The sequence below is a fragment of the Rattus norvegicus genome, chromosome 12 (genome assembly GCF_021556685.1).
Source record: "Rattus norvegicus strain SHRSP/BbbUtx chromosome 12, alternate assembly SHRSP_T2T, whole genome shotgun sequence".
NCBI classification, from domain to species: domain Eukaryota; kingdom Metazoa; phylum Chordata; class Mammalia; order Rodentia; family Muridae; genus Rattus; species Rattus norvegicus.
In genome coordinates this window covers 16,669,972-16,735,602 of record NC_141545.1, presented here as the reverse complement: position 1 = coordinate 16,735,602, position 65,631 = coordinate 16,669,972, and the positions used below count along the sequence as shown (strand labels likewise).

Below are 65,631 nucleotides of genomic sequence, written 5' to 3'. Positions count from 1 at the left end.
ACATCTGAGCGCCGTGCTGGATAGCTTTCTGTTAACTTGACACAAACCAAAGTCATTGGAGAGGAGAGAGCGTCAATTGAGAAAATGCCTGGGGGAGGGGGAGGTTGGGGATTTAGCTCAGTGGTAGAGCGCTTGCCTAGCAAGCGCAAGGCCCTGGGTTCGGTCCCCAGCTCCGGAAAAAAACAAAAAACAAAACAAAAACAAACAAACAAAAAAAAAAAAAACAGAAAATGCCTCGGAAAGATCTAGCTGTAACCAAGCCTGTGGTGATTGATGGAGAAGAGGGCGTGGCTCAGCCCGTTGTGGGTGGAGCCATCCCTGGGCTGGTGTCCTGTGTAGGCTGCACAAGCAATCATGAGGAAATAGCCAATGAGCTGCACCCCTCCATGGCCTCCGTGTCAGCTCCTGACTACAGGTTCCTTCCAAGTTTGAGTTCCTTCCCTGACTGCCTTTGATGATGAACTCTGATATGAAAATGTAACCCAAAACAACCTTTCCCCAAGTTGCTTTCGATTATGGTGTGTCATCAGAACAATCGGAATCCTAACTAAGACGGGCACTTACAATATACCAGGCCCTATCTAGTAGAGACACAGAAGCAAACGAAATAGTCTTTATCCTTCATAATTATCAGCTGAGACTGTTTCTCCTGACGGTTTATCAGTATAACCTTCAGCACAGCGACTGGTATTTATGTAATAGTTCAAGGATTCTGGTTGGTTTCAATTGGGAAGGAGCCAGCCATCCGTCTGCCTCACTGCTCACCCCTGCCACAGCCCCCAGCAAACACACACTTCTCTCTTTACTCTCTGGCTTTGGCGGTTTTCAAACCAAGACTCAGGATACCGCTTATGGGTTTAAAAATAAAGATGAAACGTCAAAACATCAGTTTGTAGCTTTGAGTGATGTACTTAATGCAAATTTATTTTGTTATTGGAGTTTAGACATTGAGAGAGTTCTTTTTTAGGAAGAAGGCTGCACGGGGGAAAACCGAGACACAATAAAAAGGCTGGAGTCAAAGCTTTGACCTTAAATATCATACACGGACTCAGACTCTTTCGGTTTTCATACGCCATGAGGATTTTTTTTATGTTTTGGCATTAAATTGACCTTATCTGTCAAACTCAGAAACTCAAGGCTACGGTACAGTATTACACCTTTGTTTTCAGAACCTTTAACCACTTTATGCAGTGTTCAGGAAGCTAGACTTAAAGCCACCCAAGATACAGTATCAGTTTCCATAAAAAGGCAGGATTCGTTCTAGTTGGGGAGCTAAACAAAGATTGATTTTTGTCACAAAGGGAAGAGGGCCTTATTCGGAGAACAGATGTGTTTAGGGATGTTTAAATCGAAGGGAAATACCTTCCAACCCTCTTCAGCTCATAAGCCGGACTGCATCACAGAGCAAAAGAAGAAAAGAGCCTGGGTGGCCTGAGCAGCGGCTTCTGCAACAAAAGCCCTGGTGTGCATAAAGGGCTTCTCTCACTTCATGTGGTCCAGGGCTGAGCTGGAATGGCCATGGGACTTCTGAACCACAGGAGAGCCTGTTTCCCTGCTGCAGGCTGGTAACGGTCCAGTTCCTCTCACACGGGCAACGGAACTATGACATCCCGTCTTTCACTCAGCAGATGCTCAAGTTTCCTTCCCAGTGCTGTGATAAAACACCCAGACCAAAAGTAACTTAGGGGAGGAAAGGGTTTATTCCAGCTTAAAATTCCAGGTTACAGTCCTTCGCTGAAATCACGCAGGAACTTGAAGGTGGGACCGCTTGCTATCCTGTGCAACATTGCCACTCACGAGGAGACCACTTTGCAGGCAAGGAAGAGACCCAGTTATACTCAGCTAGCTTTTTTTTTTTTTTTTTTTTTTTTTTCTGCCTTGAAACTCTGTAGACTAGGCTGGCCTTGAACTCAGAGATCCACCCACCTCTGCCTCTTGAATGCTGGGATTGAAGGTGAGCATCATCATAGTATTTTTTTTTTAAAAAAACACAGTTCAAGGCCACACACCTACAGCCCGCTATGGGCTGAGCCCTCCTACATCAGTGAGTAGAGAAAACACTTCCTCCCCAGATGTGTTTGCCAACTAATCTCATCTAGGAAAGTCCTCAACTGAGGTTCTCTCAGATGACAGGCTGGGCCAAGTTGACAGTGAAAGCTGACCAGAACAACTAGGAAGAGATGGCCTTAGTTGTGAACACCAGAATTCTGGCGGGGGGGGGTGGGAATAGATGATTCAGGGGGGAGGACAGAGCTGTTCGAGTTTTTGCTCACATTGGCTGCTAAGGAAGGAAGAATGGGTCCCTTCTCTTTAGGGGTGTGGTCCCTGCTATGTTTACCGTGCTCCATTGGGAAAGTCCCACACCTGTGCATATAGGGAGATAGTAAATGGACTCTGTTATTTTAAAGCGAGTGTATGACGTTGACAGGGAGTCAAGGGGACGGATCTGGGAGGATTTGGAAGGGGGAAGGAGGAGGAGTATATGATCAAAATACATTATATGTGTGTATGAAATTCTCAAGAATAGATTTTTAAAATAAGATAAAATTACCCATTCTAACAAAAAAAAAATTAGTGCAAAGTCTAAGGCCACACCAATCCTAATCTGTTGGTTTAAATTTTTTAGTTTTTTGCTGGAGAATCTGCTTTGGCTGAGACCCTCCCATTTCAAATATGCTCTGGGCTCCCGAACCTCTGACAATACTGGGAGAGGTGTCTGTTCTTTTACAGCCTCACCTTAACCTCCCCCGAGGGCTACAGTTAAAGACCTGCAGGTTTAAAAATGCTAACCCCTGCAGCCCTATTAGCAGGAGGCTTCCCTCTCGGGGCACAAGTGGAGACATTTCAGAAAAGAGATCTGTAGCCATTTAAGACACAAATTCCCACCTTCCTTTGCTCAGCTAAAAACCCAGTATTGTTACTACTCAGTCTGTTCCTCCTCATATTCGTTCCATCCCAGCACTGACCTCATCTTTGTTGCGGATGATAGGTGAGTGATACCTACTAGAGAGGAGATAAATTTATCTTGAGGTATCCTTGGAAACAGCAAATAGATTTGAAACAGAAGCCTGTAAGTCAAGAGATTACTAACTACATATCCTGTTCTTCCGCCAGTGGGTTTAATCATCCCCTCTTTTGCCTTCTCTTCCAAATACCCCTTATGTTAGAGCCTTTCCTTGTTGTTACAAAATAACTTAGGAAATAGCTGAGGGTAAAGGAGTTACTTCTTTTGAGTCAGGGTTTCTGTGGAGTCAGTTCACGGGTGCTTGACTCCATCTGCTCGGACAGAGCACCAAGGCAACCGGAGCATGAGGAGGAATGGGCTGTTCACTTCATGGTGGTCAGGAATCAGAGAGCACAGAAGGGACCAAAACAAGATAAACTTTCATAGGTGCACTTCCCCTCTCCACTCCCTCCCCACTCCTGTACATTCCAGCATGGTTCTACCTCCTCAAGCTTTTTCAGAACACCCCCAAAACGGTGCCACCAAGTTAGGGATGGAGAGCTTGACACATGAGTGGGAGCAGAGGGTACATCTATATTCAACCTGAAACACCTGGCATTTCCCGACACCCCCTTCCTTGTCCTTTTCAAGGGCTAATTCCTAACTTCTTTATTAGAGTAGAATATCCATGTAAACAATTTCTCTACAGTTACAGAATGGATTACATGTTAAACAAACCCTTCGTTTCTTTCTTACAACACTATCATAGTTGTGAACCATAACATCTAACAGATATTGGTGAAAAGAAAGAATAACATCTGTCAGACCCAACGGTTACTGGTGAGGAGCTCAGAGTCCAGTAGAAAAGATACTGAGCCAGAGGCCTGAATAGTAAGACAGTGCCCAGTAGATGACAATCCTTTATTACGACCAAATAAAGTCAATGTAAGCTTTAAAAGTCATTTTATTATTCACAATGTGTGTGTGTGTGTGTTTCTGTGAATATGTATACCATGTACATGTGGTTGGTGGAGACCAGAAGGAGGTGCTGGATCTTCTGGATCTAGAATTACAGGTGGTTGTGAGGCCCCCAACATGGGTGCTGGGATCTGAACTTGATGCTCTGGAAGAAAAACACAGTCTTGACAGCTAAGCTATCTTCTCCAGCCCCAAGGTGAACTTCTTAGAGGAAGAAACTTGTAAAATGGGGCCATGAAAGACAAATGGGTTTTCTGGTGCTAGAAATGGGAGAAGGCATGAGGGCTGGGTATAAAAAGCATCAGGTCGTTTAATTTCGACAAAAGGGCAGGTCAAGGGATGTAACAGAAAATAGAGCTGAACAGGAAGGTTGGGAGCGAATGAAGGAGACTGATAGGTTTACGGATTTATAGGGAACTCTTGGTGATATCTGAGAATAGGAGATACTTGGTTCAGGAACGGTGAACACCAGTGGGGAGATGCTGAGTTAGACAATGTGGTTTGAAGAACAACACTAGTGGAGTTGAAGCAGTGCCAGTGGAGTTGACACACAGAAGAATTAGGGCCCAGAAAGGGACTGGGATTTCAAAGTATTGGGAGAAATGGAGGAGATTCAGAATCCTGTGGAAAACGTTAATGATGCCAGAGATAGGGCATGTGGGAGGTTGAAGCGAGGGATGGCTAGAGGCATGATGACTTTAGTTAGGGACGTATCAAGTTAGAGGTTCAGGTGTTGAATTCTTGAGATGGTCAGCATACAATTAATTAGATCCTGGGGCCTCATGAAGATCCAAACCAGTAAAGACAATTAAAAGTGTAAACTTGTAAACATATAGTGAGAGAACTGAGAGAGCTGTGAACCACTCATCTATGGGCATGTGCATTGTGGTGGTTTGAATAAAAATGGCCCCCATAGGCCCACAGGGAGTGACACTGTTAGTAGGTGTGGGCTTGGAGTAAGCGTGGCCTTATTGGAGGAAGTGCGTCACTGGAGAATGGGCTTTGAGGTCTCAGAAGCTCAAACTCAGCCTGGTGGTTCACAGCCTCTTCCTGATGTCTGTGGATCCAGATGTAAAACTCTCGGCTACCTCTCCAGCACCCTGTCTGCCTGCGTGCCGCCATGTTTCCCGCCATGACAATGATGGACTGAACCTCCCAACTGTAAGCCAGCCCTAATTAAATGCTTTCCTTTGCAAGAGTTGCTGTAGTCGTGATGTCCTCACAGCAATAAAACCCTAAGAAATAAAACCAAGGAACGTTTGTTGAAGAAGGAAGGAAGGAAAGGAGTGGGTAGGAAGGGAGGGAGGCAGGCTCAAAAAGAAAAAAAAAATCAGAAGAACACAGTAACATAGAAACCTATAATGGAAAGTCTGTAAAAACATCCATCAAGTGTGTGTGATATCTATCCATAGATAGATAATATCAATAGATGGATGGATAGATGGATGGATAGATGGATGGTTGGATGCATGGACGGATGAATGGATGGATAGATAATCCACAACATACATTTGTAAGTCAGAAGACAATTTTTAGGAGTTTTTTTCTCCCTCTACCATGTAGGTACCAGAGATCAAACTCAGGTGGTCCGGCTTGGCACCAAGCGCCTTTACCTGTTCAGCCATCCCCCAGCTCTAGTGGGAAGTTCTAATACAAAGTACTCTTTTTTTTTTTTTTTTGGTTCTTTTTTTCGGAGCTGGGGACCGAACCCAGGGCCTTGCGCTTCCTAGGCAAGCGCTCTACCACTGAGCTAAATCGCCAACCCCAATACAAAGTACTCTTAATCGACAATACTAAGTGCTTTGGGGAGCAAAGGAGTCACTGCAACTGATAACCATTTATTCATTTTTAACAAAGTCGTTCTTGGAGAAAAGACAAGCATTTTCGGGGTTAGTGAATAAGTTAAGAAACAGCAAAGAGAAAAGACATTCTCACTGAAGATCAAAGGCTCTGCTGTTAAGTAGCCATATCACCTTTTAATCTTTTAAAGACTGTTTTCCAGTCTTTGGATTTCTACAGAATGGCTTCCAGCTTGGACTTTCAAAGGCTCATACAAGCGGGAGAGATGGTTCAGTGGTTAAGAGCACTGACTGCACTTGCCAAGGACCCAGGTTTGGTTCCCAGCACTCACACGGCAGCTTAGAACTGTCTGTAACTACAGTTCAAGGGGGTCCAATACCCCCTTTCTGTCCTGGGCTCCGGCACGTGCATGGTGCACACATGCGTGTTCACGCACACTCACACGTGCGTAAAATGAAAAATAAAATGCAAATGTTCGCACAAGCTATCTGTGCCCAAATGATATGGCTACAGTGAGCTACAATCTTTGTCATAATTGGGTCAATTTTTCATCTCCTCTGTGTGTGCGTGTGCATGTGTGCAGCATGTGTGAGAGTCAGGGGAACCTTGACTGTCAGTCTTTACCTTCTGCCTTGTTCAAGGCAGGGCTTTTTTGTCACTTCCACTGTGCATGGCAGAGTAGCTTCTAGAGATTCTCCTGTCTTTGCCTTCCCTTTTCTGGTAGGCACACTACAACATTGAGTTCTGGGGATTTGAACTCAGATCCTCACATTTGCATATTCAGAAGTCTCCCCCTCCCCCCCTCCCAGCCATCTCCCCAGTTCCAATTTTAGACAGGCGTACAAAGGAAGTATTATCCCTAGTGTTTCCAAATATAGAGGAATTGAGAGACTATGCTCTTCGATTTCCTCAAAGCAAACCAACTTCAAGGGGTCCTTTTGTGTGCTTGGGGTGAAGCTTGGGTTTTATATTAGGCAAAGTGCTCTACCGACCGAGTTACGTCACCCCAGCAAACTCAGTGTCCAGAGTCCGTTCCCTTTAGAAAGCACGCTCGCCTGTTATTCCTGGTTTCTAGTGATCTATTCTATTGCTAGGGATCAGAAGGTTCCACCGAGCCTTCATTTGTTTGTTGAGACCATGGGGTTACATTAACAAGCCGTTTTCCCCAAACCATGGCTGTCTACCCACTTGTAACAGGCCCTTGCACAGAGACATTTTCTGAAAGTCAGTGTTTCCTGTCACTTGCTCCAAAATTAAACACAAAGATACATCATTCAGGAAGGAGCCAGATGCACCAAAGGGGGGAAATTTTTTCTTTATCAGAGGGGGCAGGCTCCTCTTACATCCCATAGCAATTTAAATTCGTTTGCTGAAAAACGGTAACACAACCGGTCTTTTAGATGGGTCCCTTTGCATAAACACCAAGTTAGCATAAATGCAAAATGGTTCACATGATTAAATCTTTATAACACCATAATTTATCTTACACACGTACACACACATGGGGGGCGGGGACAGAGAGAGAGAGAGAGAGAGAGAGAGAGAGAGAGAGAGAGAGAGAGATCTTTTATTTGCTGAGTTCTCAACTCTCATCATCTCTCTGAGGAAGCTGGCTTGTACTGCCCCAGACTCTTACTGTGTGTAGCCCTAAAGGAGAGTGTACAGAGTAAAGGGAAATTTTAATTTTGTTTTTAATAGGACTTATATAATTCAGGTCTAGCTTTGGTGGGGAGAAGGGGAAGAAAAGTGCATTAGCATTTACTGTGTGCCTGCTCTACGCTAAACATGTCTGGGAACACTGTCTCGCGCAAGCCCAGAAACAATGCTTGCCCATAAATTTACTTTTAATTTTAGAAATGAGGAAACTAAGGCTTGGGGAGGTTAAGCTACACTCTCAAGTTATAAAACTGGGACTGAGACAAGAGCTGCCTGACTCCAAACTAAGGCCCTTTCCATTTTATTGGGCAGTTTGGTCTAGTGAAAAATACACTCATAAAAGGGTATTAGCATTTTATGTATTAAAGGGGATTAATTGGGATCCCTTAGCGCCTCCAGCACTGAATCCCATGTGCGCGCGCGCGCGCGCACACACACACACACACACACACACACACACACACACACACACACACCCCATTCTCAATTCCCCTCTGGCTGAAATTCAGCACCGAGGACAGTTCCTGAGTCATGTTTGCAGGAAGCTGTCCTTGAATTCTGTGCTGTTGAGCTCACACCCCCATTCTTGACTTCCCAAGTGGCTGAGAGAGGAGGAAATGCAGAAGAGAGAAGGGGGGGGCTGTATAAGATGGGTTCCTCTGACACCATGGTGGAAATTAGCACATTTCCCAGAAGACCAAGATAAAAATGCATGTGAGAAGAACCAGGGAGCCAAACAGATGGGGCAATAAAATGGAGGTAGAATGAGCTCATCAGGATTCCCAGCACACGGCACATGGGTTAAGTCCGTGCTGGGCTCTTGGCTGACCTGGGAGGAGCAGACATAGTGAATGAGTGGGTGGTTACTATGCTGTGGCATTGGTTACACTAAGAGATTAGGTGGCAGTGATTCACTGCTGCAGATCTGCACGACTTTCTCAAGCAGCAGGAAAAAAATCTGTGGGCCCTGGGCTCTGTCACTGGCACAGCCGTCCTCATGGGTAGCGTGAGTCATGCGTGCAGGATCTTTCAGGTAGATGGTGTCCGTGCTGGGAGGAGGAGATCAAGGCAGAGATCCCATGCTGTCAGGAACAGGTTACAGCCATAGCCACGGCATCTCCTTGTATGAAAGTCTGATGTTTACACAACCAGCCTGCCCTTCTGTACTCTGCCTTTGCTACAGGCAGTTCATAGCCCGCACAGAAGAAAACCAATGTTTTGTAATGTCTACCACACGGAAGAGTGAGTCCTTCCTCCCAGAACTACCAGGCTCTTGAATGAAGCCACAAGGGCCATTAAAGAGTTGAGGCTAATTGCCTTATCTTTCCTCCAAGGTCCAAAGAGGAGAAAATGGCTTGCCCCAAACCACTTAGCTAGTAACAGTTGGCATTGGGACTGGAACGCCTCATTCTTAAACCAGCAGATTTTTTTTTTCCATTGTACCGGGAAGGCAAAATAAAACTGCAAATAGCATAAGTCCTCTGGTTTTACTGTCTCCAGAGAAAATAACACCCTCAGTGCCTGGGTCCTTCCACCTGGGGTTGGGCAACTTCATTTCTCATAGTGGAAACTCTTGTAGGAAGTCTGACAGCAATTACTTTGGGGATATATGCTATTTTTATGTCTTCTTGTATGTCCCCTTCTTTGGTCAGGAGGAAATTAGAATTCTAGAAATGCACTTGATTTAATTATTAAATGGACAAGCCTCGGCTCCAAGTAGTTGCAAATATGAATTATTAGTCCGTGTCATGAAAGGACTGGAGAACTACCTAGGAACAGTAATAATCTATTGTCACAGCCAATTAAGATTTGCCCTGCCCTAGGAGGAAGAGAGCATCAAATCTGTGAGAGGAAACTTCAAGCAGCATTGCCTATATTTGGATGGTTCTGAACATGCCTGGATTTGGTACCTTACAGTATCATCTAAAAAAAATGTCCTGTTTTTAGAAAGTGCCTTTGAGATGTTGTTGCCTTTGCGATCGCAGTTCGTGTATGTGTGGGTTTATTCGAGCTTTTGAGTTTCCATGCAGCCAAAGAAAGAAGGTCTAGGAAGAAATCGTACACTCAAGGTTAAATTCAACAAGGGGAAACCTCGCAGTGAGTGTAGACCAACAAAGCCATTAGCCCAGTATTCACACACAGACCATCGCCGCCGCCACCACCCCCCCCCCAACCCTCCTGCCCCTGCCCCTAGTCTACACCTTACCTTTTCTGGGGATGAATACTCTTACCCGAGCCATCCCCACTTCCTTGTCCCCTGCTCTGGATCCTGTGGAGACCGAATTTCCTATCTGTAGTCTTTAATCCTTGAAGAGATTTTTCATGAATAGAACTTTCCTTATAATTTAGCAACACTGTCCTTGAAAACCCCACAACTATTTACATAACGGAAGCTATTGTTTGAAGTGCAAAACAGGTCAGAATTTGGTTTCTAGAGATTAATCACCGCAGTCTATTTTGTATTATCATAATAATTTCATTTATTTCGATACAACTTGTTTTCAAAATCAACCCCAGCCTCTGTGCACAAGTGACAAATCCATTTGTTTCTGGTCGAATGGATAATGTGATTAATGACCTTGCAATAGGATTTCTTTAAAAAGAGGCAACTTTTTTATTTTTTTCGTTTTTAATTCACAGTAAACCAGCTCAGTCTGTAAAGTGTGTAACGGTTCTGAACTTGTAAGCCATGAGTAAGATTTTTGAAATAACACCCCCGCCCCAATCTTTTGGGGGCATTTCTGGGTATTAATATTAGGTTCTTTCCAACTGGGTGTAAAGTGGACTTGTTGAGCTCCCCCATTAAAAAGAACAGGGCACCATTCCACCCCATGGCCCCATCATGTTTATTCCAGTTGGATGGTCTCATCAAACCGAGATCATGCTAAATAAATAAGGCCATGCCTACGCACAAGAACCTTCGAGTGAACAAGTGACTACAACCTCCTGGTTTCCTGTGTTGGCATCCCCTCTTTTCTTGCAGCATCCAGGACCCATTTCTGTCCCTGCTGGCCTGAGTATTTGTTGTTGTTGTTTTGTTTTGTTTTGTTTTTCCCCTTGAGTTCTCTGGGGTTGGATCTGGGATTTGGAGACGCCTACGGATTGTCCTCCTCTGCAAGTGACCGTCGTGCTTCCTGCATCAGAACGAGGAAACCCACGCGGGCCGCGGGGGTGGCTCGCGTGGAAGACCCGGGTTCGAGTACCGCTGGGAGAATTTCTCCTTGGGAAGTGGAGTCATCTCCATCAGGGTTTCTCAGCCGGAAGCCGCGCCAACAGCTCTCATCGTGGGCGTCCAGGTATCCCCGGGGCTTCTCCGACCGTGAGGGGCCAGTCAACGCTTTCTACGACCGTTTCCGAAGCCAAATTTTCCTTTCCTAAGGAGCCTTGGGGACCCTGCACTCACGCTGCAGGAATCCGGCCCACGGTAGAGCCCAGCTTCCCCGGCCAGCTTAGAGACGCGCCCCCGCCCCGCCCTCCTCATGACGCGAATGCCGGAGGACCAATCAGAGAGCGCGGCGCGGGCCCCACGCGCCTGTGGCCCCACCCTCCAAGCTTAAGAAAGGGCGCGCGGGCAGAACCCCAGCCAGAACGCCGCGCAGAGTGGAGAGCTGTATTCTGCGACGGCAGGCAGCGCTGGTGCTGGCGTTTCCCTGCTTGCACGCGGTTCCCTCGAGCGCCGCGCTCCGACCGACGTAGCCGGCCGCGAAGGCGCCCAGACGGCAAGCCAGCGACCCATGCTGAAGTGAGCGCCCAGGTCAGCGAGATGCTGGCGCTGCTGACCGCCGGCGTGGCGCTCGCCGTGGCCGCGGGACAAGCCCAGGATAACCCGATACCTGGCAGTCGCTTCGTGTGCACCGCGCTGCCCCCCGAAGCGGCGCGCGCCGGCTGCCCGCTGCCCGCGATGCCCATGCAGGGAGGCGCGCTGAGCCCTGAGGAGGAGCTGCGAGCCGCTGTGCTGCAGCTGCGCGAGACCGTCGTGCAGCAGAAGGAGACGCTGGGCGCTCAGCGAGAAGCCATCCGAGAACTCACCAGCAAGCTGGCCCGCTGTGAGGGACTAGCCGGCGGTAAGGCGCGCGGCACGGGGGCCACGGGCAAGGACACCATGGGCGACCTGCCGCGGGACCCGGGCCACGTCGTGGAGCAGCTTAGCCGCTCGCTGCAGACCCTCAAGGACCGCTTGGAGAGCCTCGAGGTAGCTGCGCGCGGTGGCATCTAGCGGGTGGAGGTTCCCCAGGGATCGCGGGACGGAGGGTGAGGGAAAAAAGGGTACGTGGGCTGGTTGGGCGCCCCCATCCACGGGGAGAGCTGAGTTCGGGGTTGGCTCCTGCTCTGGACCTTACTGGGATGGCATCCCTTCTCCTTGTCCTCTTCTATCCCCTGGTTCGATGAGAAATGTGAAATCCTCCCCCACCTCTATCCGGTCACGCGTGGGGACTTACCCACTAGACTCACCGTGAACTTAACCGAGGTTTTTTACTAAAGAACCCAGACCGCCAGGTCTGGAGTGCAATACCCGGTGACCCGGCAGCCTGTTTCCTCTTTGCAAACCTTCGCTCTCCGAAGCGGGACACGCTCCCGCTGCCTGTTCCCAGTGCTGAGGCAGTGCCCAGCCTGAGGTCAGCCGCCCCTAGGCATCTGGTGTTTTCTTTGACAAATTGGATCGGGGAGTGGGAGGACTGGGTTTGATCTGCAGAAGAGTGAAGGGGGAAAGCCAGCGACCCCAGAGTGTGAACAAGCCCCTTATTAACCTCGAAGACGCCTCTATTCATCGAGTCAGAATTTTTAAGATGCCTTTAGCTATGACTTTAGAGGAACGGACTTTATCCCGCTGTCTTCTGCCGTGGGTAGTTTGGAACTTTGGGGCAGGGGAGAAATCGTCAATTAATTTTCATCTTCCTTCCCACCTTGTTTAAGAAGTGTGGACATTTCTGTTAACAGCATTTATCAAAAATGCCTATTAGCAAAATTGAGGTTTAAATTACAGGTGTTAATTATCGCTAAATTATCGGAGTGTTTCTTTTGGCATGATTGCTATATACAGTATTTCCAGCATCTGTGGATCCTATGAGTCATGATTACTGAGAGCTGACACTTCTTGAGTTCTAAGTGTGACTCAGGCATATTATTTAATTTTAACCCTTGTAATAGAGAACGGCACGAGGCAGGTCCAGTTTTCTACAGTTTATACTCTGGAACACCGGGACACAGAGATTCAGGAGCTTGCCAAGGGTTCATGGCTGAGGGTGGCTGGCTGCTTCCGAGCCAGCGAGCCAGCGAGCCAGCGTGACGGCAGAGGAGTGAAAGAAATAGGAAGTGAGGGTTTGGATACAGTGTTAAAAAACGGAGCTGTCTTTTAGTAACGTCTTGTCCCAGGAATATCTCAGAGCCCGTTTGCCCTTGTGCCATTTTGGAACTTGGGGGACCGTGTTCCTTTCTAGATGAAAGCTTACTTGCTTTGAGTCCCAATCATTAACTGTTTGAAAAGAAAACTCTTGCCTGTGTTCGGGGCTCTGTATGACACAGAATTATAGATGTTGGCTGAATTTTTAGGCTTTTTGGTAAGAGGAGAAAAGCAGCTTTTGAAGAGGAGAAAGTGAGATTCACAAGTTTCAAATATTGAAGGGAAGTGATTTTTTGTCTGACTTTGAAAGCCTTTCCCTACCAAAAAAAAGGGGGGGGGCATCAGTGAAATGTTCTCTTTTGAGCCATGGGCACAAACCGATGCCCCTTGGAAGCGCCTCGCTGTGTGGCTGTGCGCTTGGGTCACTGGAGCTGCGTGTTACAGTTTCTATTCAACTGGCCTGAATCTCTCTCCCTCCCACCCTTCCCAAGCTCCAACTCCACACCAACGCGTCTAATGCCGGGCTGCCGAGCGACTTCCGAGAGGTGCTCCAGCGGAGGCTGGGGGAGCTGGAGAGGCAGTTGCTACGCAAGGTGGCCGAGCTGGAAGACGAGAAGTCCCTGCTCCACAATGAGACCTCGGCTCACCGGCAGAAGACAGAGAACACACTGAATGCACTGCTGCAGAGGGTGACTGAGCTGGAGAGAGGTGGGTGCCCGGTGCCTGATGCTCTCAGTCTGACAGTGGCCTCCTTTTTACCATCAGGCAGATCTAGGATTTCCATTTATGGGCAGCCGTGAAACAGTGGTAATGGCACAACATGGAGGTCATCCTTAGATGTTTGGGTGCGTGACACAGACTGACTGCTCACAGGGATTAGCTCCTAGCCCTACCAGCGTTAACCCCTGGGGAAACAAAGGCCCTCAGGACTTGCTTGGGTAAGCAGCCTGACCTCTGACCTCCTGCTGGATGGGCAGTTTAGCCTCTTAACCACAGCAGCCTTTTTAACTCTGGGCAGCCTGTGGAATTCTGGGTTGGTGGTGGAGGGTATAGAACGATAATCTCAGATTCACGAAGATGACAGAGGCAATTTCAACGTCGTGATTGACAGGAGACCACCCAATAGAAAGCTGTCCCTCAACCCTTGTGGGCAGGCTCAGATGAAGGAGGGCATGAGCTAATTGGCGTCCCACAATGCCTTCCTGTTTTCTGTTTTTTTTTTCTTCACTTGCTTTTCTTACAAAGGGATTAAGAAGGCCGCTTATCTATTTGACTTATGTTCTGGGTTTTTTCTTTTTTTTTCCTCCTTGAAACAGCATCTCGTTAAATAGCCTAACCTGGCCTTCGGCCTCCCATCCGCCTGCCTCAGCCTCCAAATGCTGGGATTACCAGCTCGTGCTGCCCTCTCTGACTTGACATTGATTGTTGAGTTTTCAAAATAGTTTCTTCTCTGTCTTTCTTCTACTGCTAGGTGACATCAGGAGACTCACTGGGTCTCAGAGTCTTCTTCAAAGGCAGAGCAACTGCCTCTGAGTCTTGCTTGCCAAGAGGGAGAGCTGCTCCCCTGTCCCCTCCCCCCACACACAGTCACAGTGGATCCTTGAGAGGCTCAAGGCCATGGAGTGAAAACAGTAACTGAAAAGGGGTAACTAGGATCAGAGGGGACTTGGTGGCTATGCACCTTCCTTGGCACAGTGGTCAGCTTGCCAGTAAGGAGACAGGTCAGTCAGTATAAATCCAGAGAACAGACATAGTACCAGGTAGTATGCTAAACGCACCACGCATTTCACAGATGAGAAAGTGCTCACCACCCAGACAGACAAATTTCCTGTACGGATGCTCCCACTGAGGCACTTGTCACAGGGACATAAGCCTGAGCCTCCCCATTATCTGGTCTTGAACCCTAGGCCAGTGGAAAAGCCTGTTGCTGTACTTAGTAGCTTTTCCACCTCTTCTACACCGGAAGGGATAGTCAAAGCTCAGGCCAGCCATGATGGTTCTGACACACACACTCTTGCCCCTTGGTTCGAAATGAAAGCCCACAGCTGAACAGGCCACTGGATGCTGGGCTAACAAGAGCCAAGCCTCTGTACAACAGTGGTTTAGGGAGCACCTGAGCTCCCTCATACTGTACACACGCATGCGTGCACGCACACCAGCCCACACACACATAGGAGTGCGTGTGTACGTATGTGGGTGTTTTGCTTACATGCATATGTGTGCCACATTTGCACCTGGTGCCCATGGAGCCTAGAGAGGGATGTTCGACCCCTTGGGGCTGGAGTTAGAGATGATCGTGAGCTCCCTGTGGGTGCAGAGAGATGAGCCCGGGGTTCCCTGCAGGATCAACAGTATTGTTAATTGCTGAGCCTTTGCTGGGCCGTCTCCAGCCCCAGACTTCCCGTTGACTCCCCCACCACAGGAATGCTAGACTTTTCCCTTGTCTTCCACCTACTCAATTCTGGAGTGAGTCTTCAAGGAAAGTGACCATCTGGTAAGCCATTTGCTTCTGGGCACTTCCAAGTTTAAGCTCATTCTGCTTTATGTCCACGGCAGAAGGGTGTGTATATACTCAGCCCCCAAAGTGCACCATGAGGTGAGCTCCACCGGGTTCCTTAGAAGCATCCAGCCGAGCCCCATAAAGGCTCCAGCATGTGGCCAGTTAGGAAGACTCGGGAATGTCTATCTTTTGGTCCATCCTTCTACATCAGGTAAAAGCCAGATGCTTGGCTATGGTTCTGTATCTTCCTCTCTTAGCCCCGGACAGGAGTCATGTCAGGTTCACATGAGGCAATGATGATGCTTTCGGTCTCTGCAGACTGGAGAAGTCCGGTAGCGATCCCAGGGAAGAAACGGCTTTTTTTTTCTTTTTTTTTTCTTTTTTTTTTTTCTTTTTTTCGGAGCTGGGGACCTGGGGACCGAACCCAGGGCCTTGCGCTTCCTAGGCAAGCGCTCTACCACTGAGCTAAATCCCCAACCTGGAAGAAACGGCTTTTAACCCTACAGGGCACGAAGCTCTTTATAGCCCAGAGCCCGTGTCCTCAGTGTACCCATTTCTCTTGTGTGGGAGACCTTTCGTCTGTAACGGCTTCAGAGTCTGGGCCCTCAGACCAGGGGCAGCTGGCTGGGTGCTGAATCCACCGACATTAGCCTGAGAAACCAGAACTTCCTCCTTCAAAGCTCCAGACTACCCGCCCCCTCCTTAGGCTTGTCCACCACCTGCAGTTTCTGATTTATTGGTCAAGCCTTTTAATTCCTTAATTGGTTCTAACTAAGTTTCTCTGAACCTCCAAGCTGTTTTATTCAAATAAAGGGTACCCGTCATCAGGCTAGAGCCCCTTCCTTGCCTCTCAGCTCTCCCAGCTCTAATTAAACCTATCGTTGTCACCGACCTAATGATATTACCGACCCTGAGTCTTATTAAATTGGCAGGCCTGCCCACCTGTGAGCATAGAAGCCATTTCTCCTTATTAGATAATGATGCCTCCATTAAGAGCACAGCCATTTGCCACTCGAAGACTGAGCGGCAGTGGCTGCGTGTAGTGGAGTGACAGACTTCTGGCCCTGTTGGTTCAGGAGCTGGGTGACCTTAGATAAGTCGTTTCTCTGAAGCCTCAACACAACGACCAGTTCAACCTACAAAACTGGAGTGGGCGTTGTCTGGGTCTGTGTTTTTCTTCAGCATAATGAGGGGCAAGCCCTTGCTTTCTCGGTGGCTTGCTTCAGGCGCTTCAGACAGTCAGATCTCCAAGTCTGGGCAGGTGCTCCATAGCCCACAGCCTGTTTTGAGAGATGCCTACCCTGGGGGGTCAGGAAGGATCAAGGAGACTAGTGACCACAGAAATACTAGCTAGAAAATCCAGAGGGATCAGAAAGGTGACCTGGATGCTGCTGCTGGGCTGTGCAGGAGACATCTTCAGATGAGGCCTGAGGCCTGGAACTTTTCAATCTTGAAATATCGTAATGGAGTAAGGTTGTCTGATGTGTGGCCCTTTAAGGGCTTACTAAGTAGTTGAGTGGCGGGATCTGATCCTTATGCAAAAGGGAAGCAAGCTGTCGTTTAGGCCTTTCAGAGAACCATGTTGCTTCCTGCAAACTTTGGGCAACAGAGCTGTTACATTAATCTGAGCTTAGGTCAAGATGATACTAAAAGTTCCAGGCCCTGTAAGAGCTCGTTTTCAAAGACTTCAGATGTGCCGTGTATAGGAGTATAGGAGGACAACCTGAGATGGGGGAACGGGGAGGGGGGGGCTTACCACGAACAGTAAGGTCTGGAAGGTCTAAAGGTCTAACCAGGTGTTAGCCTGAGGAGAGCAGCCCTGCGTGCATCTGTCTCCCCAACCCCCACTCCACGTTCCAGAAAACAGTCCAGCAATGCAGTCTTCTCTTGAGAAGGAAAGGCTATGTCAGGAGCAAAGGGTTTCCCAGCAGGGACTGAGACAAACTGTCCCTTCTGAGGAAAGCTGTAGGGTGCACCCCAAGCCTGACTCCTTTGCCTGAGCAGTGGTAAGCATTTACTATGGCAAGCAATGCAGGCTTACCCGTCCACAAGTGTTTACTGAGTGCGCCGGTCCCTGGAGTCATTCCTCCCCCAATCCCTGGTCCCTTGGGTTTCAAAGCCTGCCCTTAAGAAAGAAGACAGAGGGACAGAGTGCTCAAGGAAAGATGGGAAGAAATAAGACATGGTTGAGGAAGAACAAGAAAATTAAATCCAGTGTCTCTAAACCCTTCCTCCCCTTTGTAGTCATTGAGACTGTGAGGCTCAGTGGTGATCAGAAAGGACCGGAATATATATTGGGTGTTTTGTTTTTTTGTCTGAGTTACTTGTGGATTCAAAGAAGCCTCTTGCTGGCTGTGGGAGCGTGTGTGTGTGTGTGTGTGTGTGTGTGTGTGTGTGTGTGTGTGTGTGTGTGTCCAGTACTTGCTTGGTGTCTTAGTCAGGGTTTGTATTCCTGCACAAAACCCTAAGACACTAGGCTTTGTGAGTTCAAAGCCAGGCTGGGCTACAGGTTACATAGCAAGGCCTTTACTCAGAAATAGATAAGAATGAAGAGGTCTCTTAAATATTTTATGTGTGTGTATATGTACATAGGCATGTGTATGTATGCCGTGTGTAGAGACCAGAAGAGAGCATTAGATCCCCTGGAACTGGAGGTACAGATGGTTGTGTGTTGACGTGTGACTACTGGAAGTTGAACCTGAGCGCTTTGGAGGAACAGCAAGTGTGCTTAGCTGCTGGGCCATCTCTCCAGCTCTGAGGCCTATTTCCCTATCCTAAATGGTGCAGGTAGGCTGGATATGGGCGTGCACACCTTCAGTCCCAGCACTTAAGAGGCAGAGGCAGAGGATTGAGGATCTGAGTAGGAATTACAGGATAAAAATACACAGTGAGACCGTCTCAAAAAAAGTAAAGAAAAAAAAAGGTAGAGACAAGTTCTCTACGGCATCTAGTGTATTCCTCACAATATATTCCTCTTCCTTCACACCTCTGGGAGCATCCTGGAGGCCATGTTCTTGCTGGTACCTCTCCCTGGATTCACCAGAAGGTCTCAAGTCACAGGCTTCTTGTGATTCTTTACCTTACCCTTGTCTTCTTCTTGCCGCTGTGTTAGAAGAAATCCCCACCCCCTTCCCCTTTTCCCCTTCCACTCTCTGTGGGCTGATTTCCCCCACTAGAATGTAGGCTTCTAGGAGTCAAGGACTGTCCCTAGGACTGCTGGGCTTGGGCACTTTGACCAGGAGCTGGAGTGCTTTAGTTCTGCCTGAGTGATGGGTCCTGGTGAGGGGTACGTGGCCCAGGCTACCCTGCTGTAACCTCTCTTCCTTCCAACCAGGCAACAGTGCATTCAAGTCACCAGATGCATTCAAAGTGTCCCTCCCTCTCCGTACAAACTACCTATACGGCAAGATCAAGAAGACGTTGCCCGAGCTGTATGCCTTCACCATCTGCCTGTGGCTGCGGTCCAGCGCCTCACCAGGCATCGGCACGCCATTCTCCTACGCTGTGCCTGGGCAAGCCAATGAGATTGTGCTGATAGAGTGGGGTAACAATCCCATAGAGCTGCTTATCAACGACAAGGTGAGGCCAGCTAGAACCCCACCCTGGTGTCCACGGGAGTAGACCCTGTGGGACATCAGAGCCTGACTGGCCTTGGCAGCCTATGAGGAGCCTAGCTCTGGGTCTGGCCAACAATAGGCAGTTGAGCATCCACACGTCACAGGAGTGGAAGGAGTAGGAAGGCAGGACCCCACATACACAGGCAGCCTTTGTGGCTCTCCCTAAATGCTGTGGTCGAGGGTACCTGGATGTAGATATACATTTTAAAGGGATCGGGTTTATTGTGATAAAATGTACACTTAACTGAGCTTTTAAATGGATGTTCAGTTTTAACTGGCCTTGACGAATGCAGACAGCTATATAATCACATCACAATTAACGTATAAAACAGTCCCACTGCCACACTGCACCATGTACCCTGTCATCAACTCCTGCCCAGCCTTTTTCAGCCCCGGCAACTGTTCCTTCTGCCCCACAGCCTTGCCTTTCTCAGAGCAGATGCTCCGTTTCCACAGGCAGTAAGGACTGTGGTCTCCGTGAAGTACTAGTTTTGAGCCTCTGACCACCCAGCCACCTAGCTGGGTGTGGTGGCACACCTTTTAAGAGTTTGGAAAGTTAATACAGGATGGCTGAATTTAAAGCCAGCTTGTGCCACACAGCAAACCCTGTCTTTAACCAAAGCAAATGAATCTTTTCTCAAGTCAGATCCAACACGATAAAAGAGTGCCCTTAGTCCAGCATTTGAGTGGCTGCCCCTGCTGTAGATGGTCCAGGTCCAGCCTACATTTGGGATGGGTGAAGAAGAGACCCTCGCCTGTCTGTGATCTTTGTCAAAGTGCCGCTGGGTGGAGTTTGTCTACTTTGGGAGCACTGCAGAAGTTGGAAGTTCTGTGGGACAGAGCGAGCCTTCCAGGCTTCTAGCAGGAACAACTTTCCTGAGCCAAGGATTTATTGTTCTAAATAACACTGTAATCCCTGAGAGCCTTGTTTCCTCTCCCTTTAGACCTCTTGTAAACATCCAAGTCCTGGGAGGGAGACTGCAGGTTGCTAGGAGACCAACAGTAACAACAGCACAGACCTGAGCTCACAGGCGTCTGGGGCTTGCCTGTCGTTGAGGGTGGGGTCTGTATGTGGACACTCATGTACTGTGCTCACACACACATGCATGTAGAGGCCCCCTGCCCTCCCCTTGACAGAGGCAAGGCTTCTACACACACACAGGTCTCTCAGTGCTGCCTATCGGGTTCCACACAGAGCCCAGGCTAGCATGGGAATCGGGAGCCAGGCCCAGAACCAAGAATGTCCGTTGTCCTGAGGCTTTGCCAACCAAGTGGGGCTTGATGTGTCACTGCTAAGACAGGGAAAGGAATCCCAGCGGGAATCCTGGACTGTGGAAAGGAGTAACCGGTGACATTCCTTCCCTGGAGAATCCCATGGGACCCAGACCTGCCAAGTCTCACCTGCGTGTTGATCCCCACAGGTCGCACAGCTGCCCCTGTTTGTCAGCGATGGCAAGTGGCACCATATATGCATCACCTGGACCACTCGAGATGGCATGTGGGAAGCATTCCAGGACGGGGAGAAGCTGGGCACCGGGGAGAACCTGGCACCCTGGCATCCCATCAAGCCAGGGGGTGTGCTCATCCTGGGGCAGGAGCAGGTGGGTACTCTCACGGATGCTGCAAAGGAGGCTACCCACCCCGACGCCCCGGCATCCCCTTCCTTGCTCTTGCCCAAGGTATCTGTCTCCCAGACCCTGCCACTCTGTCCCTGACAGCCAGCCCGCCCCATGAGTGAGCTCCCTGACTGAGAGAGGACAAAGAGCTGTGGAATGTCCTTGTAGTCACAGGGTCACCTAGTAGCTTGGCTTCAGCTGCCTTGTGGGGAAAACACTATAGGAAAGCATCTCCAGTGTCCCTGTGTCCCTGTGAGTCCCTGCATTTGGCCTCCCCTGGTACACAGTGGTACAAGTGACATCTTCCTGGACCTATTTCCTCAGGATCCCAGGATCGAGCAAAGGCCACTTAGGAGACATCCAGTGTACCTGGCAGGGCAGGGGGGGACGAGGGAGGAAACGAGATCTGGGACACTCGCTATCCTGTGAGGGTGACAAAGGAGCTGCGGGTCCCAGGCAGGGCAGAGCTAACTAGCGTAGTGATCACCAAGCTCGTAGAGGGCTTGCACTGCTCGGGTCCACTGCTTCTCCCCTGCAAGGAGCTGAGAGTCAGGCTTTAGGTGACTGTTGTTCCCCTCTGCCTCAGTTTCCCCTGTGTAAAGTGGGGGGGGGAGGCTATAGTAAAGCCACCTCCAAGACCTCAAATGCCATGGGGCTTCAGGACCTGTAGAATATATTGTTCCCTCCATCTTGCTTCCCTGGAAAGTCCGGAGGCCCCTTCTGTTTGTCAGCCTATCCCAGAGTGCCTGTTTCTACTTTCCAGGACACTGTGGGAGGCAGATTTGATGCCACACAGGCCTTTGTTGGAGAGCTTAGCCAGTTCAACATATGGGACCGTGTCCTCCGGGCACAAGAGATCATCAACATCGCCAACTGCTCCACGAACATGCCTGGAAACATCATCCCATGGGTGGACAACAATGTCGATGTGTTTGGAGGGGCTTCCAAGTGGCCTGTGGAGACGTGCGAAGAGCGTCTCCTGGACTTGTAGCTACCTTCTCCCTGTCCCAGAGGCCAAGAGCGGGCTGTTCTGGGGAGTTCAAGGCATCTATTCCCGAGTTCAACTAAAATCTCTGGCCTGAGTAGGAAAGAACCAGAGCCCCTAAGGCAGGCTGTGTGGCCTCCTTTGTCTTAGGCTCCTATGTTCTTACTGCTTTGTTCTTTGGTGGGAAGTGACCGAAGCCCTGGGAAGAGTCCTGAGCCACTTCCTGCTGGGGTTTCTAGTAAAGTCTGTGAGCCTCTCCACCCCTCCTGTAAATGCTAGTGCAACCCAGCCCTGCCTGTCATTTTGGATCCTTAGTGTCTCGTGTGTGCTTCCCGTCTGTCCCCTTTGATGGCTGTGTGGTCATCCTACCGGGGTGGCCTGGGTCCCTTGTGTGTGTAGCACATCCCTGCTTTTGATTGAACACAGTGCACAGAAGCTACCCGCCCCTGAAACAGGGTCTCTCCCTCAGTGTCATGTGCACTCTGGTCTCTCCCTCTGAGGGGACTGCAGCTGCTGGAGGGCCAGCTGCCCAGACAGTCCCCAGCATCCCCAAAGCAGACCCTCCGCCATGGAGAAAGTCCCCCACAGCTTCCCCACCCTCTGTCCACCTCTCAGACCCCACGCTTCTAAGGACCATTGCTGGGTTGGCTTTGAAAAGCTGCTGCTCTCATCTGGTGCCAAAAGTTCATTTGCAGCTTCTACACCGTTCTGTGTGGTTTGGGGATTGACTTTATTCCCCCACAAAAGAGGAACAGCCATTAGAAGCCAGCCTCCCCTCCTTTTGATGCTCAGCCCACTGTGAAGAGTGAGCTTGCTTGTAAGCCACATTGGTTTCTGTGAGCATCTGACTCTCCCCCGTCCAGTATTTTCCCCGGAACTGGAGATTCGAGTGCCATTCGGCTGCTACCTGCTTAGTGACTCCAGGCTGCATCATGTATCATAATTTATTTTAAAGACAAAGTGATTCAGTGGGGAAATTTATAAAGCTATAAATATTATATATTTTATTTTTCATACATGTTTAAAGTGCGGATCCATGGATGTTCCATTTGTAGGACCAGCTTGACGTGCCCATCCTGACATTGTATGCCACAAGAGCTCTTGTGATGATGGAATTTTGATTAAAGTGCACTGGAAGATGCTTTGAGCTTTGTTCTCTCTCTCACGCCCCCCCACTCTCTTGTTCTCCTCTCCCCCCACCTCTCTCGAATACACACACACACACACACACACACACACACACACACACACACACACACACAGAGCCCAGACCCAGCAGGTCTGGGAGGGGTGGGGCTTTGTGCTTCCTGGTTAATGCCTGGCCGCTTTGGTTTATGGAGACCTAACCCGGTTGGGGATTTAGCTCAGTGGTAGAGCGCTTACCTAGGAAGCGCAAGGTCCTGGGTTCGGTCCCCAGCCCCAGAAAAAAAAAAAAAAAAGAGCAGGAGACCTAACCCCAGCGGATAGAGTCACAGCTGTATCTGAAGGACATGGAGTGTTGATATTTGGGGTAGGACATTGTCCAAGTGTGTCCCCCTCCTTCAGCATCGAGCTGTGGGAGTCCAGCAGACTGTCTGTCCCCAGACCGTCCAAGGACCCCTGAGCTCTCTCTGCTCGTTCTCTGTATAGATGCTCTTGCTGCATCCCATTGAGTTCTTTAACACAGCGCTCTGGAAGCCAATCTCAATTCACAGGGGAGTTCAAAGTACAGTGAAAAGTGGCATTTGAGTGTGTGTGTGTGTATGTGTCTGTGTGTGTGCAGGTACATGTGTGTGCATGTGGAGGCTGTCATTCTTTAAGGATTATCCACCTTAAAAATCTTTGTGTGTGTGTGTGTGTGTGTGTGTGTGTGTGTGTGTGTGTGCAGGTACATGTGTGTGCATGTGGAGGCTGTCATTCTTTAAGGATTATCCACCTTAAAAACTTTGCATGTGTGTAAATGTGTGTGTGTGTGTGTGCAGGTACATGTGTGTGCATGTGGAGGCTGTCAATCTTTAAGGATTATCTACCTTAAAAATCTTTGCATGTGTGTATATGTGTGTGTGTGTGTGTGTGTGTACAGGTACATGTGTGTGCATGTGGAGGCTGTCATTCTTTAAGGATTATCCACCTTAAAATCTTTGCATGTGTGTATATATATATGTGTGTGTGTGTGTGTGTGTGTGCAGGTACATGTGTGTGCAGGTACATGTGTGTGCATGTGGAGGCTGTCATTCTTTAAGGATTATCCACCTTAAAAATCTTTGTGTGTGTGTATATATGTGTGTGTGTATGTGTGTGTGTGTGTGTGTGCAGGTACATGTGTGTGCAGGTACATGTGTGTGCATGTGGAGGCTGTCTTTCTTTAAGGATTATCCACCTTAAAAATCTTTGTGTGTGTGTGTGTGTGTGCATGCAAGCACGTGTGCACACATGCATGTGTGTGAACCATTGAGTTTATGTGTAGTCGTCAGTGGAAAGCCTTAGGTGTGGGTCCTTTCCTTCCACCTCGTTTGAAACAGGGTCTCTTGTTTGTCTCTGTGTTCAGGCTAGCTGGCATCTCATTTCACCATAGGACAGCTTGGGTCACAGATACTTCTGTGTACTCTGCTCCTCAAGCTTGCACAGCAAGAGCTTTATCGACTTGGCAATCTCTTCAGCCCCCTCCCCCACTTGTTAATTAGTGTCAAGACTCTCACTGACCCGGAACTCCCAAAGTAGGCTCGGCTGCCTGTCTCCTCTTCAGCACTGGGCATAGAACCCAGGTCCTTTTGCAAGCGCTTTATCAAGTGAGTGTTCTTCAGCCCAAGTTTTGGACTCCTATAGTGAAAGGCAGACCAGAGTCACAGCCAGCCTTTGGACCTGGAGGCCTTGTGCCTTCTCCTGCTCTCTCCTATTCACCCCTGCCTTCTGCAGGGCCAGATGCCACTGTGTCCTCCCAGAGGCCCTTCTGTGTGCCCACCTGGCTCTGACTGGCACGGTGACCGTCTCCTTACTGCCACCACTTTCCATTTGTGTATCCACTCTCTTGCCAACTGCAGAGCAATGTTTTCAATTATGAGGAGGTGCCATCTAACAGTGGGGCCACCTGACATCATATGCCAGAGATACTTAATTCTGAGGCTCAGTGGGACTCAGCCTCCCAAACCAAGACTGGTGGGTCATAGAGGTCTCTGAAGTCTATTTTCAACGTGAATTATTACTTGGCAGACTGAACATCATTAGTGTTGGGTAGAACATGAAATTAGGCCAGATGCCCTGCTTGGGGGCCTTTGGAGTTCTACGTGATTAGGCTGGTGGAGAGCAGTTTATTTTTAATCCCTTTCATGTTGAGACTACCAGCCAGGCAGCTCTCCATGGAAAGGTACCTAGTGGGGAATGGGGAGATGGTTCAGTCCCAGTCCGTAAAGTGCTGTGCAAGCAAGTGTCGAGCAGATCCCCAACACCCATGTTTTCTAAAGCTGAGAACAAGGTCTCGGCACCTATAACACCAGTTCTAGTTGGGGCTGGGGGGAATGGGAGTCAGGGGAATCCCTGGAGCTTATTGGCTGGCTAGCATAGCCAATCGGTGAGCTCCAGGTTCAGCGAGCCGCACTGTCTCAAAGTACAAGGTGGAAAGTGAGAATGGAAGAAACCAAATTCACCCCAGGTCTGCACGCACTCTTGGGTGCACAACCACCCCAATCCCCACACACATTTAAGATGCCTTGGGAGTTTTTCGTTGCCAGGTACTCAGCTGACTCACCTCTGTCTCTTGGTGCTGCCTCTCGGGAAGCCCTGCTCAGCCAGACTGCTTCCTTCCTGTGACTGAGGCAGCTTGGAGACTCAGAGTATGGGATCACAAAGTACTTCCTGTTTACCTGCCCCTACCCCACCCCCACTGCTCCGTCCTTATCTTACTGGTCCTACCCCTCATACATTTGACTGCATAGAGAAGACCATCCATGCAGACCAACGAGATGGCTCAACTGGCAAAGTACAGACCTAGCAAGCAACACGGGGACCTGAGTTCAAGTCCCAGAACCCACATTTTAAATGCTGGGCATGGGGACAGTCATGGTGTCCCACACCTTTAATCCCAGTATTTGGGAGGCAGAGGCAGGAAGGTCTCTCTGAGTTTGAAGCCAACCAGAAAAGACAGCGGGACCCCATCTGAGAAAAAAATTAAGAAGTTAAAAAACATGAAGAGACACACGTGTAATCTCAGCTACCTGGCCACCCAGTCTAGCCTAAGAGAGCTCTGAGCGAATGTGAGGCCTTTGTTTCAAAAAGGAAGACTGGGCGGTTCAGGGAACCTTGCTGAAGAAGAGGGTGGAGGAATGTAAGAGCTGTGGGATCAGGAGAGGTTCGTGGAATGCTGTCTTCTGGACCAGACATGGGTTTGGCCGTAATGAACTTACAGCAGCTGTCCTTCCTGTTTTAGGATTACTATGGCTCTTAGAAGATACCATGGCCAAGGCAACTTACAGGACTAAAGCATTTCACTGTGTGCTTGCTTACAGTTTCAGAGGATCGACCCATGAACCCATGATCATCACGGGAGGAAGCATGGTGGCAAGCATGTAGGCATGACGTTGGAGCAGTAGCTGAGAGCTTACATCTGATCCGAGAGAGAGAGAGAGAGAGAGAGAGAGAGAGAGAGAGAGAGAGAGAGAGAGAGATCTCAAAGCCCACTCCCATCAACACACATCCTAATCCTTCCTAAATACAACTGGGGACCAAGTATTCAAAGGTGAGCTTATGGGGTCCGTTCTCATTCAAACCACCAGTTACCTACACAAGACCTGCACAGGATCAATCCAGGAAGGTAAGTCAACACTCCAACAGGCAGCAACAGTTGGATCCAGAATCGACATGAAGGGGCCTGGGGAATGTGTTGAGGGTAACCAGTGGGTGGGGTTGGGGGTGGGGTGGGTATGACCAAGACACACTGTCTACTTATATGAAGTGAGAGAGTAAATAAAAGATGTTCTATTAAAAACAAAAACAAACAAACAAACAAATAAAAAAAAAAACAAGTTGGGCTGCTCTTGAGGAATACCACCCAGAGTTGACCTCTGACCGACACACACACTTTCACACTCACGCATATAATCAGCTGTAGAATCCAGTGAGTCCCTCGGGTCTTGAGCTTCCCATCTGAAGATGGACTCAGTCAGTTTGCCAACTGAAAATACTTACTTTTGCTTGCCGCTGAAGAGCGTCTGTCTCCACAGGGAGCTTGCTCCTCCCTTAATTGGGGTGGAGTAGGACCCCTTGAATTGTCTTGTTGGTTAAGGGTCACTATGGAAACCAGATGATCAATGACTCATTATTCAGAAAGTGATAAAACAGCAGCTAAAACCGAGGTAGACTGGCACCAGGTGAGAAGAGGCTGCTGCTGGTTCTTTCAGATCCAGGAAGCCAGTGCCAGCTCTCGCTGTATGGGAGGTCTTGACGAGAACAGATGGCAACCGCCTTTCTGAGCCCAGGTATTATTCATTTTATCAGTGTGTGTGTGTCTGTGTCTGTGTGTGTGTTTGTGGTTGTGTGTGTGTGTGTGTGTGGTTGTGTGTGTGTGTGGTTGTGTGGTTGTGTGTGTATGTGGTTGTGTGTGTGGTTGTGTGTGTGGTTGTGTGGTTGTATGGTTGTGTGTGTGGTTGTGTGGTTGTGTGTGTGTGGTTGTGTGGTTGTGTGTGTATGTGGTTGTGTGGTTGTGTGTGTATGTGGTTGTGTGTGTGGTTGTGTGTGGTTGTGTGTGTGGTTGTGTGGTTGTGTGTGTGTGGTTGTGTGTGTGGTTGTGTGTGTGGTTATGTGTGTGGTTGTGTGTGTGGTTGTGTGGTTGTGTGTGTGTATGTGGTTGTGTGTGTGGTTGTGTGTGTGGTTGTGTGTGTGGTTGTGTGGTTGTGCGTGTGGTTGTGTGTGGTTGTGTGGTTGTGTGTGTGGTTGTGTGGTTGTGTGTGTGGTTGTGTGTGTGGTTGTGTGGTTGTGTGTGTGGTTGTGTGTGTGGTTGTGTGTGTGGTTGTATGTGTGGTTGTGTGGTTGTGTGTGTGGTTGTGTGTGTGGTTGTATGTGTGGTTGTGTGGTTGTGTGTGTATGTGGTGTGTGTGTGGTTGTGTGTGGTTGTATGGTTGTGTGTGGTTGTGTGGTTGTGTGTGTGTATGTGGTTGTGTGTGTATGTGGTTGTGTGTGTAGTTGTGTGTGTGGTTGTGTGGTATGTGGTTGTGTGGTTGTGTGTGTGTATGTGTGTGTGTGTGGTTGTATGTGGTTGTGTGGTTGTGTGGTGTGTGGTTGTGTGGTGTGTGGTTGTGTGTGTGTGTGTGTGTGTGTGTGTACGCGTGCACACTCGTGGGCATGTATGCTCCATGGCACTCATGTGGAAAGCAGAGGAAAACTTATGGGAGTTGGTTGGTTCCCTCCTCCTAACTGTGTGGGTCCCTGGGATGTAACTCAAGCTGTCAGTCTCGGCTGACACCTTCCCTTGCTGAGCACTCTCATGGGCCGTGTTTGATGGTATTACTGGGAGCTGGTAGACTATAGGAAGTAGAGCCAAGTTCCAGCAGATAGAGTCATCATTCTCTCTCTCTCTCTCTCTCTCTCTCTCTCTCTCTCTCTCTCTCTCTCAATAGATGCTTTGCTCCCACACACTATCTTTGATGTGATATCCTTCCCATGCCCGATGCTCACTGGGGCTGGACTGGCAGGAGGGAAGCCTAGCCAGATGGGTATGGATGGGTGCAGGCAGGATCTTGGTCCACAGCGAGTGCAAGGGCAAAGAACTCACATCGAGAAACAGCTTCAGAGAATGGTTCAATTTAGTGGGAAGAACAAAGATTATTTAAACCTTTGGGGTATAAGTAGGGGCTATTGGAGTGAGTGTACACCACTGACTGCAGCCAGGGTGCTGGGGATGTCTCATGAGGAGGCCTTATATGGGGAAAGGAAGCCTAACCTGGCTACCTGCCTACCTGCCCCATGACCTTCCTCCCTTCCTCCTCTAGTGAGGCAAAGATGGGGGGGCCACAGGACTAAGTGTGCTTGGAAATGCAGGCCTGCAGCGTGGGGTTTGGGAGAGCAATCTCAGGATAAGATTTCTGGGCTTTGGACACACTTCGACCCCACTCTTGTTCCAGGCCTGCTCTTCCTGGTCCCATGGTTCTCAGGCCCGACCTCTGCCCCTTTTGTTTTATAAAGGAGAAGGATCATAGTCATCAGCCTCTAGGTTGGGAATGGTTTGGTACTGAATCAGAACCTGGATTGGTAGTGGCTTTGGCAATGTTGCTTTACTTGTTTCTTTAGAAACTGGATGGAACAGGAGCCCGGAGGAGGAAAGTCCCAATGTCCTGTATGGGGCCAAGGAAGGGAAGAAACCAAGCCACCAGAGGGTTTGGGTACCAAGGTACCTGGGACATAGTGAGCTCAGAGATCTCAGCAGAGATCTGTAAGCACCTGTGTGCTCTGTTCATCAAGTCCATATTCATTAACACAGAAACAACCCACCCCGTGTCCAATCCCCACTTCCTGTCCAATGTAAGTCCCTTCCTGTTCAGCAGTTAGTAAGTCCAGAGCTCTCCCATTTTGTAGAGCTACTCCCGAGAGGGAGACGATCTGTTGCGGGAGGGACTCAAGATTGTCCATGGTAGAAGACGTGACCTGGTGACACTTGTCCTGGAAGACGCCAGTGTTTGCATGAGGGCTGTTCCAGCAGCTCCTGTGGTGGCCAGCTAGAAAGTGAGAGCCAGACTGATGAGGGATGAAGATTTCCCTTTTTTTTTTTTGGTTCCCTCCCAGCTGTAAGGCAAGTTCTTCAGGGTCATAGCGATAAGCCTGGGGTACAATCATTATGGGAGTACAGAAACCTTGAAAAGAGGGTTTAACTCAGGAACTGGTAATGGAAGGGGAGGAAGGCTAACTTGTATCGGATTGATGACCTTGATGTTGTGGGAACATGAAGGATGGAACCTCGATGAGGGCCCTACACGGCAAAGGGGAAGGATAGATTAAAAGGAGGAATGTCTGAGCCCTCAGAAACCAAGAACTGAAGGAAGCCTTCCTCCTTTGTAGTGATTTTCCTTAGGTATTCTTGTCACAGTTGGTGTAAAGCAGGCTGCCCCAGCCAGAGAAGTGGCCACAGAACTAGAAGTCGGAGGAGGGGATGAAACAGGGCCACACTGTAAAGAGACCAAGCTCAGAGCTTACTCAAAGTGAGGTTAAAAAAAAAAAGGTGGAGTTAAACTGGGAAGTGTGGGGATGGGACAGGGTGGAATATATTTGTGGGGTGTGTGTGTGTGTGTGTGTGTGTGTGTGTGTGTGTGTGTTATCTGTATGCACATGCACGCAGGCCCATTGCCTGTGCACACTGAGGCCAGAGGAGGCATCCGGTGTTCTATCATTCTCTACCTTAGTCTCTTGAGGCAGAGTCTCTCACTGAACCCAGAGTTATCAGTTATTCCCCTTGCTCTACTCCCTGTAGCGTTGAGGTTACGGAGCACACACACACCTAGATTTTTAGATGGGTGTTGGGATTCTAAGTCAGGTGTTGTGCTTGTACTGGAAATACCCATTGAGCCATCTCTCCAGCCTGGTCATTTGATTAATGCTTTAAGAAACCCCCCTCCGCATCCCCCTGGTAGTTGGAAAATGGACTGAAGTGGATACTAGAAACAGGAAGAGTGGCGAGGAACAGCAGCATTTGTCAAGCTCAAGGTCATGGTGAGCAGAGCGGGCAGGACAGTGGAGGAGTTTAGCATCCATTTGGAAACAGAGTTCTCAAGATTTGCTGCTATTTGGTGCTTGGGAGAGATAATCAAATAGGAAGTTTTAAAACACTTAAATCCTGAATACAATAAACTCAGAGAGAGAGAGAGAGAGAGAGAGAGAGAGAGAGAGAGAGAGAGAGAGAGAAAGGGGTGAGAGCTCAATTGGCAAAGTGCTCACGATACAAGCAGAAGGCCCTGAGTTTAATCTCTCACACTCATGTGGAAAAATGCGAAAGCTGGGTATAATAGATTACACTTGTAATCCCAGCGTGGGATTCTAGGGGCTTCCTGGCCAGCAAGCCTAGCCTAGTTAGTGAATTCCAGGTCAATGAGAGACCCCATTTCAAAAACAAAACAAGGGGGCTGGAGAGATGGCTCAGCGGTTAAGAGCACTGACTGCTCTTTCAGAGGTCCTGAGTTCAAATCCCAGCAACCACATGGTGCCTCACAACCATCTGTAATGAGACCTGATGCCCTCTTCTGGTGTGTCTGAAGACAGCTACAGTGTACTTACATATAATAAATATTTAAAAACAAAACAAGGCCTGGTCCTCAAGGTTGTCCTCTGGCCTTCACACGCACATCCCCCACACACGTATGTAAACATCGCACATACACATGGGGGGAAGCCCTCAGAGACCCATCATAAAAACAAGGGAGAAAAGGGTCACCAGAGACAATCCTCCCTAATCAGTGGTTCAGCCGAATTCTCCTCAGAATCTCTAAAGGCAAGCCAGGGGGATACCATATTCAAAGTGCTAAAACCGGTTGTCAATCAAGAATCTGACATCCACCAACCTAGTCCTTCAAAGCTGAAGGCGAATTAAGACAATCACAAGTACACAGAGACCTGACAAAATCTAGCACTGGCAGGCCCGTTCCGTGATGGACAGGGGACGGGAGTCCTGCAGGATGGGACTCAGCCCTGCGGTAGAAAATACACAGCACCCAGATGTGGGCCAGACCTGTAATTGGGACATTGAGAAGCCGAGGCAGGAGAATTTAAGTTTAAGGGCAACCTGGTATGCTGAGAACCAGAAGGAGAAAAAGAAAGAGAAGGAGGAGGAGAGGGAGTGAGGAGGAAGAAGAGGAGGCCGAGGAGGTGGGGGAGGAGGAAAAGAAAACAGAAACAAAATACACTTGGGTAAGTGTGGCTGTGTGGGAAACTGAAAGGCAGTATAAATACAATTCGTGTGTGTGTGTGTGTGTGTGTGTGTGTGTGTGTGTGTGTGTGTGTGTGTTCTATGTGATTTAAAAGACAATTACACAAAACAATAACCATAAATTTGCATCCACAGCCATGGTATACAAAGTTGTCGTTTGCGTAACAGTAACAGACCAATGGGAAGAGCGAGGAGTTACTGTGAAAGCCAAATTTGGGGTACTATTATAATTAAATTAATGCTAATCTGAACTAGACTGCTATAAATTAAGATGCTAATTACAGGGCCGAGGAAACCGCTTCAGAGAGTGGCTCAAAGAATGGCTTCAAAGAAAAGGGCCTGGAAGCTGGGAGCGGCCACGCACACCTTTCATTCCAGCCCCTGGGAAGCAAAGGCAAGTGGATCTTAGAGTTCGAGGCCAACCTGGTATGAAACAGCCAGAGCTACATAGTGAAACCCTTAAAACATAATGGGGGGGGGAGGAAGAAAGGGAGCGGGGGACCGGGTAGATGGCTAAGCAGTTAAAAGTACTGGCTGCTCTTTTGGTGATGGTTCCCAGGCCCAGTGTTGGGTAGTGGTGTCAGCAGTGAAGCTGGGGGTGGCAGTGGTGATAGAGGCTCTGAGCAGACACTCTGCACGGGCACATGTTTCTCCCCACAGCATCCTTAACACAGTATCATAAAGAGGTTAAGATGTAACCAGTGAGTATGGAGGAGGAGGAAAGGCCGTTCTTCCAATCATGTTGTCAGCCATAGCTTAAGCTGAAGTTGAAGTCAAGACCCAGGCCTAGCATCCTCCGTAGATACACAGATCCCACCAGGTCAGGTGGCACAGAACGACTTTAAGGCTAGCCCAATCCCATATGCCTACCTAAAATGCCAGCTGGGGAGACGGCTCAGCAGTTAAGAACTCTTGCTGCTCTTGCAGACGACTTAGATTTGGTTCCTAGCACCCACATGGTAGCTTACAACCATCCATAGCTCCAGTTCTGGGGGGGTTCCCAATGCAAAGCCTTCTTCTGACTTTCAGGGACCTCAGGTATGCACATGACCCACACACATACACACACACACACACACACACACACACACACATACACACACAAACACACACACATGCACACACACATACATACACACAAACATACATACACACATACACACATGCACACACATACACACACATACACACACATGCACACACATACATACACACAAACATACATGCACACACATACACACATGCACACACATACACACACATACACACATGCACACACATACATACACACACAAACACACGCACATACACACATGCACACACACATACATACACACACATACACACATGCACACACACATACATACACACACAAACACACATGCACACACACATACATACACACACAAACACACACATACACACATGCACACACACATACATACACACATGCACACACATACATACACACATACACACACATGCACACACACATACATACACACATACATACACACAAAGACACACACATACACACACACACATACACACACACGGATACATAGTCAAAACATTCATATGCATAAAGTAAAATAAATAAATACATCTGAAAAAAATAAAATGCCAATCTCTCTCTCTCTCTCTCTCTCTCTCTCTCTCTCTCTCTCTCTCTCTCTCTCTCTCATGGCAGGAGTTGACTTCAGCTGCAGTTCCTCCAGTGAGGTTCGCCTTGTGTTTTGCTTTAAGATAAACTACATAAAACCAAACTGACCAACTGAACAAAGAAACCCAAAGCCAGGCAAAACCCCTTCTGTGCTCCGGCACCTCCCGACTTCTAAAAGCAAATGTGAAAAACCGGAATCCAGTCTGTCCTCACACATGCGATCATGCTCTAACCGGTTCTAATGGCTTTACCCAGATTCACGCAGGAGCCAGTTAATTCCGTATGGATTTCCAGGCCCTGTTTGTGTGCAGCGATCCCAGGACTCACATCACAGACTAGCGAGAGAGAGATGGTTTAAACCAAAGATCGTGGAGGTTATCATCTCAGAAAGACTTTATCTGAGCAGCGACTGGGACATTTTCCATAGTGTGTGTGTGCGTGTGTGTGTGCGCGTGTGTGTGTGTTCACATACATTTGAGTAGAGTGCAGAGTGACATCTGGTGTCTTCTTCAATCATACTCCACCTTATTTTCCGAGACAGAGTCTCTCATTGAACCGGGAGCTTGATTATTTGATTAGACTGACTCCCCAGCAAGCCCCAGGAAATCCTCCTGTCTCCACCTCGCCAGTTCTGTGATTAAAAGCATGTATCACAGTGCCCCACTTTTTTGAGTATGCCAGGGGATTCGAACTTAGGTCCTCATCTTTGTGCAGCAAGTGCTTCGCTTACTAAACCATTTTCCCAATGCTCACAGTGACCTTTCTTTCTTTCTTTCTTTCTTTCTTTCTTTCTTTCTTTCTTTCCTTCCTTCTTTCTTTCTTTCTTTCTTTCTTTCTTTCTTTCTTTCTTTCTTTCTTTCTTTCTTTAAACAGAGGGTTTTTCTCTGTAGCCCAGGCTGGTTTTTTTTTTTTTTATTACTTTTTTTTATTAACTTAAGTATTTCTTATTTACATTTCAAGTGTTATTCCCTTTCCCGGTTTCCGGACCAACATCCCCCTAACCCCTCCCCCTCCCCTTCTTTATGGGTGTTCCCCTCCCCATCCTCCCCCCATTACCACCCTCCCCCCAACAATCACCTTCACTGGGGATTCAGTCTTGGCAGGACCCAGGGCTTCCCCTTCCACTGGTGCTCTTACTAGGATATTCATTGCTACATATGCAGTTGGAGCCCAGGGTCAGTCCATTTATAGTCTTTAGGTAATGGCTTAGTCTCCAGGCTGGTTTTGAACTCATCAAATAGCCCAAGCTGATCTTCAACCTGACGTCTTCCATCCTCTGTCTCCAGAGGGCTGGGTGACAGCTTTGAGCATCCACACTTCGAGCATAGAGACTTCTTTATTGCTTCCTGGGTCCGTGTGATCCAACCAAGATGAGCCCTTGAACTAAGCTGCCAGGGCTCAAAGCAGCCCCTCGACTCTGCGGGGTGTGGTAGAGGATTTGACAGTCAGCAGAGAGCTCAATGCCTAGGGAAGCTTATCAAGGCCAGGGCTGCGCACACTTCTATCACTTAGGCCTTGACGGGCTGCTGGTTTTCCCTTTGTTTTCTCAAAGAAACACAAAGCAAATTTACCCGCTCTGCAGAGCACTCCTGTTCGCTGCTGTTGTCAGTGCAAATATTCTCAAGCACTTTTAAAAACCCGTTCAAGCAGAAGTAATCAGAGAGGCTTGCAGCTTGGGGGTACACTGACATTTCCCTGTCACCCGTTGTCACACACAAGTGACTAGCCCTGAGGGAACAACAAAGTCAACCCCTGAACTTCTGTGCTTAAGGGGATGTCATAGATATGAAGGGGCCATATCTTGGCTCAAAACTCAGGTCTTGCAAAAGTGTGTGTGTGTGTGTGTGTGTGTGTGTGTGTGTGTGTGTGTGTGTGTTTATGACACCTAGGATACTGAATTAGAACTCAGTTTAAGGGGGTTGGGGATTTAGCTCAGTGGTAGAGCGCTTGCCTAGCAAGCCCGAGGCCCTGGGTTCGGTCCCCAGCTCCTAAAAAAAAGAAAAGAAAAGAAAAAAAAAAGAACTCAGTTTAAATCCCCAGCATCTACATTAAAAAATCCAACATGGCTTCCCATGTGTGATGCTATCACTGGAGAGACAGAGACAGGAGGATCCCTGGTTCTTGCTGGCCAGTGGGTTTCAGGTTTAGTGAGAGACCCTGCTTCAAAAACTACAGTGGAGAGATGCTGGGCAGATAGCTCAGTGGTGAAGAGCACTTATTGCTCTTGCAAAGGACCCCCAGTTCAGTTCCCAGCACTCACAGCAGTTTGTAACTCCTGCTCCAGGGGATCTGACGAATTCTTCTAGCCTTCAAGAGCATCCACACACCAGTGGCATCCCTCTACCCACAAATAAAAATAAAGTAAATCTTCAAGAAATAGTAATTACGTGATGAGTGACTGAAGAAGACACTTGGCATCAACACACACACACATAACACACAATACACATTACACACATATACATACACATATACACACAATACACATATACACACATATACATACACATGCATACATATACACACACATAGACATACATATACAAACACACATATACACACATACACACACTTACACAGATACATACACACATATATATACACACAGACATACATATTATATAAACACACATATATACACATACATATATAACACACATATACATATATACAAACACACATATACACACATATACATACACATACACACACATACACAGATACATACATATATATACACATATACACATATATAAACACATATACACATATACGAACACACATATATACACATATACAGATACAGATATATACATATACAGATACATATATACACACGTAGACATACACACATACATATATAAACACACATATACACATATACAAACACAAAAACATACATATACATATATGCACACTGTGATTGTTTGTATATGCTTGGCCCGGGGAGTGGCACTATTTGGAGATGTGGCCTTGTTGAAACAGGTGTGTCACTGTAGCTGTGGGCTTTAATACTCTACTCCTAGCTGCCTGGAAGTCAATCTTCTCTTAGCGGCCTTCAGATGAAGATGTAGAACTCTCAGCTCCTCCTGCACCATGCCTGCCTGGATGCTGCCATGCTTCCCACCTTGATGATAATGGACTGAACCTCTGAACCTGTAAGCCAGCTCCAGTGAAATGTTCTTTATGAGTTGCCTTGGTCACGGTGTCTCTTCACAGCAGTAAAACCCTAACTAAGACACACACACACACACACACACACACACACACACACACACACACACACACACACACTTGCACAGCAAGCATTTATTTTATCCACCAAGTCGTCTGCCCGACTTATTTTTTCAGTCAGGGTCTCTCATTGAACCTGGACCTCACTAATCGAGCCAGACTGGTTCACTGCTTCTGTCTTCACTTCCCTGTGCTGGGACCACAGGCATCTTTGCGCCTTCCGGAGGAGCCTCACGACTCTCAGGCAGCAGCGCTTTGCTAAATGAGTTATCTCTCAGCCCCTCTTGGCTGAATTTTGTCACTGGATCAGAAACCTCGTCCTGCACGAAGTCCATGCTTCTGCACAGCCCGGTGGGTGAACGGATGTGTCCAAGTCATATCACAATGCTCCTCCAGCCCGGGTCCCCCTCCTGAGACCCCTCCTCACAGCCTTCTCTCCTGTTCTATTTCAGGGGCACTCAGTGTGACCAACACAGAATAAATAAATACAGAAGTCACAAGAGGAATCAAACAAACAAAAAAAATTACATGAGCTTCTGCCGAGAGCACGGAAGTGGCTCCCAGGAGAGCTTCCAGAAAACACCCCATGGGGCACAGTCAGACTCACTTTGAAGGCTGGAACCCAGAGACCATCTGTTTAAAGAATGGGAAACTGAGGCCCAGACCCCCAAAAAACAAAAGCCAAGACCCAACCACATTTGTCTAGGCACTGTATTCTGCAGGCCTACCTCATTCTCTTGCTAATAAGACACACGATATCTGCCGCACCCCTTGAGATATAATTTAAAAATAAATGCACCATTTGACCTATTTACACAACAAGGTGTGTATGGGGATCAGTTAACCTGGAAACCTGTGGTGCTGGAGACTGTCTCATTGGGGAAGTTCAGGGTCAAGGTCCCCTTAGCACTAGGGACACTGGGATGACTGCCAGCCCCTGAGAGACACAGGACTCTGAATCCCTGCCTTGCCTCTGCTGAGACTTGCTCTACACACACTGTCCCTGGGCCTGATGCACTCAGAGCCCTGACCTAGATTGTGGTTAAGCCTGAGTCCATCTGCAGGGAAGCGTGCTCTGCCATCTGCACAACTACACAGTTGGCCACAGCGGCGCAAGGGTGAGCCCCCAAGGTCTGAGGTGATGGTTGCACTACACAGCTGGAGTCTGTTTCAGTTGTGTGTATGTGCACCTGTGTGGGCACCTGTGCATGTGTGCATGTGAGTGTGTGCACGCAAGTGCCTGTGTGTGCCTGTGCATACGTATATGCATGTGCGTGTGAGTGTGTGTGTGTGAGTGCCTGTGTATGCCTGTGCGTGTGTGTATGTGTGTGTGCCTGTGCCTGTGTGTGCATGTGCGTGTGTGTTTGCATGTATGTGAGTGTGTGCTCTCAAGTGTCTATGCATGTGCATGTGCATGTGTGTGCATATGCATGTGTGTGTGCATACATGTGCATGTGTATGTGTGTGCGCATGTGAGTACCTGTGTATGCCTGTGCGTGTGTGTATGTATGTGCCTGTGCCTATGTGTACATGTGCATGCACGCATGTGTGTGTGTGTGTGTGTGTGTGTGTGTGTGTGTTCTAGAGACAGGGTCTCTCACCAACCTGGAGTTTGCCAATTTGACCAGGCTGGTTAGCTAATGAATCCCAGAGATCCACCTGTCTCTGTCTCACTAATACTGGGATCTCAAGCATGTGCCACCATGTGCTCTTCTTTTTTTTGGTTCTTTTTTTTTTTTTCAGAGCTGGGGACCGAACCCAGGGCCTTGTGCTTCCTAGGCAAGCGCTCTACCACTGAGCTAAATCCCCAACCCCATCCATGTGCTCTTCTTAAGGGGGTTTAGAGGCTTGGACTCAGGCTCTCAGGCTTGTCCAGCAAGCAGTTTACTGACTGAGTCATCGCTCTGGCTCCAACCTGAAGCTCTCAATAACCGTTTGCTCTGGAACTCTGGGGTTCTCACAGCTCCAGAAGGATGCTGTAGAGGGCTGGAATTCCTTTAGCCACACAACATCCCCACCAAAACAAACAGTCTTTTATCACCATTACAAAGATGCGGTGGCTGAGGCTCAAGAAACTGGACTGGGGAGGCAGCAAGATGGCTCTATGGGTAAATGGGCTTGCCCCCAAGTCATCAACCCAAATTCCATCCCTGGCATCCACATATGGAAGGACAGAGCTGACTGTAGCAACCAGTTGTTCTCTGACCTCCACATGCACACTGTAGCATACACCCACATGATTATATATATATATATATATATATGTATATATATACATATATATTATGACAGAAAGGATGTGTCAAAGTATGCATACACAGTGAGAAAGAGGAAGCTTATCCTGGAGTCTAGCCTTGAATTCCTATCATAAGAACACCTGTCCTGGAGACCTGGAAGAATAGAGCTGAAATGAGGCACAAGTTCACCCAGCCCTGCCCCTAGCAGTTATTACTGCAAGCCTCTGAGTGACCCCTGGGAGGCCAGGAACAGCCTCCGGTCATCTGCAAGTGCCCAGAGCAAAGTTCTGTTCCCAAAGCCCTGGCTATCTTCCTTCTTCTCCTCTTCTCTCTCTCTCTTGCAAATATTTACTGTTGCTTGGAGAACTGTTGCCATAGTTACAGCATCCTCAGAAGCTGAGGGTCCAAGTTGGACTTTCAACTTCAAAATTCAAGAGCAGAGTAAGTGGGTTGCTTCTTAAGACTAAATCCACACGTAATGGATCCCATTGCTACAACTCTGCTGTGGGCTGGGAAGTTGGAAAAAAGAGAAGTAGGGTTCTAGAAAGCCCTATCCTACACCCCCAGGAGCTGTAGAGAGAAGAGGGGTCACATAAGCCTCCCTTGAGAAAGGGACTCTTCTGGGAGGTCCCAGCCTCTAATGACAGTGAGTTGAGCTGGGACTCAATAGTGGATTGGTCAGCCACTCCGGTAGTGAGAAAGGATTGGTGGCTGGTAAATGAATTCACCTCATCTTAGTTCTTTTTCTATTGCTGTGATAAAACAACAACAACAACCACACACACAGACACACAGACACACAGACATACATATACACACACAGATACACACACATACACAAACATACACACACATACACATACACACACATACACACACCCATATACATACACACATAGATACACACACATACACATAGACACATACACACACAGAGATACGCACACGCATATACACACACACATGCACACACATAGATAGATACACACACATACACACAGAGATACATACACACACATAGAGATACACACACATATACACACAGACACATACACACACAAAGATACACACACATGCACACACATAGATACACACATATACACACAGACACATACACACACAAAGATACACATACACACACATGCACACACATAGATACACACACATACACACAGAGATACACACAAACACATACACACACAGATACACACACACATACACACACAGATACACACACACAGAGATACACACACACACACATAAACATCTAGACACAGAGATACACAGACACACACACACACACACACACACACACACACACGGCCTGGTTTGTTTAGGTTCACACACTGTTCAAGGGTACAGTCCATCATGGCGGAGAAGACAAGACAGCAGGAACTGGAAGCAGAGGTGAATGCACGCTGCTGCTCAGCTTTCCCCCTCCACTTACATAGTCCAGGAACTTAATGAATATAATCGTTGGGCTATTGGGAGCCTAAAGATAGCCTAAGATAAATTGTAATCAGACTGTAGGCCTGCGACATTACAACCTTTCCACACACTTCTTCCCATGAATCCTGGTTCACAACCCATAGCACAGGATATCCTTGAACTCCCCACTGTTCCCTGGCAGGCAGGGACCTTGGATTGTATAAGTGTGGACAAACGAAGCTAAGCACTGGCGTGCACACATGTATTGCTGTCTGCTCTTGGTTATGGATGTGACATGGCCGGTTCCTTCAACTTTCTGATGTGATGACTTCCACAGTAACAGACTGTGCCCCTAAACCATGAGCCACAACAAACCCCTTCTCTCACAAGTTGCCTCTGTCCAGGTATTTTATCACAGCAAGGAGAAAAGAAAGCAAGAAAATATAGAATCCTTTTTTTTTCTATAAATATGAGTCAGTGCAGGTTCTCTGAGGAAAACATACACCAACGTAAGCTTTTACAGGATCCAATGTGCAAGCACATTCCTTGCAGAACACAGAAAGGCAAATAAAGAAGGAACTGCCTGCAGCCAAGCCCTGACCCTGCTGTGGCTGGTGCAACCTTATTCGGAAACAAGTTCTTTGCAGACGTAAACTGTGGAGGCTCTCAAGATGAGGTCATCACCAGTGTAGGGTAACCCCTGAGAAAAAGGAAGGGGTGTTCAAGGCACATAGAGGAGAGAGGAGAAGGCGGAGTGTGTGTGAAGATGAACCTAGAATCAGCAACCGCTGGAGCAGGAGAGGCAGGAAGGCTCCTCCTACGCAGAACTCAGGGGAAACAAAGCAGGCAGCAACTTGGTTTCAGCTTCCCATCCTCCTGGCTGTCATAGAATGAATGGCGTCTAAGCGTGCATTACAACAGTCCAGAGAGTTCACGGTGGGCAAGAGAAGTGATCTAACGAAGACAGAGGAGGCGAACTTGTTCACCAGAAGACTCTAGCATCTCACAGGGCAGCACAGGCTGCCTCAGTGTTCCCCAGTATGTTTGTCCTTGGGTTAGCAGCAGGTTTTCAGAAGTGTACCCTTTGGGGAGCTAGGAAGGTGGCCCCCATAACACACTTGCCTTGCAAGATTTAGGACCTGCGTTTGATTCCCAGAACCCATATCAAAAGCCGCTTGTGGTAATCCACGCATGGACTACCAGTTGCTGGCTGGTGAGGGCAGGTGGATTCCTGGGTCTCAGTGGCCAGTTAGCCGCGCCCAACCAGAGAACTCCAGATCTCAAAAACAAGCTGGAAAGCAATGAATGAGAACACACACCTCACATACATAAACACTGAAATGTGACTTTGAGCCAGCTATGATGACACCCACTAGCTCTCTGAAAGCAGAGGATTGCCCACAAGTTTGGGGTTAGCCTGGGCTATATGTGAGTTCCCAACTAGCCAGTGCTACCTAGCAAGACCCTGCCTCAATTCACCTGCTCCCCTACCAAAATACAAAGTGAACGAATGAATGAAGTATAACCTTCATGTAGAAATAGTGATGGGTGTCAGAGGGGGCAGCTCCAGTTTTTGGGTGGGTACCAGCCCCATGAGAGGAGAGCAAGCAGAAATGTTTTCATGGTCACTCTGGTGTACACATGAATGCTGACCCTGGAAAAGGAGATCAAACTACTTTGCAAAAAAATTAGAGATAACTTTGTGGCCAAGGAAATTAAAATTTCATGTCACAGTTCTTTATTGAAAGCAGTCACCACGGCAGGAACCTGGAGGCAGGAGCTTATGTAGAGGCCGTGGAGGGATGCTGCTTACTGACTTGCTCCTCGAGGCTTGCTCAGCCTCCTTCTTTATAGAACCCAGTACCACAAGCCCAGGGATGGCACCACGTACCATGGGCTAGGCCCTCCCCCATTGATCACTAATTAAGAAAATGCCCTATAGACTTGCCTACAGTCCAATCTTATGAAAGCATTTTCTCAGTTGAGGCATGCTTCTCGGATGACTCCAGCTTGGGTCAAGTTGACATAAAGACTAGCCAGTAGAGCCTATTACCACAATTGTTGGTCTTGCCTGTGGTACCCTTAGTAATGGTCCTGAGAATTCCCAGGCATCTTATGCAGTCTCTAAATACACCATTCAGATTTCTCTATGTCACTGAGTATATGCTATATGCCCAAGTGTGAGAGGTTACTAACAGACTGCCAACCTGGTGTCTTAGCTTTCCATTGCTGTGAGCAGACACCATGACCAAGGCAACTCTTATAAGGACAACATTTAATTGGGGCTGGCTTACAGGTTCAGAGGTTCAGTCCATCATCATCAAGGTGGGAGCATGGCAGCATCCAGGAAGACGTGGCTCTGGAAAAGGAGGTGATTGTTCTACATCTTGTTCCAAAGGGAACCAGAAGACTGACTTCCAGGCATCTAGGAGAAGGGTCTCAATGCCCACCCCCACAGTGACACACTTTCTCTAACAAGGCCACATCTACTCCCATAAGGCCACACCTCTTAATAGGGCCAAGCACATTTAAGCCACCATACCTGGTGTCATGGAGCATTCTGTTGCGACACGATTCTTGAGTTGATCAATTCATTAAGAAGAAAATGTTTCTTTTGGCTCACAGTTTCTCAAGTTTTGGTCTATGGTAGGTTTAGATGCTGTATTATTACATGACTATAAGCACTCTGGAGGTAGAGGCAGGAGGATGCGTCGTTTAAAGTCATCCTCAGTCCTAGGGAGTGTTTGAAGTCAGCTTGTAAGATAGGGTAACCTTGTCTTTTTTTTTTTTTTTAAAGATGCTAAATACTCCTGTCACTGTGACAAAGCACCAGAGGAAGAGAGTGTTTGGATAGAAGGGTGTGTCTTCAATTTTTTTCAAATCCTATTTTTAATGACTGTTCTTAAATGCTTTAACCTCCTTTATAGCCCACACCCACTAGACGTAGTAGAAAAGAAAGGATACGGGGGAAGTGGACCTGTTTAGAAAGGTTCTTTGGAGCAAACTACGTTGTCTGGAAATCGGCAGTTCAGTTCACAGGTTAGCAGCAGCAACTTGATCCACTCACAAACACTTCACAGATACACCAGCAGTCCAATTTGGTTGAGCTGGGATAGCAACAGGGGTGACATGACATAGCAGACACAGCAGGAGGGCCAGGAGGAACGCCAAGAGTTCTAGTCTGTGCCTCTCTCGGGGAAGCAAAGATCAGTGAAGATGTGAGACCAACAAGCACTGCACAGCTAGTTCTACAAACAAGTCAAGCTCAGCCCCTGTCACTGCCCATCAAGTCCTTTTTATACCCTCTCCAAACATCACACGTTCTCTATGGGTCTTGCCTGAGCATGCATCTTGCTTCAACACATGCGTCTGTCTCAGCTGACATCACTCTGCCAGTCAGCCTGAGTCCACAGAAGCAATAAGGAACTGCAGCACACCACCAGAAGTTTTTTTTTGGAGACTTTTTTCTCTATGGAGTCCCAACAAATGGAGCTCAACTATACAGTGTAAGGCAGACCAATACATGCATGTTGTTAGCAAAGAATTTTTCGTTACATGCCCTTTCACGTGCTTGCTTTAGTAGAACATCCTTTCTCTTGTGTCCGCTTCAGCACAGCGTTCCTTCACAAGTCGGCCTTAGTCTTTCATTTTAATTAAACATTTCTTCACAGTGTGTTTGCCCCAGCGAAACATCATCCAACATAACTAACTTTCCAAAGAACCCTTAAGGTTCCACTTCAGAAGGGCTTCTTTGCCTCATGGGTCAAGGGCTCAGTCCATCCAGGTGTGGAAGATGGGGAAGCCAGAGTGGAGCCGGCTGTAACAGTGGGACTGGGAGGCAGCTGGTCAGCAAGAGCAAGAGGAATGCTGGTGCTCAGCTCTCCTGACTCAGTCTAATATCCCAGCCCATGGATACTTGTTGCCCACATTTAAGATAGATCTTCCCGTCTTAGACCACTCTGGAAATATCCTCACAGGTGCACTGGGGGGTGTGTCCGCAGGTGATTCTAAATTCCATTAACTTGACAAAGATTAACTATCATACATTCTTGGGGTGGTTTGTTTTGGTTTTGTTTTGAGACAGGTTCTATGGTAGCCCAGGCTGGCCTCCAACTCACCGTCTCAGTTAAGCTTCTAATGCCAAGATAAAAACGACATGACCAAAAGCAACCTGGAGAGGCAAGGGTTTATTCAGCTTATGCTTCCACATCACAGCCTATCATGAAGGGAGTTAAGGCAGGAACTTAAGCAGGAGTCACAGAGGAATGCATTACTCTTCATGACTTGCTCAGTGGTCTTCCTTATACACCTAGGACCACCTGCCTAGGGCTAACACCACCCACAGTGGGCTGGGCACTCCCAGATCAATCACTAAGCAAGAAAATGCCTTACAGACTTCCTTCCCTACAGGCCACTTTTATGGAGGCATTTTCTCAATTGAGGTTCCCCTTTCCAGAAAACTGGAGCTTCTGTTAAACTGAACAGAATCTCATCAGAACACTCATTACCTAGTCTAGGGTAGCCTTGAACTTCTGACCACTCTGTCTCCACCTCTCAAGGGCTGGGATTCCAGGCCTATGCCCCCAGACCCAGTTTATACAGTGGTTGGGATTGAATTTAAAGCCTCATGCGTGCTATATCCCCGCCCCCATGACAGATGTTTTGGGGCCTGCGGTGAAGAGCACGTGTTAGGGAAAGTCTGTTCACCTTGCGGCTGTCAGCAGGGAGTCATTGAAGCCAAGTGCTGAACACAAGGCATCTTGGAGCTGCAGCTTCCGATCCCACACTCCAGTGTCAGGATTCTAGTCTCATAGAAACTGCTGGAAACCCCACAGTGGCAATTACATCATCGGATTTGGGTGCTAATACGAGAGTCCTGGCTGCTGTGGGAACAGACTGTGGGGGGCCTGGGAAAAAAATCAGGGGACCAAGAAGCCTATTTTAGTAATTCAAGAGGCACATGGTGGGGGCAGAGCTAGGGCGATGGTGATGGAGGTGGTGAGAAGGGATTGAAGCTAGATTTCTTCTGAAAACAGATCTGACAGGGGTTCCCGGCAGATTGGCTGTGGGTGCAGGTGGGGGAGAGGCCAGAGATGACTCACAGCCTGGGCTGCTGACAGTGCTCACTAACATAGAATGCTGGGGTACAGGGCAGGGGTGGGGCTTAGGCATTGGTGCCGGAGGTGTGTGTAGATCCTATGCCAGTATGTCTGAGGTTAGAGAAAGCCTCCAGCGGTGGGAACAGGAATATAGCAGATCAGGAATAGGTTGAAGTTAAGTTGGAAGAGAACAGGGAAGATGGCCCAGGCAGTCCTGGACTAGAGATCAAGGTGGGAGCAAGTCCTATACAGCAAAGGCCAGCAGCAGGAGGGCAAGGCCTAAAGGCCTGGGGTATGTCTTTCCATAATCCCCCAGTGAGGGGCTGGGGCGTGGCTCAGTGGTAGAGCCCCTGCCTAGAATCCCCTAGTGAGGGGCTGGGGTGTGGCTTAGTGGTAGAGCATCTGCCTAGAATTCCCCAGTGAGGGGCTGGGGGCGTGGCTCAGTGGTAGAGCCCCTGCCTAGAATCCCCTAGTGAGGGGCTGGGGTGTGGCTTAGTGGTAGAGCATCTGCCTAGAATTCCCCAGTGAGGGGCTGGGGGCGTGGCTCAGTGGTAGAGCCCCTGCCTAGAATCCAGCATGGGGGGGGGGCTAAGAGTGTGGTTCAGAGGTAAAACAATTACCCAGAATTAATTGGGCCTGGCTACCATTTCTAACACTGCAGGAGTGCGGGTGGAGGTGGGGTGGGAGTGAGGTGGGGGGCTGAAGTAAATAGAGACCCAGTAAACAAACCTCAGAAAGCATTTCAAGAGAGGGAAATTTGGTCTTTCCCACCAGTGCAATTGGATGATATAGTGAATAGAACAGGATCCATTCCTACCTTCTACCCCTCCCAACTCCCCTATTCACATCTACTGGAACCTCAAAGTGAGAACTGTTCAGAAATGGGCAATTTTCAGATCTCATTAGATGAGATGAGGGCTATGCCAGGTTAGGGTGAGTCTTAAAGCACGGCAGGTATGATTGTAGCCCTCCTTATCCACCTGACTGGACTGAGAAGCACCTGAGGGATTGGTGGTGCCCATCTTTGGGTGTGTCAGGGAACATGATCCTCCCAGCAAGAGCGTCAGACCAGCTGTCCCTACTGTTTGCAGGAGTCCATCACTCATGGGCCTGGTGACTGCTAACATTCCCTCCGGGAAGGAAGGGATGGGAGGGTCCTTGAACCCTCACCCAAGCTTCCAGCTGTTTCTCCCAGTCATGTGTATGCAATCCTGTCCAAATTGCATGGGAGTCCTGAAGTTAAAGAGAATATTGGCTGGGGGTGGAGGGTGATTAGAAGAGAGCTCTGGGGAAACCGTTGTCCATGCTGGGGGGAAGACTTTGCAGGGTGTCTGCTTCAGGTTCACCCACACTCCTATCAATAACCTTTTACCTATTCCAGCAAATAAGCCCAACAAACTCATTGGGTCCCCTGGGTAAACTTTGGTGGAATTGTACTCTGGTTTATCAGCGGGACATTAGGAGGAGGGAGGAGACATTGCTTGTATTTCTCCAGAGAATGAATTCTAGAAACAATGTATTCATGATGTGTTTCCTGCGATGACTGGAGCCTGAGGTCTCTGGCCTCATGGATGGATTAATCCCTCGATGGCTTCATGGTATGGTGGTGCTATTTGGAAGTGGTAAAGTTGAAAGGTGGAGCCTAACTGACCGATGTCTGTCACTGGGCTGTTCTTGGAGGCTGTCTGTCCTTGGGAACTATTCAATACACTCCCTTCTCTTGCCCCCTGAGATGGAGGCTAGTCCACCACGTCTTCCCCACCATGCAGGGCTGGGTCCTCTGAAACAAGGAACAGAAAGGGATCTTTCTTCCTCTTTATCCAGGTGAGTTTGTTTCTGGTGCATTTTGGTCATATGATACAAAAGTATCAGACACAGGACTGGAGCCATTGTTCAGCAGTTAAAAGACTCAGTGCTCTTCAGAGGACCGAACCAAATCCTAGCGTTCAGGTTGGGCTGCTAACGACCCCAGCTCCAGGAACTCTAACAGCGCCATCTAACCTCTGCCAGCCCTGGCACACACATGGGTACATAAACACACAATGAATCTTCTTTAATGTAGCTAATGTGTAAATAAATTATAAATTCTTGCTAGCCACATAGAAGACATACAATCCAGGTAGCTTATTTACAAGCTGTAAACCTAGATCGGGTAGACTTAGAGCTTTTTTTGTTTTGTTTTGTTTTTGTTTGTTTATTTATTTATTTATTTATTTATTTATTTATTTATTTATTTATTTTTGGTTCTTTTTTTTGGAGCTGGGGACTGAACCCAGGGCCTTGCGCTTCCTAGGCAAGCGCTCTACCACTGAGCTAAATCCCCAACCCCAGTTTGGAGCTGTTTTAACTTACATCCCAGGCATATATCCCTTGTTACTTGCTGTTTCTCCTGGCCATGTGCTCATGGTGATCTCTTCTCAGGCAGCCTCCTCCTCTCTCTCTCTCTATTTCCTTTCTTCTTCTTCCTCCTCCTCCTCCTCTTCCTCCTCCTCCTCTTCCTCCTCCTCCTCTTCTTCCTCCTCCTCTTCCTCCTCCTCCTCTTTCTTCTTCCTCTCTCTCTCTCTCTCTCTCTCTCTCTCTCTCTCTCTCTCTCTCTCTCTGACTCCCCTCACCCCCAGGTAACTGAAAACCTATCTACCTCCATCTACCGGCCAAACACAGACTTTAACCTTTTATTGACCGATTAATTTGGGGAACACGGTTACATAGCCTCATTTGGTGTATGTGAAGATCTCCTCTCTGGAGAGGGGCAACCAGATCTTGGGGTACAGAATTAGCAGCATTGGACCAACTTCCTACACTAATACAGCTACTTAAACAACAATGTTCACACCCCTTAATTTATAGTTCAAAGATGAGGCCCCAGGAGGCCAGCGAGATCGCTCAGAAGAGAAGGCACTGCCTGACTAGGTTCTGTTGCTGTGATATACAATGCGGTCAAATGAAACTGGGAGGAGGAAAGAGGTTACTTGGCTCACAGCTGATAGCCCATCATGAAGGGAAGCCAGGGCAGGAATCAGAAGGACTGAGAAGCCATGTGACACAAATAATGGAGTGTGGGGTTGGGGATTTAGCTCAGTGGTAGAGCGCTTGCCTAGGAAGCGCAAGGCCCTCGGTTCGGTCCCCAGCTCCAAAAAAAAGAACCAAAACAAATAATGGGGTGGTACTTTCATGAGACAAGGGATGTCTGGGACCACCAGAAGCAATAAAAGGCCAGGAAGGATTTTTCTCTTGAGGCTTCAGAGGGACTGTGGCCCCAGAAACATGGTAAGTTCCCACTTTCCATGTTGCTGTACACGAGACCACCCAGTTTTGTTTTGTTTGGTGTGTGTGTGTGTGTGTGTGTGTGTGTGTGTGTGTGTGTGTGTGTGTGTGTGTGTTACTGGACTGAAGCGGAGACAGTGGAAGAACCCCGCTCACTGGCTTGCTTTTCTCTCACTCATGTTCAGCTATCCATCTTTCTTACACAGCCCAGGGCCACCTGCCCCAGGATGACACTGCCCTCAGTGAGCTGGATTTTCCTATATCAATTATTAACTAAGACAATGTCCACAGTCACGCCCACAGGTCAATTCTGAGGGATGTGATTTCTCAATTGAGATTCTCTCTTCCCCAGTGTATCAAACTGACAGCCAAGCTATCATAGGGACCTACTGCTGAGCCTAAAGACCTGAGTTCAATTCCTAAGAACCCACATGACCAAAGGAGAGAACTGATGCTTGCAAGCTGCCCTCTGACCTCCACCCGTGTGTACCATGGCATGCATGTTCGTTCACACATATACACATGTAAACGCAAAGTCAATAACTACAGTGTGGTAAAGAATGTTGAAACATGAGTCCCTAAAGAAGGATTTGATTTGTGGAACTCACCAGAAAATCAGAGCTGTGACCCTTAGCTGAAAGTGTGAGGGGATGGAACAGCCATTGCAAGGTGCGTGCGATGTCTCGTAGCCCACCTCTCTGCTTGAGACTGATGTGATCAGTGTGCTTCTGGGCATGGCTGACTTTGGAAACCAAGGGCCATGGTATACTACACAGCCCTAAAACTGACCGCTAGAATAAGATGTTAGGGGGTTGGGGATTTAGCTCAGTGGTAGAGCGCTTGCCTAGCAAGCGCAAGGCCCTGGGTTCGGTCCCCAGCTCCGAAAAAAAGAAAAAAGAAAAAAAGAAAAAAAAAAGAATAAGATGTTAGAAAACAAAATGGTTTTTCAGGATGAGCAACAATTCATTTTTAGCATAAGAATGCCCCCCCCCTAGATGTGATATGAGACATACGTGTACTGGAAAACATCACTCGCTGAGCTGAATTTGTTTTTAACCAGGCACTCTCCTGTTCTGTTTGCTACATCTGGACCCCCTTCCCACCCTTCAGCAACTTGCTTCTCCACCAAGAACTGATGACTGGAATAAAGCAGATAAAGAAGAGCTCTTTGTCTGCTGGGAGTAAATTCCTCAGAGTACCCGTGTGGCGAGCCCCGTGTGGATACTGAGCGTGCTCTCTGGTCCTGGCATCACGTGCTCCAGGAAGCACGAGACTCTGGTAAAGCAAGGCAAGGCGCGCAGTACCTCATCAGCTCCATAGATGAGGGGCGGTCTGCCTGGAGAGAAACGTCCGGTTCTCTTGGGGATGCAGACATTGTTCCGTGGTTAAGAACACTCACTAGATCAGGAGGTCCAGGCTTGGTTCCCAGCACCCACAGAGCAGCTCACAAACATCTGGAACTCCAGTTCCAGGGGGAGCCAGCGCCCTCTTCTGGCCTCTATGGGCACTGCATGCACAGTGCACAGCTATGGGTGCAGGCAAAATACCCAAACGCATAAAATAAAATGAAATGCGTTGCTTTGAAAAAGCAAGTCGCCTCTTCATATCTGATCCTTTCTCTTTCAGCCCTTGCAGTTGCTCTCAGGCCTTCTGTGTATGCAAAACACTCTGCTCGCACGAAGAATCAGGAACAATTTTAGAGAGAAAATGCTGTTGCCGTGGGGTGGAGGGGAATGGAGTTATTTTAGAGTTCATTAGGCAAGTTAATCCAGGTTTCCAGCCAGGACCTGATGCTTCAGAGAGCCACTGTCTAGCCACTCTGCCCCATGCTGTCCCAGGCTGGAAGTAGGGTACAGGGAGGAAAGGGATGGGGATATAGTTCAGTAGGCAAAGTGTTTGCTACACAAACATAAAGACCTGAGTTTGAGCCCCCAGAACCCACGGGAAACGGTTGAGTGCAAGGCCAGCAAGATGACCCCGTTGGTAAAGGCATGTGCCACCAAGCTTAACAACCAGGGATCGGTTCCTGAGGCCCACATAGTTGAAGGAGAGAGCCAACCAAATTATCCTGGACTTCCACATGCTTGCCATGCATGTGCACACGTCCATGCTGCATGCAAGCAAACATGAACACACACACACACACACACACACACGCAAACACTAACATGAAATAAATATCTTTAAAAAACAAACGCTGAGCAGACTAACACACATTCACACTCAGCACGAAGAAGGCAGACACAGGAAGAACCCCGGGCTTGCTTGTTGGCCAGTCTAGCCTAACTGGTGAGGTCCAGGTCCAGTGGGAGAGCCTGTCTCAAAAAGTAGAATGAAAGGTGATCAAAGATGCAGACAGTGACCTGATTTTCACGCACATGCATATGCACGCGTAAACAAACACGCACTAAAAGAAATTGGGCAGAGGCGGCTCCCCCCAAGTGCATCTGAAATACCGGGCATCCCAGAGAATTCTGGACATTGTCATTCACACTGGGAGGAGGTGACGTTTGTGAGCACCACTTACCAGCAACTTTAGATCCATAACTCGTATAAAGAGAAACCGGGGGGTTGTCATTGGATGCACGTGTCTGCTCTGATCTCTGGTTTTGAGAGCCAGTGGGTCAGGGCTAGGTGACATCTTATAGGCTGATAGTCTAGGCAGGCAGAGGCAGGTGACAGAGCAAGGGTTAGCACATTTCCCTCCTGAACAACTGCCTGGGACTCCAGGCTCCTACGCAACTCAGGGCAACTCAGTGAGCCATCTAAGGGAGTGATAGCGTCTCAATAAACAGAGTATTGAGAAATACACACTTTCCCTTGTTTCAGTGTCAAAGGATCATGCTCCCTGGATCATCTGATGCCAGAGCCAGTGATGAACCAGCTCACCTCCGTTTTGGGGCCTAAAAGCCACCTTATATAGTAAAGGCAAACTAGGTTCATTCTGTTTGTGGTTAAATCTGTTTGGCAAGGATTGGACTATGCCCCACCTGTAACCTTAACTACACAATGGTTCTGTACTGCCCGTTCCAGAAGATGGCAACCATGTGTTTGTTTAAAAGGTTGTTATGACCGCCTTATGACCACCTTGAAGCCATGCCTTTATTTCTGGAGGCCATTAGGACCAGCTTGTTCTGCTTCTGTAACCCCGCCTTTTTGCCTGCCCCATTTGGAGCTCCCCATTTGGAAGCTCCCTACCCCTGAGCTATAAAAGCCCTTATTGTACTGGTTTGAACATGCTTGGACCATGGGAGGTGACACTATTAGGAAGTGTGACCTTGTTGGGGTAGGTGTGGCCTTGTCGGAGGAGGTGTGTCACTGGGTGAGGGGGCTTTGAGGTCTCCTAGTGCTCAAGTCCTACCCATGCAGAAGGGAGCTTCCTCCGGCTGCCTTCAGATCAAGATGTAGAACTCTCAGCTCTTTCTCCAGCCCTGTCTCTATCTTCAGGCTGCCGTGCTTCCTGACATGATTACGGACTCAACCTCTGAATCTGTAAGCCAGCCCCAGTCCAATGCTTTCCTTTGTGAGTTGCCTTGGTCTTGGTGTCTCTTCACAGCAGTAAACTCAAACTAAGATACTTATCTTCCCCATGTCCAAGGCTGACCTTTTAACCCTGCCGGTTGGGGAGTGGGGAGTAGCTCATGTACTCGAATAAAAAAGCTTGCTTTACTTAATCGGCCATGATGATTTGGGTTGGTGGTCCTTGCATCTTTGGGATCAACAGCAGAAAGCAGGCTCCTGCACCCACCTGGGGCTCACCACGTCGGCACTCTTGGGATTCACTCCTAGCAGACAGAGATGGCTCAGGTATCAGTGCTGTGGAGTTGGCAGAGGGGACCAACCATTCCTTTGTGCTTGCCCTGTTTCCTCTCATCTATGAGTGTAGTTTCCCTGGACAGAGGTGGAAAGGCCCATGGTTCACAGAATGATACCCGGGACTCACATCGTATGTAAATGCAAAGTGTTTTATTCTTCAGAAGTCCAGCATGCTGGGGTCTCCCATTACCAATATAGAGAGGCAGGCCTGATTTAAAGCACCTTAGGGGAATCTCGGGGTAAGTGGGCTTTGTCTTACTCTATCTCTAGGAGTTCCAGAACCATTACCCAGATGTGGTGGTTGGAAACTGTTGCTGAGGAATCCTGGAGTTTGTTTTTTTATTTGTTTGTTTTTTGTTTTTTTTTTTTTGGTTGGTTGGTTGGGCTTTTTTGTTTGTTCGTTTTGTTTTGTTTTGTTTTGTTTTGTAACTGACTTGGCTGGGCTTGCCTGGACTTGCCCAATTTTTAGGCCTAGTCTCCTAAACTGCCAGTTTGAAGCCTGTCATGGAGTCAGCCTAGACTTCTCAAAGGGCCATGGTACAGGCCTCCCAAGGAAGACAGCAAGGAGCCAACAAAGAGGGAAGGATGAACTAGGGAGGCATGGATTGGTAAACAGGATCCCCTTGGAGACGGAGCTTCAAGACTGACTCACCAGGACACCAGTAACCCAAACCAATTAATTTTCTCTCCCATGTCACCATGGATGAAGTGACTAAGAATGTTAGGTTGCCGACTACCTGAGTTGCACAGGCTAAGCAGACTCCATGGTACCAAGAAAGGCAAGAGATATAAGGCTTGGGAGGGAGCTGTGAGTGAGGTTAGGCTCTTCCTGTGTAACAGTAACACCACCAGCAGGTTACTGTTACTACAACCTACCATTACCCGGGAAGAGAATCTCACCGAGGCATTGTCTAGTCAGGATGACCTGGTGGTGTGTCCATTGGGGGTTGTCTTCATTATACTTTGTAAGAGTAACGACAGCTAGGTGAGCAGGAAGCAAGCATGCATTCATTGGTTACTTTTCTGTTGCTGGGAGAAAATACCATGAACCCATAAGGGTCCATGATTCACCAAAGAATGACACCCTGGACTCAAATCGTATGTAAACGCAAAGTGCTTTATTCTGCAGAAGTCCAGCATGCTGGGGTCTCCCATTACTAATATAGAGAGACACCCAAGTGAGCTCGCAGACTCAATTTAAAGCACATTAGGGGAATTCCTGGGTAGGTAGCCTTATCTTGCTCTATCTCTTACGGACATTCCGGAACCATTACCAGGGTGTGAGGGTTGGAAACTGTTGCTGGCCCATTGTCCTTGCTTCAGGCCAGTTGGTGGGACAGTTTCTGCCTGGAGTCTAGGTTTTTAGGCCCGGTCTCCTGAACTGCCCATTTAAAGCTTGTCATGGAGTCTGCCTGTCTCATCAAACTGTGATAATTTATGGACGAAAGAGTTTATTTGGACTTATGGTTCCAGAGGGGGAGTCCATGGTGGCAGAGTGAAGGCATGGTGGCCAGAACAGGAAGCTGAGGGCTCACATCTCGAACCACAAGCAGGACGCAGAATAATCAAATTAAGAATAATATGAGGCTTTTTAAGTTATACGCCCACCTCCTTCCAAATGTCACCACCAACTGGGGACAAAAGACTGAAATATCTGAGCTCAAGGGAACCTTTCTCATTCAGAGCACTGCACCCACCATAATGGACAATAACCTGAAACTGGGGTTAAAACAAGCTTTCTCCCAGACCTTGCTTTTTGTCAGGGCATTTTATCACAGGAACAGAAATGACATTAGTTCTCAGCCTACGATTTCTGGGTAGCCTGGGGCATCACAGTCTGAAGGACACTTCACTTGGTCCCTTTCTGTTCTGACCCCGCATCTGTTACTTTTGCCTCTCTGTGGCCACACTACCCATGAGATATACAGGGCGAAAGACTTACTTCAGCTCATTGTTTCAGATAGTTTTAGTCCGCCATGGTGGAGGAAGGGAGCTTGGCTGATGGCTGCAAGAGTGTAGCGGCAGAGGGTTGGGGATTTAGCTCAGTGGTAGAGTGCTTGCCTAGCGAGCGCAAGGCCCTGGGTTCGGTTCCCAGCTCCGAAAAAAAGAAAAAGAAAAAAAAAAAAAAGAGTGTAGCGGCAGGAGCTCATTCACATCATGGTGGCCAGGGAGCAGAAAGGGAGCTAGCAACCTTCAAGTTCTCACCCCTAGTGACTCATTTCCTCCAGTCAGGTCCCACCTCCTGAAGGGTCCGCATCCTTCCAGAATAGTGCCAACTGCAAGGGAACAAATATTCGAAACACCAGCCTTCAAATACTTCAAATCCCAACAGATTGAGATTCAAATCCTAACAGGTCCTAAAGGCCCTCCTCATGCGGGTGCTTGCTGAGGGGAGGGGACTGCGATGGTTAGGGTTGATTGTCAGCTCAACAGGATATAAAATCATTAGGAGACAAGCCTCTGGGCACGCCACAGAGGGACTGCCTAGACTAAGTTAATCAAGCTCCCTCCCCCTCCCTCTCCCTCCCCTCCTTCCCCTCCCTCCCCTTCCCCCTCCCTGCTTCCGTACTGACCAAGCCACCTCCCACTCCTGCGGCCACGCCTTCTCCGTGAGCCAAAACAAACCCTTCATTCTCCAAGCTACTTTTGTCTGATTTTGTTTTTGTTTTTGTTTGTTTGTTTGTTTGTTTGGTGGTTTATCACAGCATCAGGGAAATACAGAGGTAGAGGAACTCACACCCCGTGGGTCGCTTGAGGCCTCACAACAAAGAGGACAAAGTTCCGATCTTCTGCAGGTAGTCTCTGCAAACACAAGAAAGGTTGGGGCCTCGAGGGACAAGTCACCAGGAAATGTAAGGGTCCCTGGACCTGTGCGCCCTCCCTGATCTACTTCCAGATGAGTTCTCATCAACCCCTCTCCTGCTCCAGGCCCATGCTCTCTGTAGATGACTTGGCAAAGAACGATCTGGGTAGCCCCCCTGGTCAGAGGCCGGGAAAGGGTTAACAGGAGCAGCACAGGAATCAGAGTCAGAGAGAGACACATTTTCAAAGACTTGATAAATAAATTAGCGCTCATGTTTAATTCAAAGCCACCCTGCTGCCTTCAGAGAACACCAAGAAGAGGTGATCTTTCAATTAAAACAGCTCCAAGGGGCTTCTGCCCCCTCCCCTGGGGCTTTCCGGACTCTCCCCAAGACCCCCACCCCCTCCATTCACCCCCTCCACTACCCCCAACCCCACCCCCACCCCCAGACCTGCGTGAACCTCCTGTGTTCCTGGAAGACAGGCTGCTTGTGGGAGGTGGTGTTTAGGTTCAGTCCCTGAGTGACCCTCTTCCTCAGTCTCACCAAGGATCTTCTAGGAGCCTGGGGAGGTGGCTCAGTAGTTAAGAACACGTGCTGCTTTCCCAAGAGGACCCAGGCTTGGTTCCTAGCACCTGTATCAGGTAGTGATGCATGCCACACGCACGTGCATCACACACACACACACACACACACACACACACACACACCAGTTGTTTCTAGTTTTTCCTTTTTTTAGTATTTGCCATTGGTAACAGTCCCACACTTTATTTCTTGAGTATATCTCTCCCCATAGTAGAAAGGTCTCACATGTGTGACTAGAACCCAGACTCCTCTGGTCCCTGCTGTATCTCAAGCTCCCGAAACAAAGCAGGGGTACAATAAATACTTGTGGGGCTAGGGAGTAGCCTCAGTTGAATCCCAAAGCTCATTAAAGTAAAATGAATAAGCTTTTCAAAAAAAAATTAAAAAATGGGCATAGTGGTCATGAGGGAGGGGACACAGGAATGGGCACACACACACACACACACACACACACACACACACACACACAACACAGGCTGGGCAGACAGGAGGATCCCTGGGGTTCACCGGTCAACAAATCCAACTATCTGGTGAGTGCTGGGCCAGTGATAGACCTTGTCCCAAAGGTAGATGGCATCTGAGGAATAACAGCTGAGATGGCCCTTGACCTCCTATGTGCACATGCACCCAGTACACACACACGTGAACATGCACACATCCTCATGTGTACACACACAAATACTTGTGGGTTGAGGTCGGAAGACAATGTATTAGTCGGCTTGCTCTTGCTATAACAAAATACCCAAGGCTGGCTGGGCATTTTGTAAAGAAAAGCTGTTTGCCTTGTTCAAGGTTCTGGAGGTTTGAGAGTATGGCCGTGTTTCTGCTCTGCTCTAGCAATATCTGTCTCTCGTGACAGCAACATGGTGGAAAACTTAACGGAAAGGATGCAGAGGAGACGTTCAGGGGTCAGAAGGTGAGAACTCATCCCTAAGAGACTAACCAGAGTCCTGTGAGAACCACGTGAACCCCTGCAGAGGCTGCTGCTGTCCGCAGAAACCCCCTAGAGCTGGGCCATAGGTGAAGACTGGACTCTTGGCTTCAACGCAGAAAAGAGTTTCACGGTGAGCCAGTACAAAGCAGAGAGAAAGGGAAATCTTAATATAGAATTAATCACTGGGTTAATAGGAAGAAGGACACTCAGAGAAAGAAAGCAACACGAATGTGTACCAGAGACACATGATTTCCTGCGACTCACTGGCTGGCCAGTCTAATCAGGTAAGGTCTAGACCAGTGAGAAATCCTGTCTCAAAGAGCAAGGTAGGTGGCTTTATAGGAATAGCACCAGAAGTTGGCCTCTGGCCTCTGGCATGCACTCAAACACACATGCACATGCGTGGTCCTTCACATACATGAGCATTCACACATGCACACATCAAAAGGTTAATCAAGGGACAGCTGGTTCAGTGGCTATGAGTATTAGCTGCTCTTCCAGAGGACCCAAGTTCCGTTCCCAGCAACTCACTGCGTGGCTCACAACCACCCCCTACTCCAGCTCCAGGGAGTCTGACACCCTCTCTCTGGCCTCCATGTGTCATACGTACTCACATAAATAAAAGTGACTTTTTTTTTTTTTGGTTCTTTTTTTCGGAGCTGGGGACCGAACCCAGGGCCTTGCGCTTCCTAGGTAAGCGCTCTACCACTGAGCTAAATCCCCAGCCCCATAAAAGTGACTTTTAAAGATGATTAAGACACTGGGAAGATGGCCTCATGGCTAAGCGTGCTGGCTCTGCAAGCAGAAGAACCTACGGTCAAATCTTCAGCATCCGTCTGAAAAAGCCAGGCACAGCTTCCGGTGCTTGTATCCCCAGCCTACGTTGGACAGAGACAGGTGCACCTCAGGAGTTCACTAGGACAGCCAGCCTAGCCAAATGGGGGGACTTCCGGTTCAGTGAGAGACCCTGTCTCAAAGCAGTAAGGTGGAGAATAATAGAAGGCACCCTAATGTCTTCCTCGGGCCTCCGTATGAGTATAAACACCTACATAACTATATGCATATGATATGTTTATAAAAAGTTAAAGAGAGAGGGGATATGTTTGGTGGTTGTGCAGTGAAGTGGGGGAGGAAGGGGGTGCCTCCGGGGCCCATGCTGAGACAACCCCCTATGTAGCCAAGGTTTGAACTTGCCATCCTCCTGCCTCAACTTCCCCAGTAATCTGAATACAAGCAAACACCATCACTCTTAACCCAAGTCCGTCTTTCTGAAGGGAGACGGTGCCGTGTGATTCGTTACCATGTACGTTAGCAGCCCTGTTTTTGCACTCAGGTGGCAAAAAAAAAAAAAAAAATCAAACCCAGTAATTTAAAAAGGGAGGGAGGGAGGGAGGAAAGAGGGAGGGAGGGAGGAAGGAAGGAAAGAGGGAGGGAGGGATGGAAGGAGGAAGGAAAAAGAAAGAAAAAGAAAAGAAAAAAGAAAGAGGAGAAAGGAAGGAAGGGGAAGGAGGAAGGAAAGAGAGAAAGAAAGAAAGAAAGAAAGAAAGAAAGAAAGAAAGAAAGAAAGAAAGAGAGGAGAGAGGGAGGGAGGGAGGGAGAGAGAGAGAGAGAGAGAGAGAGAGAGAGAGAGGGAGAGGGAGAGGGAGAGGGAGAGAGACAGGAAGGGTGGTGCTCCTTGTGGGCTGAGATCAAAATAAGTTCTGAATCAATATTTTCAGTTTGAAACCTGTTCCTCTGTGTTTGCCAAAAACAGATCCTAGTTCCCAGGGGAGATCTCCTCAACGAGTGGGTCCCAGTGCCAACATTTAGCAGACTTGAAGTGACTTAATCCCCTGAGCAATCATGACATTTTTAATCCCGATTTTCTCTTTTACAAAAGGGAGGATCCTTAAGGTTGAGCAATCCAGTCATCTTGCCAGCGAGCACTGGTGTCAGGAATACACCCCCAGCCTTAGACGCATGCTCTTTCTGCTGTCATCCACTGACTAGGACATTAGTCATCATTCCTGTGGGCTAATCCTAACTGTCAGCCTGACAGCACTTAGAATCACCTAGGAGACACACCTCTGTGCTATCTGTGGGCGAGTTTCCAGAGAGGTCTAACTGGAGAGGGAACACCTACCTGAAGGTGAGCGGCCCCAGCTCCCATGGGCTGGGATGCTGGGCTGAGTAAAAAGGAGAAAGTGTACTGAGTACCAGTACTGAGTTCTCTCTCTCTCTCTCTCTCTCTCTCTCTCTCTCTCTCTCTCTCTCTCTCTCTCTCTCTCCTTCCTGACTGTGGACGCCATGACTGCAGGCTCCTGCTGCCCTGCCCTCCCCACCATGATGGACTGTACCTTCAGGGCATGAGCCAAATGAAACCTTTCCTTCCTTAAGTCGATCTCAATTTTTTTAATGTTTTAAATATATATTTTCATTATTTGTCTCTTGTTTCCCTGTGTGTGGAGGTTTCAGTAGGCTTGGCCCAGGGAATGGCACTTTTAGGAGGTGTGGCCTTGTTGGAGTAGGTGTGGCCTCAATGGAGAAAGTGTGTCACTGTGGAGGTGGGCTTTGAGGTCTCCAAGTGTTCAAACTCCACCCAGGGAGGAAGAGTCAGTCTCTTCCTGCCTGCCCTTGGATCAAAATGTAGAACTCCTCAGCTCTCTCTTCTCCAGTACCATGTCTGCCTACACATTGCCCGTTTCCCCGCCATGATGAAAATGGACTGAACCTCTGAAGGTGTAAGCCAGCCCCAGTTATATGTTGTTCTTTATAAGAGTTGACTGGTCATGGTGGTGTCTCTTTACAGCAACGGAAACCCTAACTAAGGCATTTGGGGGAGGGAGGGGGAGGGGGAGGGAGAGAGGGAGAAGAATGGGGAGGGGAAAATGGAGAAGTAGGGGGAGAGAAGGGGAGAAGGAGGAGGAAGGGGAGGAGGAGAGGGAGGGGGAGGAGGGAGGGAGAGGAGAGGAGGGAGAGGAAGGGGAGGGGGAGAGGGGAAGCAGGAGGAGGAGAGGGAGAGTGAGGGGGAGAGGGAGGGGAAGAGGGAAGGGGAGGGGAGGGAGATACTGCAGAAGTCTAAAGGGGGAGTCAGATCTGGAGCCGGAGTTGCCGGTGATTGTGATCCACCTGAGGTAGGTGCTGGGAACCGAACTCAGGTCCTCTGGAAGAGCAGCAAGCGCTCCTCACAACCAAACCATTTCCCACCTAAGTTGCCTTTGCCAGATTTTCATCCCAACAAGAAATATGAGCAGCGTAACCACATCATCATCGGTGGTACAATCAATAGGCATTTGATGTGCACTGTGCAGTTACAGGTCTCACTCTGATCCCAATTAAAGTGTCAGGAGATAAATAGTCTCTTTATCACCATTTTAAAGGTGAATGCTACGGAACCGGCAAGATGGCTCGGGAGAAAAGGTTCTCGCCACCAAGTCTGACAGCCTAAGTTCGATCCCTGGAACATACGAAGGAAGAAAGAGGATTTCCTCTCACAAATTGTCCTCTGACTTACACAGGCACGAACGCGCGCGCACGCGCGCACACACACACACACACACACACACACACATCATGGCACAGTTACATGCATGCACATACACAAACAAATAAACAGATGCGATAAAGTATTTTTAATGACAAACACTGCAGTTTGCCGAGGGTCTATTTAATATCGCTGGTGTTATTTTCGCACCCACTGGGTTTAATTGGGGTTGCCTGTGAGCGTCTGGGTGGGGGTTCTTCACAGAAGCACACACATTGCCCCAGTAGCTACCGCACGGAAGGAACTAACTCCCCTTCTGTCCTAGCTCAGTCTCTCTGTTCTGTGATTAACATTAACCAAAGGCAACTCGGGAGGAGAGAGTGAATCGGTAACTCAGTGGATCTTGGAAGGTAGTTTCAGTGCTAACCAGGAAAACCAGCCAACAGTAATTGCTATATTAAACAGGTTACTTACATCATAACATAGTCATCCTGGGGCGAGTAGCTCATGATGTCATTTAAAAATCCAGATTGCTTCTACTTCCTGCTCTGCCGTCCTTGGCATTATGGTGTTAAGTTCCTGCCCACAATATGGCTTCTATGATTCTGGTATCGGGCCAATGTTCCAGGCAGAGTACAGAGAAAAATGTGAGCGGTAGAATCTGTCTGTAAGTATCTTCTCAGTCCTTTGTGCTTATCTCCAATGGTCAAAACTGGTCACTTGGCCACACCCATCTAAAAAAGATGTCAATAAATGATTTAGCTTTCCACACTCTTTGGAAAGGAACACAAAGGCTTGGGAGACAACTCGGGAAGGTTTTTCTCGTGCAAGCAAGCAAGAGGATCTGAGTTTGAATCCCCAGCACCCACAGAATAAGCCAGGTATGGTGCCATTTACCTCATCCCAGTACTAGGGAGGCAGAGGCAGCTAGCTGGGTCACTCACCTGCAGCATGCTGGCCGGCCAACAGGGTGAGCGATGAGCTCTGAGTTCACCAGGAACTTTGTCTCAAAAGATAAAGTGGAAAACAATTACAGAATAGATCTGATATTGACTTGTGGCATGCACATGCAAACACACACACAACACAATACACATCCACATGCACACACACTACACACACATAAACACAGTACACACACATATACAATGCAACACACACATATATGCACATACATGGGCACACGCACACACACACTCACACATAGACACACATACAGGCACATACACACACATTCACACATATACACAACACACACATGTGTGCATGCACTTGCAACACACATACATGCACATACACATACACACATTCGTGCATGCACTTGCAACATACACGCACATGTACACACACATACACAATGCACATACAGACACGCACATACACATTTACACACATACCCATACACACACAATATGCACATACACACACATGCACACACATATACACATGCACATATACATACACATACACACATGCACATATACATACACATACACACATGCACATATACATACACGCACATACACACACATTTACACACATACCCATACACATACAACATGCACATACACACACATTTACACACACACACACACACACACACACACTCATGCACCAGGCAACTGGGGCTGGGAATGGCTCCATACATCTAATTCTCTCCCAGAGATAGACGGATTTGACAGCGTCAATTCAAAAGTGACCTTGCACGAGATATTTATTTGAATTTCGGTTTATTCATCTGAAAAATGAGGACAATGACAGCATTCATCCTCCCCAGGTTGCAGCGCCTGGCACACGGCGTGTATTTAATAAACGGCAAATAGTGTTATCGTTATTATAATGGGGAAACAATATTTACATAAAAGGCAGGAGCCATTAATGCATTTCTGAAAAATTACCGAAGGATCCCAAATCACATAGAAATATATTTCCCCCAGCCTAAAATAAATAAAGAAGTAAATCCCCACAGAGGTGGCTTAGGATAAGTTGAAGAGGCTGAGGAGAGGGGCAGAATGTGATAATGTGGCTTTCTTCTGAGCTTGTCAGGGAGCACCGTGGAGAATGAACGGTATAGGGGTGGGGTTGAGCCCTGAGTCCCAGAGGCCACAGTCAGCAGCCTATCTGGCCCAGGCTTCACAGAACGGTGATCTCTCAGACCCGCCCTGGTGTCTCTTCTCCGCTGTGGGGCTGGGACCCTGCAACATCCACATTCACGTGCTGGGACCGTTTTTCTGTTATTGAGACAGAATCTTGTCATGTAGCCTAGGTGGCTTTAGCCACTTGAGTGCTGGGATGACAGACCTGTGTGTGTGTGTGTGTGTGTGTGTGTGTGTGTGTGTGTGAGAGAGAGAGAGAGAGAGAGAGAGAGAGAGAGAGCGCTCCAGGAATGTCAGAGGAAAGCGTTGGGGGTCTTTCCTTGGGGGCTCTCCTGCTTTTTATTTTTTGGTGTGTGTGATGGTGTTTGTGAGTGTGGTTGTGTGGTTTTGTGAGTGTAAGTAGGTACACTGGTACCACAACCTATATGAAGGCTGTCAGAGGATTGAGTCCTAATCAGGGTTCTCCAGAGTCTCCCAGCTCTGGAATTAAAATGAGCACCACTACGGTGAACTTTTTATGTGGAATCTGGGGATCAAACTCAGGTCCTCGTGATTGTGTGGCAAGCACTTTACCAATTAAACTATCTCCTGGGGCCCTGAAAACCTGGCTTCTGCCACTGATTTAGCAGGAGGAGTGTGGAAATAAAACTGGAGCCTATTGACAACTGGTGCCCCTGTGTCCTGGTCTGCCCTTATATGCTGAGCCTCCATTGCCTCCTCCTGATGCCAGCCATGCTTCTCCCACCATGACGGACTGTGTGCTCTGAAACCATGGACCAAAATAAACCTCCACCCTCATGAGTCGCTTCTGTCAGTTATCTGAGCACGTCCATGAGACAAACTAATAGTATACTGTGATGGATGATGCTGGTTGTCAAGGTGACAGGGTCTAGAATCACCTAGGAGACACACCTCTGGGCATGCCTATGAGCGAGATTCTAGATTAGGTTCATGGAGGTATAAATGTGGTTGACACCGTCCCTGGGGTCCTGAACTCAATAAAAAAGAGAAAGTGAGGGGCTGGGGATTTAGCTCAGTGGTATAGCGCTTACCTAGGAAGCGCAAGGCCCTGGGTTCGGTCCCCAGCTCCGAAAAAAAGAACCAAAAAAAAAAAAAAAAAAAAAAAAGAGAAAGTGAGCTGAGTACCAGCATGCACCACTCCACTTCCTGTCTGCAGGTGTCATATGACCTGCCTCACATTCTGGCTGCTATGCCTTCCCTTCCATCATGCACCATGGACCCAAACCAACTCTTCCTCTATTAAGTTGATTTTGTCAGGTACTTTTGCCACAGTGTTATGGTTTGTATATGCGTGGCCCAGGGAGTGGCACTTTTAGAAGGTGTGGCACTGTTGGAATAGGTGTGACCTTGTTGGAGTAGGTGTGTCACTGTGGGTGTGGGCTTTAAGACCCTTATCCTAGCTGCCTGGAAGCCAGTGTTCTCCTAGCAGCCTTCGGACGAAGATGTAGACCTCTCAGCTCCTCCTGCCCCATGCCTGCCTGGATGCTGCCATGCTCCCACCTTGATGATAATGGACTGAACCTCTGAGCCTGTAAGCCAGCCCCAATTAAATGTTGTCCTTATAAGAGTTGCCTTGGTCATGGTGTCTGTTCACAGCAGTAAAACCCTAAGTAAGACGCATGACCACGAGAAGTGATGAATCTGTCACGTGTTGACTTCCACCCCTTAGATCCACCAACCATCTCAAGTTCTTAGCCTGGGGTTGGTTTTTTCGGAGGTCCTGGCCAGAGAGATGTGAGAAGTGCCTCTGGATTCTGAGCTTCTCTCTGCTGTCCTGTTCAGGACCTTCAGGGTCTGGCTGTGGTTCGTGCATGGGGGATATGGGTTGTGTGGCTCTTCCTGGGGAGACATAAACAAACATCTACTCATCCCGGATATGAAACCGATGACAGATCAAAATTGCAATGCCACCGAAGTCCAATTTGGTGAACCAATGAATTTATTGGGTGACTTATAGAAATATGGGTGCACTCCCCCCACCCCAGATCCCTGCAGATCCAAAGCTGCAGGATCTCCACCCCACAGGGCAACAGTAGGATATCCCAGAGTAATCCTGGTGAGGATTCAGCACTGATAGTGCGGCAGAAGCCAGAAGTCTCAAAACACAGCAATGACCCAGTGCAATGAACGTCTGCAGGTAAAGATGTGTGTACCAAAGGGTAGACTGTGGGGTGGACTACAGCTTCCACAGCAAGATGGTGTTGTTGTGTTTGTGTGTTTCTTTGTGGTGTTTTGTTTTTTATTTTTCTATCTTATTTTCTTTTGCAGGGGAAGGTTGCAGGAGTGGCAGGAGGATATGAAGAAACAGGGAGACGAGTGAATTGGGGTGCTTGCGGTGAAATTCACAAAAGAATCCCCCTCCCATAGGCTCATATATTTGAATGCTTAGTCATCCTGGGTGTGGCACTGCTTCCTTAGGCTGGCCTGGTGGGGGTAGGGTAGGTGTGGCCTTGCTAGAGGAAAAGTCTCACAGTGGGGGACGGGAGGGCTTTGAGGTTTCAGAAGCCCAAGTCAAGCAAGCCTTCCCTCCTCTATCCCTCCATCCCTCTCTCCATCTCCCTCTCCCTCCCTCCCTCTCTCCCTTTCTTCCCCTCCCCTCCCTTCCCCCTCCCCTCTTCTCTTCCTGCTGCCTGCAGATCCAGAAGAAGAACTGCTCCAGCCCCATGTTCTGCCCACATGCCTCCAAGAACCCCACCATGACAATAATGGACTAAACCTGTGAACGGTAAGCCAGCCCCAGTTAAATGTTTTTTTTTATAAGAGTTGCTATGGTTGTGGTTGTTAAAGGCATGCAGGGTTTATTGCTCTGGTTGATACCATTGATGTCCTTGTGGCCTCCACAGGTCTCAGAACTATGCAAACTAGCCTTGGCCTGCTTTTGAGACTCCGCTGAAACCAAGTGATATGTCCAAGCCCCTTGTAAAGCAAAGTATGGACGAAGAGAGTTTACTCGTTGAAGTATGAGATTTTACTCATTGAATTACTTCTATACTCTCCAGTTCTTTTTCCTTCCCCAAGCACAAGACAACCTTCCACTTAGGCCTTCCCATCTTCTACACTCTTGTGCCAACTCTCTTCAGAACCCAACGCAGGGCCTGCCTGCTGTCAGATGAGTAAATGATTGACGGGCTGTTCACCAGAATCCCAGGGACAAGATAGATTGGCCGGCCCGAGTTATGTAAGAAAGATGGCTGAGAAAGCCAGAGGGAGCAAGCAAGTAAGAAGCATTGATCCATGGCTCTACATCAGTTTCTGCCTCTCTCAGTTATGGTCTGCCGCCTGCCAGTCTGGGTACCATGCACTATCTGTGGAGATATGTGGGGCTCTGACTTGACCAGAATGAAGGGGTGATCAATCTTCCATGGTGCTACTGCTCTAGAATTCATGCAGTATGGGAGGCAGGCACCAGCCAGGAAGGGGAGTCAGCTCTAGGTGAGGTGTCAGGTCTCTCTTGCAGCCACTGCCGCTCCAGAGTCGGTGCTGCATGGTGGCTAGGAGCCAAGGTCAGGGCCACTGAGCAGGAAGTGACCACAGTAGGCTCGAGCAGCTTCCAGTGAGGAAAGCTTTGGGAGAGAACTTCTCTTCCCCAAAGTGTTACAACTCTATATGACAGACGCTCTCAGACAATCTTTGATGAAATAACTCTTATGCTTTATTCCTTGTGGACAGGGTC

At 48.3% G+C, this 65,631-nt stretch overlaps 1 protein-coding gene across 1 annotated transcript; it reads left to right on the top strand.

Moving 5' to 3' along the window:
• The first annotated feature begins 10,948 nt into the window (after positions 1–10,948).
• On the top strand, positions 10,949–21,857 carry Nptx2 (neuronal pentraxin 2). Its single transcript, NM_001034199.1, is given in 5 exon segments — positions 10,949–11,570; positions 13,211–13,427; positions 18,554–18,798; positions 20,258–20,437; positions 21,216–21,857. Coding segments are annotated over 5 exon segments (1,299 nt in total). The 5' UTR covers positions 10,949–11,141; the 3' UTR covers positions 21,444–21,857.
• The last annotated feature ends 43,774 nt before the right edge of the window (positions 21,858–65,631 follow it).